Here is a 62,608-nt window from a genome sequence, read left to right on the forward strand (position 1 = left end):
GGCAAAATTAACCCAAATGTGTCTGGGGGAAGCGGACCAGAAAGCTGCGTAGGCATGAGGAGTACGTCACCAGGGAGAGGGGATTGCATATCTACTGCATTAATAAGATCCAAACCAGCACTGCCTTTAATGGCTGGTCGAGCAGCTGTGGCAGGCAAAGCTCCCTCCTTTAAACCGGGGCTGGAGGGGGGCCCGGTCGAAAGTTTCCCGAATTATCTGGGGTTGAGGAGCGACATTGATTAGCCCAATGATATCCTTTATTACATTTTGGGCACTTTTTAGAAGGACGGCCCCCGGTGGTGTTAGTTCCGCCCTTATGAGCACCACCTCCTGGGGCCCGGCACTCCTTTTTGAAGTGTCCAGGTCGCTGGCAGTTAAAGCAGTTACCTGTAGGTTTGTTACCTTGACGGATTGCTCCCGCCAACAGTGCCATAGCGTGGGTCTGAGTGCCCACTTCGGCACATGCCTGCAACATGTCAGCGAGTGTGTAATTAGGGCGGTGAATGATAGTTTGGAGAATTTTCCGACAGTCAGCATTGGACTGCTCATACGCTAAGCGTAAAAGGAGTTCCGTCTGAGCGTCCGGATTGTCAATTTGGCGTTGAACAGCCTCCTTGAGGCGATCAACGAAATGATGATAAGGTTCAGTAGCTTGTTGTTTAACATTTGTGAATGATCGAAGGGGCTTGCCAGAGGCTGGAACGCGCCAAAAGGCTCTCTGAATGCACATTGCCGTGCGGTGAAAAGATTCCATGGGCAATATAGATTGTTGCTCCATGGTGGCAAAAGCTCCTGTCCCATATATTTGCTCAGCAGTATTCTGCGCGTTACCGAGTGCTAGGGCTGCCAACCTAAACTCATTATCCCATACCACGTACTGTGCAGGGGAAAGGATCATACGAAATAGATGTTTCCAGTCCTCCGGGATCATAGTATAACTATTAGCGATCCCTTCTATCATACCCTGCACATAAGTGGAACGCAGCCCAGACTCACGTACCGCTTTGTTAAGCTTCCGAAGAATTGAATACGGGAGGGTGGAGTGCCGAGCTACCACCTCACCTGCCTCATTGGGAGGGTCATAAGACAGGGGAAACATCAAAGGGATTTCTCCCTCCCATTCTTCCAATAAGGGGTCCTGCCCGCTCGCCCGTGCCGCCGCAAGGGCGGCACAGACAGCACCCTGATGAAGGGACTTCTGCCCCAGGGTGTCCACCACTGGTGTAGAAGTTTTTGGTGCTAAAAAAGGGGCTGGTGGGAGCACTCGGGGATAGGCGGGAGGTGCCTCTACCGAGAGCAAGGGAGGTGCGGAGGGGGACGCCTCTTTTCGTAATCTCCCCACCGCAGCTGAACAGTGCTGCCACAACAGAATATGTTGGATCTCGGGTCGAGGTTCCCTAAACAATGCCTCTCCGATCTTTATCCAATCGGAGTGATCTAGGGAGCCTCGGTTCGAGTACCATGGGCACTTGTACTCAATCACTCGGAGCAATTCCTCCAAGTGCCGTAACGATACTGCAGTACACCCGTCCTGTTTGATAAGCTTCAATAACTCTTTTGCATGATCTTTTTGCTCAATGGATAAATCCCCCCCCATTACTCACGAGGGAGCGCGTTGCGCTGAGGTGCACCAAGGCTAAGCCAGCCGATGAGTCGGGGGTCCTGTGTCTGGATCACGTCGGGGTCACCAGATGTTGTATCGGGAAACAGAGACGAGACAGAGCTGCAGTGAGGCGTCTCTGGATAGTCCCAGACCGCTGCTTTTTATTCTCTTTCTTACAGACTTGTTACTCAGTATTACATGATTGACATCACACAGGTTACTTATTACTATATGATTGATACACCTGATTACTTCATTCTGATTGGTTAAGGCTGGTTCCCATCACCGGGCCATTGTCTTGAGTGACTAGCATAGCATAGCAGAAAGTGCATACTATACTGTGCTAATGTATGGTTCAGTGAAGGGACAATGTGGCTTGCCAACATTTGTACCTACACTGTACCTACAGGTCAGTGCTCCAGAGATAGGACAGAAGGCCAGGCCGAGGTTCAGCCAATGATTCACTCGCACTATGAGGCTTAGGTGGGGCTCGTTAGGTGCACACGACACGCCCTGCTACTGGCCCCACTACAAAGCAGCAGATTTCATTTCACACACAGAGAATTGTCAATGTGCTGGCGAGGGAGTCAATAATCCTCCCCCAGGGTTCAGTATCTCGCTGATGGCCACTAAGGTTTCAGCTTCTCCATTGACTTCAGTGGGAGAAAGACGGAGCCCCGCTCTGGACCCCCGGGGATATTCACAGAGCTGCTCCTCCCTGCTCCGCTGAACCGCACCCTGGGAATCTGCTCCCTGCGCTCTCCGGGGGCAGATGGGGCCAGCAGAGCCTCTCCCCCGCCCCCCCCCCGGCAGCTGGGTGGGGAGTCGACAAGGGGAGATAATTGTGTGTTTGTTCTCATGGCTGCCGAGCCCGAGCGCCACCCCAGTGAGTCCAGCTGTAACAGGAAGAGTTGAGGAAGGGTGAAGGAATGTTCCTGAGGCCTCTCCCTTCACTTCTTGGCTGACCGACAGAAAAACTGGGAGAGCAGGTGCCGGGTGGCAGAGCTCCTGGGCTGGATTCCCGGCCCGGAGGCGCTGATAGAGGGCGCGGCTTTGGGTGACAGACAGTTTAAATTCACGGGTGCCAGTAACTCGCCATAGAATTGGGATGAAGCCAGCAGCTAACCAGGCAGGGAGAACGCGGTGCTGGCAGCTGCTGCTCTGTGCCACTCAGGCAGGGAACCGGGTTCCCCGCGACGCTGGTTTTAGGGCGGGCTCGGATAGGTTTCCCTCACTGTGTGTCTGGCACAGTGGTACACGGAGGTGTCTCCGGGCTGCAGGCCGGTCAGCTGCAGGAACACGTGGCTTTTGGGGTGTCTCTGCTGATGCTGAGGCGGTTTCTGAGCGCATCGCTGTAAGCAGTATTTCCGGTGTGCCAGATAACTCCGACCCATTCCAGCCCTTTCCCCGCTGGCTGGCGGGCCCAGTGCACCCCCTCGCTAGTGAGAGAGAATCCGGACACGGTGCAGGTCAGTCTGAGGGTCTCTTCGGCCTTCTTGACTCCCCCTCCGGACTCCACCAGGCTGACCTGGGAATAGACACCTGCAGAGGGAGATAAAGGGGGAATATTGCAGCGATTCCCGGAGGCGCAGTTATTAGGGAACACGCGGTACCGGGCACCCAGCGGCAGCGCAGATCCCGCCCGCGGGGAGCAGCAGGAGGAGGCGATGGCCAGGCCGGGGGTCATGTCTGCGGCTGGCGGCTCGGTCCCCAGGCGGGATGGGAAGCTGAAGCCCGGCGCTGGCTCTGAGCGGGGTGAGCGGCCGGGACTGGGCTATGAACAGGGCCCCGGGGAGCTCATTTGCATGGGCCGGGGCCGGGGGTGGGGACAATATAACGGGGGACCCAGGAGGTGTGTGACGCAGCGTCGCGTTGTTAAGTCTCCTGGCAGGTGGATTCCAGAGTCCCGCTGTGACACGGAATGTTCCCTTCTGCTCTTTCTTCTGCCCGCCGGAGATTTGCAACCAGGAAACAATTGGAAGGAGAGAATCTATCTATCCCCATATCCCCATACACCCCCCCCATCTATCTATCTATCCCCATCCACCCCCTCTATCTGTCTATTTTATGCTGACGCCCAATACAGTAGCATCTTTGAGACTTTCCAACTGAGAATGATAAGGAAGTCTCCGAAATCTTAACAGAGTCCCTAGCTCGTGTCCCTGCCTCCTGGGATTTTATTTCTTTATGTGGAGCAATTATGTGATTTGTTTGTTTCATGGGTTTTTTAATTATGTTTATAGTGTATGTATCTTTCTGTGTCTCTCTTTCTCACTCTTTACTTATTTGGTATTTCAGGTTTTCAGTTCAAGCGAGCCTGTTCTGAATATTATCCTCCGTATGGTGGAAAAATCTTTTCAAAGGCGCTCCTAACGCCCTTAGGCATATTTGAGCTTGGAAGACTGATTAGTTTATTTCACTGTAGGCATCACACTCAAAATCTCCTCTCTCCGAGGATGTGGGAATCTTTTCCCTTTATTTCGAATACCTGTGTTAAAAGAGTGAATCCACTATCCTCTCCTTTTCCTCCTTAAACCCCACAAATACCAATCAGAGAATTATTTCTTGATGAAGGGATTTAAAAAAAAACTGAGAAGGGGCCTTGGAAGGCTCTTTCAGAATTATGCTAATGGAAAAGGTATGTCCCAATCCAGGAAGTCGTCTGGAAACTCTCATCCCAGGAGTTTGGGTAAGGAGCTGAACTCTTGCTTGGGTGAGTAAACCAACCTCTCACTGATCCGGGGTGATAAGAAACATTCCCCTTCGGGCAGCTAATTTGACAGGTGCCGACTATATTGCTGCTTCCTATAGAGGAGCTAGTCAGGTCTCTGTTGAGCTAAGAGACGGGGCTAACTGGGCTCTGGCTGATTCTTGAGGCTGGTACTTGTTAGGATCCATGTTCCTAATGGCTGCTCAGAGAGAGCGGTGATTAGTGCAGGGTGAGGGAGGGTAATTCTGTGGGGAAGGGAATTTAAACATGGAGGCTGGTATAGATGTGATCCATACAGACAATATTCTGAGTGTCTGAGATACTGAGCTCTCGTGTTTTAGCTCCCTCAGCCCTTTGCGCGCCTGGGTTAACACTCCCTTTCTGAGTGTTTGTTCTGAATAAATGTCCTGGTCAGGCAACGCCGCGGATTTTCTCGCGCAGCTGCTGCTCTCTGCGGCTCACACGGGAAGGCTGGTTCTCTGCACCGTTAGTTTTAGGCCGGGCTCGGATAGGTTTTCCCTCAGTGTGTGTCTGTTTCTGGCGTCTCGCACAGTAATAGCGGGCGGTGTCCTCGGGCTTCAGGCCGGTCATTTGCAGATACAGCTCACTCTTGGGATTATCCCGGGAGATGGTGAATCGGCCTTTGACGGAATCACGGTACTGAATATTACCTCCATCGTACCTTACAAAAGCGACCCATTCTAGCCCCTTGCCAGGAGCCTGCCGGACCCAGTCCATCCTGGAGCCGCTGAAGTCGAACCCGGAGGCTTTGCAGGAGAGGCGGAGAGAGTCTCCGGGCTTTTTCACATCCCCTCCGGACTCCACCAGCTGCACCTGGGACCGGACGCCTGGGAATAAAGACAGGCCATTAATATCGGTATAAAAACAGCGGTAACACAATATTCTTCTCACTCTGCCCGTTATTCAGAGGAGGAAAATACCTTCCAAAGCGGCTACAGCGAAAATAACAAGGAGCAAAAATCCCATTTTCCCTGGTGCTGGAGGGGAAAGTTCTCAGGGACTGGCTGGTCACTGCACAGACCCAGGGGCTGCGGATTGTGTCTCCGGGTGCAGCCTGGGCAGAGGGAGGCACAGATTTAAACAGGAAACTGTCTCCCTCATTTGCATGTCCCCGCTTTATAAGAGACACACACTCCTGCTCAGGGGCGGCTCTAGGATTTGCGCCGCCCCAAGCACAGCGACATGCCGCAGGGGGCGCTCTGGCGGTCGCCGATCCCGCGGCTCCCGTGGACCTCCCACAGGCATGCCTGGGGATGCTCCACCGGAGCCGCGGGACCAGCGAACACTCTGCAGGCACGTCTGCGGGAGGTCCCCCAGAGCCGCCCTCCGCCCTCCCGCGACCCCGCCCCAAGCGCGCGCTGGGGTCTGGAGCCGGCCTGCTGCGGCTGCCAGGGATCTGAGTGACTCGCCCCAGGGCTCCGGGTGCGGGAGTCAGACTGTCCCGGCCTGTGTGTCTGTGCAGCGCCGGTCACAGGGCGCTGGGCTCCTCCTGACTCTTTCGGACCCCTGGGAGGAATGACCAGCTCCCTGCAGTGACTGTATTTCCTCACCCGGGAAGTGAGGGCCTGGCTATTGTGAGGTGTTATTGGGGATTCAGGGGGGACTCAGCTCTGGAGCCCCGTTCCAGGCGCACAAGGGCCATGCAACGTCCGGTCGGGGGGGGGGGGGGTCAGTGTCTGGGGAGGGGTCGTGTCCCAGGGATCCACTGGGCTTGGCCACCCGCTAGAGAGGGAAGATTCCCCATGGCGCGGGGGGGATTGGGGACGGAAGCCCCTTTCCCTTCCCGGCAGTGACCGGCTCCATTGAAATGATCCATGACACTAGGAACGTGATCGGAGCAAGCCTGGCTCGTGCTTTGGGCCGGGTCTGGGGCCCGCCTGTGGGTGCAGGTGGGAGAAGCTGGGGCGGGGGGGAGTCTGAGGGCAGAGTTAAGGTTTCGCCGTGGAGCCTCCCTGACATTAGTGGGCCGAGAGCGGCGTGTCTGGGAGTTTTTCTGTAGAGGGAGTCGAGGGAGGATTCAGGCTACAGTGAAGGAAGATGATTCTGCGCAGCTGATGTTTATATTCGTGTTTCTATTCCTGTTCCCAGTCACCCGCCACTTCCCATTTACACTTGGGTTGTAAACTCGGTGGGACTGAGAGAGGTTTTATGGTCTGTGTTTGTACCGTGCCTAGGACTATGGGAGCCTAGACTGTAATTGGGAACATAAGAAGGGCCAGACTGGGTCAGACGAAAGGTCCATCCAGCCCAGTGTCCTGTCTCCGACAGTGGCCAGTGCCAGGTGCCCCAGAGGGAGTGAACAGAACAGGCACTAGGACAGGGGTGGGCAAACTACATCCCGTGGGCTGGATCCAGCCACCCAGTAGTGGATTTACCATAGAGCCACAGGTTCGGCCATCGCGGCTCCAGGCAAATGGGGGCTGCAGGACGAGGGATGTGCTGGCTGCAGCTTCACCCAGCCCCCATTGGCCTGGAGCAGCAAACCACAGCCAGTGGGAGCTGCAATCGGCCAAACCTGTGGATGCGGCAAGTAAACAAACCGGCCTGGCCTGCCGGGGGCTTACCCTGGTGGACCACGTGCTGAAGGTTACCGAACCCTGAGATAGGGGAAAGGGGGGTCCAGCATGAGGGTCTCCTTGGCAGCAGCTGGGGCTCCCCTGTTAAGCAGGCCCATCAAACCCTCACCCTGACAAGCCCCACCTCCCCTGCATCTTTACCACCCAGATGAGCCCCCCGACACCCTCCCCACTGACCCCCAACCACCTACACCTAGACCCCCACCCAAATGAACCCTGTAGATAAATCTCTGTATTAAGCATCTTCACATAAGTTTCACTTGACTTTCTATTATGCCTCTTTGTATAACCGGGTATTAAGCTATTTTCATACAACTTTATATCAAGTCCTTTGCTATAGGAACTTTGTATCAGATCCCTATGTAGAAAAACTTATAGAAAACTTAGTGCTAAGCCCTGGTGTCATGTTATAGCCCCTAAGGATAGTTAAAGTAGAAGAAAAATGACTTTTTGCTGGGAGTAGAATAAGATTCCCCCTCCCCACACTCCCTTAATCAATTGCCGTGTTGAATGAATGAGGTGTGAATGAGCAGGGCGAGGAAGGCGGCACCTCCAGACATCTGGTTGGAGAGGGGATGGAAGCCAGCCCCAGGGACAGGGGCGGCTCTAGGCACCAGCAAAACAAGCTGGTGCCTAGGGCTGCAATATCTAGGGGGCGTCCCCTGCGGCCGGGGGGGGGGGGCGGCAGGCTGGGCCGGCGGACCTGCCGCAGTCATGCCTGCGGGAGGTCCACCGGAGCCCCGGGACGACTGGACCTGCCGCAGGCATGACTGCGGAGGGAGCACTCGTCCCGCGGCTCGGCTGGACCTCCCGCAGGCATGACTGCGGCAGCTCAAGCGGAGCTGCCGGACCCGCGAACCGTCCGCAGCCGCGGGAGGTCCAGCCGAGCCACGCGGGACCAGCGGACCCTCCGCAGTCATGCCCGCGGGAGGTCCGCTGCTCCCGCGGCTCCGGGGCGCCTCCCGCGCATGACTGCTTGGGGCGGCCAAAAACGTAGAGCCGCCCCTGCCCAGGGACAGTCAAACTTGTCACGTGGGCTCACTAAAGACGAGCAGACATATTGATGGCCTCAGGCGGGCGGGGGGGGTTGAGAATCAAGCATCTTCTTTTGGAATCACCTTCTTTGAACAGTATTGGGACAACGCCCAGAAGGAAGCAGCACAAAGGACCAAGGGACACAAAAATTTTGAATCTGGTGCAGATTTGCATGACAGGGAAGCTGCTATAAATGTGTCAAGTATCAGAGGGGGAGCCATGTTAGTCTGGATCTGTAAAAGCAGCAAAGAGTCCTGTGGCACCTTATAGACTAACAGACGTTTGGGAGCATGAGCTTTCGTGGGTGAATACTGTGACAAAGTTCCTCCTCTACCTTGGTGGGTCCTGCACTTATTGGCAGATTTGCTCACCTCAGTGATCTTCCCCACAGTCTGGGTCAACACTTCCTGTGTCTGAACAGGAGTTGGGAGGTTTGGGGGGAACCTGGGCCCACCCTCTACTCCGGGTTCCAGCCCACGGCCCTGTGGATTGCAGCTGTCTATAGTGCCTCCTGGAACAGCTGCATGACAGCTACAACTCCCTGGGCTACTTCCCCATGCAGGGCCAGCTCCAGACCCCAGGGCGACAAGTGCGCGCTTGGGGCAGTGTCCTGCGGGAGGGCGGGAGGCAGCTCCGGTGGCACGCCTGCGGGAGGTCCACAGGAGCCGCGGGATGCCGCAGGACCGGCGAAAGCCAGAGCGCCCCCGCGGTGTGCTGCCGTGCTTGGGGCAGCGGAAATCCTAGAGCCGCCCCTGGGGAGATGTCATGATACGGTATTAGACCCTGAGAGAATAGAAGCATGTTCACAGTAATCTAAAGCACTGAATGGATCCATGCTGTGACATATAGCCCAGGACTGATTACACCCTTGGGTGACAAAAATACTCAGCTCTGTAACCGAGATTTGGGAAAGAATGGCGAGCTTTAATGTCCCCTTTTCCAAGGTGGATAAACTGAGGCACAGAGAAGGAAACTGATTTGCCCGAGGTCTGTTGGCTGTTAGGAGAAAATCCAGGTTCCCCGAGACCCAGCCAGTCCCGTGTTCTAGTAACCACACTATGCTGCCCAAAACCTATTAAAATACCATTCCAATACTCGTTAGAGGACAGGGACTTCAAGCTGGGTCACCCTTGATCCCAGAAGAGTGCCCTGAACAGCGGGCTCTCCAGCCATTCTCATCCACACTCAGTCTTGCTCTCTCGTCACAAAGACTCTTTGTATTCGGTGACAAGTAGAACTTCAACCGCAGCTCTATGGAGATGAGCCCCCGGAAAACCTTCTAGCCCAGTGCCTGGGCGCTCTCCTGGGAGGTAAAAAATCTGCCTTGAACTCCAGTCTGTGACAGGCGGAGTGGGGCGGAGTCAGGGTGCTTAACTCGCGGCTGTAATTTCCGTTGGGAGCCAGGTACCTCTAGGCAGGCGTTATAATAAGGAGCCTCAGACCCTCATGTGACGCGTACCCCAGGGCTCCCGAGCTTATTGACACAGCCAGTGCCCCAGTGGGGCGGGTCTGGGGTTTAAATGTTGTCTGAGTCTTTCCCCAGCTTTGCAAACCCTGAGCGCCCCAACCAGCCAGCTCCAGAGCGTGGCTCAGACAGTGCTCGGTTTTTGTCCTAGGTCGCTGGCTGTGTGTCTCACACAATAATACCGGGCAGTGTCCTCCGCTCTCAGGCCGCTGATTTGCAAATGCACCAGGCTATTGGCGTTGTCTCTGGAGATGGTGAATCGCCCTTTCACGGAATCAGCGTAGTAGGCGCTCCCCTGAGCAGCAGCTCTGGCCAGCCACTCCAGCCTCCCTCCCAGGCGCCAGACGGATCCAATCCATGAGATAACTGCTGAAGGGGAACCCGGAGGCTTTGCAGGAGAGGTGGAGAGAGTCTCCGGGCTTTTTCACATCCCCTCCGGACTCCACCAGCTGCACCTGAGGCCTGGCCTCTGCAAATACAGATTTGTTTAGACCCCTGATTCTATCAAACCCAGGAACCCGGAGGGGAGGACGCTTTGTACTTTAATAGTTACCTGGGAGAACTGACAGAGTGAGAATTAAGTTCAGCCAAAATCTCATCTTCCTGGGTTTTGTGTAAGAAATTCCGAGGGGAGGAGTGAAAGTGAGAATGTGGGAAAACCCGCGTCTTCTTCTGGGAGGAGCTGCGGGGCCTGAGACGTGTCAGGATTTAAACAGAGTGATTAGCTCTGGATTTGCATAGACACCCCTTCATATAAGAGAGAGGTTCCTCTGGCTAAGTACCGTGAGCAGGGAAGGGGGGATAGATAGATAGATAGATAGATAGATAGATAGATAGATAAATAGGGTGTAGGGGATAGATAGATGGGGTGTGGAAGTTTGAGAACCACTGAATTAATCCCTCTGAAGCCTCAGGGAATGTAGGGGAGAGGGGGGGCGGGCAGTCGGGGGGCAGGAAGTGGGTGGGGGTCGGATAGGGGGCAGGGCCAGTCTGTTTGGGAGGCACAGCCTTCCCTACCCTAAAGCTCATTCAGCAGTTTGAGGCTTGCAGAAGAGCCAAGCTGTTCGCTTCTCCATTAGGGCTCCCGTCCCTTTCACTTCTCAAATGCCAAGTTATAGTCTATATGTAATTTCAGTGCCAAAGGGAGATTCATGTCAGGGGAGGGGAGCTTCATTTAAAATTAGCCACTGGGGGGAGGGATCACATGAGAAGAGCAATATCCTGCCCAACCCTACCAAGGGAGACCCCCCTCCCCTGCATTCCCCGAGGCTCCAGAGGGGTTAATTCAATGGTTCTCAAACTTTTGTACTGGTGACCCCTTTCACATAGCAAACCTCTGAGTGCGACCACCCTCAACCCCTTATAAATTGAAAACACTTTTTTATATATTTAACACTATTATAAATGCTGGAGGCAAAGCAGGGTTTGAGGTGGAGGCTGACAGCTCGGGATCTCCAGTAATAACCTCGTAAACCCCAGTTTGAGAACCCCTGGGTTAATTTAATTTTAGCACTCTGTGTCCATTCACATGCATGTGCTATTTTGAGTATTTCAGTTTTCACAACATAGGCTCATCCCAGATTCTGGAACAAACTCAAATGCTCAGTTTGTGGAGTATGTACATAAGCTATACTAAGAACGAACCCGCAGTAACCGTCTTCAGTTTGTGAGGGACCCCATGGAGCCAGTCTCTGGGAAACAGCTAAATACATGGAGGTTAAGTCCATTAATGGCCGTTAGTCAGGATGGGTAAGGAATGGTGTCCCTAGCCTCTGTTTGTCAAAGGGTGGAGATGGATGGCAGGAGAGAGATCACTTGATCATTACCTGTTAGGTTCACTCCCTCTGGGACACTTGGCATTGGCCATTGTTGGTAGATAGGATACTGGGCAGGATGGCCTTTGGTTTGACCCAGTATGGCTGTTCTTGTGTTCTAACCTAAATGAACCCAAAGTTATGGAAGCAGATATGAGTGAAGGAAGCCAGCAGAGTATCAGAAACCTGGAAAAATCTCTGATTGGATGGGCTCAGGCGTTTGGTCACAAGCTGAGGTGGTTCAAAAGTTTTGGATTTTTTTAAGCAGAATTTTTTTATTGTTTCTTTAAACAATCAAACACAGCAAGCAGCAAATATTTGGCCACACACGTCTGAAACCCCAAATCATGTTCAGGTTTTGGCAGAGTAATTTCAGCTTTTCAATTAAAAAAACCACAACAAATTTTGAAGGAAAGCAGACATTGTCCGTGATTTTTTTCTGCTTTTTAAACCCTCCTAGTTTTCAATCCAAAAAAAGCTTTGATGGAAAATATTTGTCCAACCCTTTTAATGAGCTTTAGTGCCTTTTAGCACTAGCTGATGCTGAGAACCAGTGATACCTTGTAAAGAAGTTTTCTCAAAACTGGGTTTGTGCTGAGATGCGGAAGGTTTATTTTTCCCAGAGCCGCCTGTGGGGGGGAGCAAGTGGGGAAATTTGCCCTGTGTCCTGCAGCGGCCCCCATGAGAATATAGTATTGAAATTTTTTTATGGAAGGGGCCCCTGAAATTGCTTTGCCCCAGGCCCCCTGAATCGTCTGGGTGGCCCTGGTTGATGGTGGGAATTTGCAGCTTAGAGGCCGCCGGTGCAGTGCCTGGGTATGATGGGGATAACGGCTCCCTCCTCTCCCGGAGTCTCAGCGCATTCGCCGGAACAGCCGCAGCTGTGGCCGGCGGGGCCTGAGCCCTGCCCCGCTCAGAGCCGCGCGGTGAGGGGGCGGGGCTCAGGGGCCCCGGCGGAGACTCGGCACTTGATGCGCTGAGGCTCCAGGAGCTGGGCGAGGCAGGAGCCTCCGCTGTTCTCTTGGGGGCCCCTGCGGAGCCCGGGGCCGGGGCAAATTGCCCCCTTTGCCCCCCCCCTCTGGGCGGCCCTGGTGTGGAAGAGCTGATTGGAGGTCAAAGGAGAGAAAACTCGGTCTCCGCCTGGGGCAGGGTGCTGTTTACACCTGTTGGGACTCCAGCTGCCAGCCTAGCGTGCTCAGGAACCCAATCCGACAGTGTCCTGCAGGGATCGACAGGGATCTGTGCTGACTTCTCTCTCATGAGAGCAGGATCGGGGCCTCGGGTGGCGGAGAGAGTCCCGGACCCGGGTCACACGTACTAGGTGTAGCTGAGAAACACCTTTGGGGGCAGCTCCTCAGACGGTGGGAATGGTCGGAGCTGAAGTCAATGTCAATTCACAGCGGCTGAGGACCGGCCGCTGCTTTTCTCTGGTCTTTCTTCAGAGCGATCAGAGCTGCAAAGAGGGGGAGGGGGGTCCCAAACCCAAGCGCCTTTAAGTGCAGCCCTGCTAGCAAAGGAGCCTCCAGTAACTCGTGCGGATTATTGTCTAGCTGCGGTAAAACAACAAACAGAAAAACATCCCCAGCAGTGAGTGTAATTCACAGCTGCTTGGATGCAAACCCCGCTAGTGCTGGGGAAGAGGAGAGAGGGATTTGGGAGCTGAACTGTCCGGGTGAGGTTTTTTCGTGGCTCTGGGACAGACTGAGTGGCGCCCTCAGACCCCATTGTCCTAATTCCTCCACCCACCCACCCACCCACAATCTTCCCTTTTGATCTGTAGGATATTTCCCGACCCCAGACATGTGAGGCATTCGCTACAGGAGCAGGTCACTGGAAGGAGGGTGCTGATGGGAAAGCGGGGACTGGGGGGGGGGGGGGTCAGGGGACGTTCCTTCCAATTAAGGTGAAAGGGAAAGACACCAGGAGCCTTTTACCGAAAGGAGGGAGAAGCGGGAGGAAGAAACACTGGTGGGTTTTAGACTTTAAGGAGTGAAACTCTCTGATCTCGCTTCCAGTCTGGGTGGGAAGTGAAGTTCTGCGCTGAAAGAAGAGCAAATGCAAAAGAGATTCCCCTTTAACAAGACAAGTTGCCCCCAGTAAACCGAGTGACGAATACAAGCCCCGTCTTTCTTTTGAGTCCAAGCGATGCCCTTGGAATGAGGTTACAGAGCCATCAGAAGCCGTTACTGAGCAGAGTGGAAAACAACGCAAATTAGGTGATGTGCAAACATGTGTAAAAGCCAAAGAAAAAGGGTGTGTGTGCTCAAAAATTGTTTTGCTTGGGGCGACAAAAACGCTAGAGCCGGCCCTGCTTCTCTGCCATCCTATCCTGTGTTCGGTAGAGATTTATGTATTTATAGCACAATCACTATATGCACTGTAGGGGATTTTGCATTTCTGATCCTTGGTGCCACCTGAGTTATTGTTAATTATTGTACCCTGCTGTCATTATGAGCCACTCGGAGACCCCTCTTCCACTTCCTCAATTTCCTGTTCTTTGTTTCCTGGGTGTTAGTAGAGCATCCGATCTGAACACCACGTGTTATTATTTTGTTACTATTATTATCATCAACATCTTCATCCTCCTCAGCAGCTCGATTCAAATAAGTGCTCCTGAAAACTTTCCAGGTCAACCACATTTTCTATATTTCTCTTTCCCATCCGGTGGGGAAGGCCTGGATTTGTTTGTGTGTTTCCCCGAAAAGCCCTTGGAAGATCCAGAATCCTTCATTTTGATGGACAAGCGCTGCTAGCACTTTTGTAAATGTTGCCATCAGGGCGTTGGTGCGTGTCACTAGGCTCACGATCCTCCTGTTCGTGGCATCACCTTGGTCCAAATATACATAAGAAGTTCGCTCAGATTCCGTACCCGCCTCCTCTTTGCATTTTCTTTCCACTTACATGGAGTGTTATGGGGAAGGGGGAGAGGAGAATCTCAGCTCTTTCCGTTCAAATTGTGAAAATTAAGTGGTCAGAATCCGCTTCCCCTTTTTGTGCCAGTCCCTGCTCTGCTCTGTGTCACTGTGTGTCTCTGGCGCAGTAATAGGTGGCGGTGTCCGCAGCTGTCAGCGAGCGGAGCTGCAGGGAGAACTGGTTCTTGGAAGTGTCTTGTGTGATGGTCGTTCGGCTCTGCAGAGCGCTGGCGTAGTTAGTGTACCACTGACTCGAACTGTAGTAAATGCGTCCCACCCATTCCAGCCCTTTCCCCGCGGGCTGCCGGACCCAGTGCCAGGCCGCGCTGGTGCTAGAAACCGAGTCTCCGGAGATGGTACAAGTGAGTGTCAGGGACTCCCCGGGTTTCACCGCTCCCGGGCCCGTTTCCCGCAGCTGCACTTGGGAGAGGACACCTGGGAAGGAAATACAGAAATTAATCAGTGAGCCAGGCTCCTATTCCCTGGGAGTGGGGACCAGGTGAAAATAAAACACCCCGAGACCGCACCTAAGGGAGTGAGGCACCCAACTGCCACTAAATTCCATTGGGTTCCGTGCACCTAATTCCCTTAGGTTCATTTGAACAGCGCCTCTTCTGCAGTCACTGCAGCAGGGAACCCTCCTGACCCCCAATAGACACGTACCTAAAGGGGCCACCAGCATGAACAGGAAAATCAGCAGCAGGTTCATCTTAAGTGAAGGTGCAAACTGTCTCCAGCAGCCAGGCCCGGGCAGTTCTGTGTCTTAGGGGAGACTGAGGCTTCTCCAATCAGGGGTTTGTATTTTAACAGGAACCCTCCGGGGCAGGGATTTGCATGCGAGTTTCACAAGGCGACTATAAGGGATGACCGGGTGTGAGCTCTGTCAGCACATGAGGATCTCTCCCTGGGGTGCGTGTCCCCCTAAGACAGTGAGTTCAGCTCAGAAAATTATGAAGCCTCCTAAGGCGTATGGACGCCCCAACTCAATTTAAATAAACAGCATTTGGTCGTTTAAGACTCGTGAAGGTGTGTGAGATTCTCAGCCACGTATAAGCGCAGGACAGCGCCTTCTTAGCACCGGAGGGATGTTTGGGAACGGGAAATGTAACCTCCTCTCTTGTGGCTTTGGCGGGGATTTCAATAGAGCCCCAGGGAATTGGGAAATGGAGGGTTTAACTCCCTTACAGTATCTCTGATATCCTACCGTGCTCGGTAGAGATTAATGATAGTGCTGGGGGCAGCACTGCATTTACTGTACAGGCATAGCTACATTCCCAGTGAATAGCGGCTTTGTTGAAATCAGTTCCGTTCGGTGGAAGTCTTTGGGCTGATCAGGGCCGGCTCTACTGTTTTTGCCGCCCCTAGCAGCGCGCCGAATTGACGCCAGAGGGCGGGGGCAGTCCGTGTGCCCTTAATGCGGCTCGCGCGTTTCCCCGGCGGTGGCAATTCGGAGGCAGCGTCTGTCTTCAGCCGGAAGACAGAAGCTGCGCCCCTGCCCACAGCGGAACATAGACGCTGCCGCCCAATTGCCGCCCCCGCTGAAACTCGCCTGCCGCCCTACGGGCACGCGGCCTGCCCCCGCCCTCCCGCAGCAACTCGGGGCGCTGCTTGGGGGCCAAAACACAGGGACTGCCGCCCCTTGCAGATTGCCGCCCCAAGCACCGGCCTGGGATGCTGGTGCCTGGAGCCGGCCCTGCGCACAGTAATACCGGGCGGTGTCCTCCGCTTCCAGGCCGGTCACGTGTAGGTAGAAATTGGAGCTGTCCTTGGAGGCTGTGAATCGCCCCTGGATTGTCGGGGAGTAGCTGTTGTCAGACGATGTATAATAGTAGATCAGCCACTCCAGCCCCTTTCCCGGGGCCCGTCGGACCCAGTTCATATAACAGCTGCTGAGACCAAAGCCGCTCACGGGCACAGGTCAGTTTGGTGGATTCTCCGGGCTGGACTGGGTGAGGACCAGCTGTGCCCGGGCCCCTGGAGACAAACAAAGCGGGTTGTTACAGGAAATGTTTAAAAGGAACAGTGACATTAAATAGATACAATCGACGGAAGGAGACAGACAGCTCGGCAGATATTGGTCTAATACATCCCTAGCGTGACTCCATTGGCCTTCCCACGCAGGATGTTGGAGAGGGGATTTTTTCTAACGCACTCACATCATTTAGCAGCACGAGCACTATTGACTTTCTGAGTGTTCCTGGGGAACTTGGCAACTTCTGAAAAGCCCCCTCAGCCCGACAACTGCAGAGATACCGAGAATGGGCGGGTGAACAGACAAACAAACGCACATGAGAGTCCAGCCAGGAAAATGCGGAGTCTCAGCGGACCCAGCCTGGTGATGGGAGGAGAGCGCAGCCCGGTAAATCCTTGAGCCAGATGCGGGGCCTGTGGCTGGGACGCCCGAGTCAGTGCGTAAATAGGGGCTTGGCTGTGCCAGCTTTGCATAATCTGGGGAGAGCCGGGCGGGTTGGAAATAAACGGTGCCAAATTCAGCAAGGGGCGCAGGCCCGATGAGAGATTGAGGGCGGGGGGGGCGGTGACCTGATAGAGAAGAGCAGAGACCAGAACCCTCAGCCAAAGAACGGGACTATGTGAAAACAGAACCAGAACTATCCCCTGATACTAGTCTTTGGACATGACCTACAGGCAATCTGAAAGCGATGCTTCCTTACTGCGTGTTCTTGGCAATTTGGCCAAACCTCACCCCACAGCTGTTTCCAACATGCACCTCCTGCCCAAGACAGGAGTTTCGAAAAAGAAAGCTGGAAGGAACCATTTGGGAGCCTTTGAAAATCCCACACTAAAATGGTTTGGTCTTGTCTCTGAACAGAGTCCTAACGGCTGTATTCAGGGTGAACCACCAGGTGTATAGGAACGGCCCGAAATTACCCAGGAAATAAAACAAACTCATCTTTAACTCTTCTCCAGCTTGTGCTTATGCATTAAAGAGCAAACAGAGGCAATGCGCTCATGGAGCACCCTTCAGCCTTCTCCAGGTATCTGCAGAGAGTGACAAAATTATGGTGTGAAAAATTCTAGGGCGGGTCCACCACGACTCTAAAGAACATAAGAACAGCCAGACCCGGTCAGACCAAAGGCCCATCTAGCCCAGTGTCCTGTCTCCCTGCAATGGCCAGTGCCAGGTGCCCCAGAGGGAATGAACAGAACAGGGAGTCACCCAGTGATCCACCCTCTGTCGCCCATTCCCAGCTTCTGGCAAACAAACTCTTTAAATAATGTCTCTGGCATTTCTTCCTCTTAGTTCATGTTTAGGAGGCGGGTTGAAGGGCAGAAAGCTAATTATTCATAGTAACTGAGGCGGATTCTATTTCTCCATTGCTGTCCGCTAAATAAGCTACTCTCTGTTCTGTCAACATAGTGAGTCTTTAATTACCAATGTGCATTTTTAGAGGACGGAAGCCCTGATTAAGGGCTGGAGACTTTACAATCTATGGATCTGTGTTTACACTGCTCTGCCGTGTCAGTGCCTGCTGCTCTCTGCTGGCGCTGAGAATGTTTGGATTCGAGGAGGAGGTTTTTGTATTCACTGCAGTTGATTTCTGATCGCTGTGTCTCTCGCACAGTAATAGCGGCCGGTGTCTTCCGCTTTCAGGCTGGTCATTTGCAGATACACCAGGCTGTTGGAGTCGTCTCTGGAGATGGTGAATCGCCCTTTAACCGCATCACTGTAAAACGTGCTGTGGCTATTAGCAGGGCTGTATATCCGTGAGACCCACTCCAGGCCCTTCCCGGGCGCCTGGCGGACCCAGCTCATATGGTAGCTGGTGAAGGTGAACCCGGAGGCTTTGCAGGAGAGGCGGAGAGAGTCTCCGGGCTTCTGAATTCCACCTCCGGACTCCACCAGAAGAACCTGGGACCGGACATCTGGGGGGAAAAGAAGAAGAAAAAGCTCCGTTAGATTCACCTTAGTACAAGACCTCAGCCAAAGCTCACACAAGCCGTTGGGAAGATGCCCATTCACTTCACTGCGCTTTGGGTTGGGGCAAGAACGTCCAACCGTCCCCGGAGTCTCCCACTAAAGTTGGGGGCGGGGGGGGGGGGGGGAGAATTACCTGCAAGGGCTGCTAGAATCAAGAGAAGATCCAGCCACGATATCATGTTACTGACGCGGGAAGGGTTTCTGACGGTAACTGCAACGACACCAAGACCTTGGCCTGATCCCTTTTCATTCTCTGCCATCCAGGAGAACACAGGATTTATGCAGGACCCCGAGACACTGAATTTGCATCACCTCCTCTTGAAAAAAACACCACACCAGAAACCACAACCCTCGTTAAACTGAGGCCTTCCGGAGTCGAGTTCAGAGGAAAAACGCTACTTGGCTGGAGAGGAGGAGCTAGAGTCTCTCTTGTAGGATCACTCCTTCAATGATCTCTACAAGAATGCTCGGCAGGGGCGGCTCCAGGCCCCAGCACGCCAAGCGGGGCAGCATGCTGCGGGGGGCGCTGTGCCGGTCCCCGGGAGGGCGGCAGGCGGCTCCGGGGGACCTCCCGCAGGGTCCGCTGGTCCCGCGGGTTCGGTGGAGCATCCGCAGGCACGCCTGTGGGTGGTCCACCGGAGCCGCAGGACCGGCGAGTGGCAGAGCGCCCCCCCGCGGCGTGCCTTGGGGCGGGGAAATGGCTAGAGCCGCGGGACCTCTCATAGACAAAATGCACCACTGAGTGTTCACCTGCTGCTGAATTCTGTCTCTTCTTAGTTTGTGAGTCCTGGCCACTGTGTGTCCTAGTGCACAGAGCACTAGACTGGGCCATGGAAAACCGGGTATTCATTCCTTGGTCTGCTGGGTTGCCTTGGATAAGTCACTTCTCTCCGTAAAATTTGAATAACCTTTTAGGTTCACCTAACCTTCCTTTGTGAAGAGCTCTGACATCCCCTGCTGAAAATCGCTTTTATAAAATGCTAGGGGTTGGTGTTATCACTAATGTCTGAAAATGTCCTTTTCTTCTTCTATGAGAAGGAAGAGGCAAGCATTTGAAACCAGGGGCGCTGGAACAATTTGTATAGTGGGGGTGCTGAAACACTGAACCAGACTGTAAACTCTGTATATAAAGGAATCACCTTCAAGCCAGCACCCCAAGGTCCAGCACCTATGTTTGAAATTCTGCCTTGCAATGCTGGACTACAAGTCAGAATTATTATTAGATTGGCTCCTGAAAATGAAAGGTTGGGTGTGGATCCCCGCCTAGCCTGCTTTGAATGTTTTAGCCCAGAAGACGAATAACTGAATTCTGCCAGGTCATACAGTAAAAATGGACAGTCGGTACCCTGAAAGAATCTATCTGTGGGTTAGGGTTATAACTCTGCAGGGGTTTGTAGGCCTGTGCCACTGTAACTGAGAGTACAGTACTTGCACTGCTTTGAGCGGGGCTAATGGTATGAATCAAACAGTTCAGTTGCACAGTAGTGTTGTATCACTCTTCTTCCTCTTAGTATTACCGTTCATATTATTTTCAATACCCACTAAAAATAGGCAATAATACAGAGAAAAATGTCAAACTAAAGTTTCTATGGAAATGCTGGATAAAATAATAAAATGAACAGTGCATAGATCTTAAAAGCTCCACCTTGCCACTGTGTTTATGCAACAGGGTGGAGTTTTTAAAGGGTCTTAATGTAAATACTCAAATCCCATGGGAGCTGGAAACTTCCCAACTTTGGGTGCCTTTGAAAATCCCAGTCTCACACTCTAATTGGTGGAGGGCCTGTCCTTTCTCAGGCAAGATACAGTGCGCTCAGACGCACAGCTCCGCAATATTTAAGTGTGGGAAATCTGTTACAAAGACTGTTATGTAAAATCCCAGCGCAGTGCAGGGCTGAGATATTCCAAATCGCTTAAGGGAGATGGCAGTGGATGATTTTCAAGGATGCAAATGATTTCAGGGAGACCCTAGTACAATGTCTTAGGCCTTGATTCATGAAAGCATGTAAGAATTTGCTTAAACCCATCTCTATTCAGGACACTACTTTAAATTTAAGCACAATTCTTAGTGTCCCTGACTGAACTTTGCACTTTATTCTCAGTAGTGTCAATGGCTGTACAGGACCTGAAAGAATATTTATCTCATATCACTAAACCAGACAGAAATCGCTACGTTAACCTGCTGATATGTGCACCAACATGCCCTTAATACAGGGTTTCTCAAACAGGGGTCCCGGCTTGTACAGGGAAAGCCCCTGGAGGGCCAGGCCGGTGTGTTTACCTGCCCCGCCCGCAGATCCGGCTGATCGGGCTCCCACTAGCCGCGGATCGCTGCTACGGACCAATGGGACCCGCAAAGCGGCGGACAGTAGGTCCCTCAGCCCGCGCCGCCTCAGCAGCCCCCATTGGCCCAGCGAATGGGGCAGGTAACACACAGCCCGGCCGCCAGGGGCTTTCCCTGCACAAGCCGCGGCCCCTGTTTGAGAAACTCTGATCTACCGTGTTCCCGGCGGCAGCCCTTAGTCACGTGACTGTCCCTAATGCCCTGAGTACCAGCGCTGGGCTGAGTGATGGCATCCCGGTCCGAGGGGCGGGGTCTGTTATCTCCATGGTGACTCTGTCACATTGTGGCACTTTACTGTGGGTCGGGATGTCTCAGCTCCACCCACTGACACCCGCGGAGAGTCCGGGCGGTGATTGCCCAGTGTCCGTGGGGTGAAAACAATCCACGAGCCGCTTGGGAAAGTCCCGGCGGTGCCACATCCCCAGGCTCAGCGGAGTGGGGTTTGTTCAGGTGCTGGGTGATCTCTGCCCACAGCCCCGCCCGGACTCTGAATGGCCCATTTCCATATCCAGCCTCCAGCTCTGCGTGCCTCAGTCTCCCCGCTCTGACCCAGGGGCTGGGATCGTTCCCGGCCTCCCGGCGGCGCTGTGGGGAGAAAGGCGATAACCGCGTGTGAAGGGCCGAGACGCCCCGGTGAGGGGCCCCACACGGGTTATAATGAACTAATCACCTTCCGCTGCGTTACTGCGCTAAACGTCCCAGTTTGCTGAAAGGGCCAGAGCCTCCCTGGTGTAAATCCGGAGTAACTCGAGTCTAGCGGAAGCAGCTGCGGTGACTTTACACCAGCTGAGGATTTGGCCCCAGGAGCAATTCGCTCCATCCGTTGGGTCTGATGCGAACCCCAATTCGCTTGTCCCCGTTACACTGACAGACGCTGCCCTGTGAGTCTGACACAGAGACGGGCCCCGGGAGAGCCAACGTGCCAGGTCTGCGAGGGGAGAGCGGCTCAGAACAGGACTCACTCCGGATTGGGGTTCACAGATGAAGCGGGGGATCTCTGCGCCCAGCGGGGCTCTAGACCGGAAAGGAGACACATTGCCCGGGAACAGAAGGGTTAAAACTGCCGGGAGGTTTGTGTTCCATTCACCCGGGTGCCGGGTCTCCTGCAGGGCCGGCTCTGGCTTTTTTGCTGTCCCAAGCAAAAAACAAACAAACAAACAAAAAAACTGCGCGGGGCGGACCGGCGAAGGGGTGCGGGGGGGAACAAACCTGCCAGCCAGCCGAAACAACAAAGTGTGGGGGCAGGAAACCTGCCGGTCGGAGTGACCTGGGGGGGCGGGTGGGGGCGTGAAACAAGCCTGCCGGGGGGAGCACGAAGGGAAGAAAAAAACAAAAAGAAAACAAAAAAAAAAAAATCCCTGCGGGGCGGCGGGAGCGCGGGTGCAGGGGGACTCCCAGCCCTGCAGACCCCGGGCAGCGCAGTGCACACCCCATCTGGGGAGGAGAGAGAAGGGGGCGGGCAGGGCTTCCTTAAGCGGGGCGCTCGCCATGAGTCCCCTCCTGCCGCGCCGCCTGCTGGGAGGGCTCCGCTCCGGCGGGCGGGCAGGGAAGGACGCGGGCTGCGTGCCGGGCTTGCTGCAGCCCTGGCACCGCTCCCAGCAGAGCGCTCCCCTCCTCCGCGCCGCCGCCCCCACCCCTACAGGGCGGCAGGAGCAGCAAACCAAAAAGAAAAAACCTGCAGGGGCCGCGGAAGCGGCAAAGCGCAAAAAAAAAAAAAAAAAAAAAAAAAGGATTGGGCGGAAGCCGCCCCTCGGAATCTGCCGCCGCAAGCACCAGCTTGCTCGGCTGGTGCCTGGAGCCGGCCCTGGTCTCCTGTCCCAGCCCGGAGCGGTGTGTGTGTCACTGCTGCCCCCGCGCGGCTGCCGGGAGAAGGGCGGTTCCGCAGCCTGGGTTTTTGTAGGATCCCAAACCAGTTTCGTTTCACTGTGTGTCTCTCGCGCAGTAATAGCGGGCGGTGTCCTCGGGCTTCAGGCCGGTCATTTGCAGATACACCTCACTCTTGGGATCATCCCTGGAGATGGTGAATCGGCCTTTCACTGAATCAGGGTAGTCTGCACCCCCACCGAGGTTTATAAAAGCGACCCATTCTAGTCCCTTGCCAGGAGCCTGTCGGACCCAGCTCATGAAGTAGTCACCGAAGGTGAACCCGGAGGCTTTGCAGGAGAGGCGGAGAGAGTCTCCGGGCTTTTTCACATCCCCTCCGGACTCCACCAGCTGCACCTGGGACCGGACACCTGGGAATAAAGACAGGCCATTAATATCGGTATAAAAACAGCGGTAACACAATATTCTTCTCACTCTGCCAGTTATTCAGAGGAGGAAAATACCTTCCAAAGCTCCTAGAGCGAAAATTACAAGAATCAAAAATCCCATTTTCCCGGGTGCTGGAGGGGAACGTTCTCAGGGACTGGCTGGTCACTGCACAGACCCAGGGGCTGCGGATTGTGTCTCCGGGTGCAGCCTGGGCAGAGAGAGGCACAGATTTAAACAGGAAACTGTCTCCCTCATTTGCATGTCCCCGCTTTATAAGAGACACACACTCCTGCTGCCAGTGATCTGACTGACTCGTCCTAGGGCTCCGGGTGCGGGAGTCAGACTGTCCCGTCCTGTGTCTGTGCAGCGCCGGGCACAGGGCGCTGGGGTGCTCCTGACACTTTCGGACCCCTGGGATGAATGAACTCTCTTGGGAAGGAGGTAACACTTTCTGCTGAGGTTCAGTGTATCACTCTAATTAATATGTCTCCCCAGTCTGGTGATTCACAGAGGCTCACAATACAACCGCTTAAATATGACGTTACTCTATGGGATACATATGTTACAAGTGACATTAATGCATGCAATAACTCACAGTATTCAAAAATCCTAAACCCTAAACATGTTCTTATCATTCTAATACCTAATTTAGCAATACTAGCACACAGGTGACACAGACCGGTTCCATCAGCTTTCACACACCTTTGGTCCTGATACACAGAAATTGTCAGTTGTGTCGGCCCTGCTTTCTAGCCAAGAGTCTTCGCCCTGAAAGCCTAATCCCAAACCTATAATGGAGGCTTTGCCGTGAGTACAACAGACACTGAACCAGACACTAGAATCATCTATATGAATTTCAGGCAGTTGTTCATTCTTCCCTTAAGCAAATGTTTATTCAGGAGCCCACCGCAGGTTGTTAGTTGCAGAAACATAGAGCTAGGCCGACTCCCGTTGGAGCCCTACCGTGAGAGTAATTCACATGGTTAATGGAAGGAGTCTCTCTTTTATAAGGAGCGGGATATGCAAATGAGGGAGACTGTTTCCTGTTTAAATTTATCCCTCTCTCTGCCCAGGTTGTACCCGGAGAGACAATCCGCAGCCCCCTGGATCTCTGCAGTTGCCAGCCAACCCCCCTGAGAACTTTCCCCTCCAAAACCAGGTGAAATGAGACTTTAGCTCCATTTAATTTTCATTTTTGAAGCTTTGGGAGGTATTTATGTCCCGGGTAATTTGCACAGTCAGGTGACTGTTATTCTATTCCTCTTTCTATGTGATTTGTATCGTGGCTTCCTTCCCAAGTGCAGCTGGTGGAGTCCGGAGAGGATGTGAAAAAGCCCGGAGACTCTCAGGGCGATTCACCAGCTCCAGAGACAATTCCATTAACACGGCACAATTACAAATGACCCGCCTGAAGCCCGAGGACACCGCCCGGAATCACTGTGCGAGAGAGACAGTGAGGGGAAGCTGGTCTGAGCTCAGACAAAAGGGGAAGGGGTTTCCTAGGGGTGGCGCTCTGGTTCCACACCAGAATGGACACAAAGTATCTCCCCGTATGGACACCGCACACAGCTGTAATGGGAGAGAGGCTGACTCCATCTGCCCCTGGGGCGCGCAGGGAGCAGATGCCCAGGGTGGATTTCAGAGGGGCAGGAGAAAAGAACAGAGCCCTTGCTCTGTGGATGCCTCCAGTGACTCTCTGATCAGACACTCTCCACTGTAAGTATCAGAGGGGGAGCCCTGTTAGTCTGGATCTGTAAAAAGCAACAAAGAGTCCTGTGGCACCTTATAGACTAATAACAGAAGTATTGGAGCCTAAGTTTTCGTGGGTGAATACCCATGCATCTGACGGAGTGAATATTCACCCACGAAAGCTCATGTTCCAATACGTCTGTTAGTCTATAAGGTGCCCTCGAGACTCTTTGTTGCTTTCTCCAGGTTAAGGCTCCTCCCCTTCTCCCAGTGCGGTCAGTGGAGAAGCCGAGCCCTTAGTGCAGGTCAGGGGGCGTGGGGAGACCAGAGTGAGGGTTGTTTGACAGCCAGGGTGGGGTCAGTGATCGCTGAGTGATCTCCCCCCTCAGCCCATTGATCATCCTCTGGATAAAAACCCACCTTTTTGTAGAGGGGGCAGCACAAGCGTCTATGCACCTCCTGAGTGGCGTCAAAGCCTTTGAGGATCTGATGCCCAGATCCACATTCCCACCACAATCCAAAGGAAACACGTCCGTGAGTTTCATGCTCCGTGGTGGGAAGAGGAAGGCCAAAGTGGGTGTGAATCCAACATAAATATGAATGGGAAGGGGAATCGAAACGGAAGTATCCAGGGGGTATTAATCAGAACCTGAATCTGAATGGGGATATGAAGTGGAGTATAAATAGGACTGCAAAGGGAAATAGGAACTGGTATATGACTATGAACTCCTATGGATGGGATTGACAATATGAATGGGAGGGTGTAAATAACTCTCTTGTTTCTATTCTTATTTAATAAATCTTTATATAGCATAGGATTGGCAAAAGGGGCACGAATCCATAGGTCTCATGCTCTCGAACAGCTCTGGAACAGTCACTGGGAGGACCCCTTCAGTGTGTCAGCCCAGTAGGGTCACACTCTCACTAGGGTAAGCCACAGGGATTCACCACCTCTTGGGACCAAAACGTAGAGCGTTCAGCCCCCCTGCTTCACGCCATGGGCTCCCTTCAGTGAGTCAACCTGAGTTGCGCACCTGAGGAAGACACGAACCCCGAAAGGGAGCAATTCACTGTGAACTTCCTTAAGCTGACACTAGGTGAGTTCTTGGAGTCACTAGTTTATGTTCCCTTTGGAGGTGAAATTTGCACTTGGGGTATGTTTTGTTTGTTCTCTTCTGTTGGTTGATTTGTTTGTTCCAGATTTGTGTTTGTTTGTTTGTTTATTTGGTTGCTTGGAGTGGGTGTTTAAGTAGAAGAGGTCCTGCAGTGAGAGTCCTTCTTGGTATGGTTGAAAGGAGCTGCAAAGTAGAACCTCACTCCCCTAAAAAACAGTGAGGAGTCTGGTGGCACCTTAAAGACTAAAAGATTTATTTTGGCATAAGCTTTTGTGGGTTAAAACCCACTTCTTCAGATGCATGGAGTGAAAATTACAGATGCAGGCATTGTTATACATGAAGAGAAGAGAGTTACCTCACAAGTGGAGAACTTAGGCATCTTTGAATTTCAGGCCTAATTAATTCATTTCACTGCAGAGAGACATAACCAGACAGGTCTCAATATGAAGCAGTAGGAGGCTCCGTAAGATATTTAGGACATCAGTTTTTTAACTGGAAATCCAACATCTTCTCCTCCCTAAGCTCCCTAAATATCAAGGGATAGATTCACAAACAGATTTAGGAACTTAATGACCACATTAGAAACTTCAATCCCACAATCAGGCCTAAAATGAGATTGAAACCCAACACGAGCTGTCCCTGAATTCTGTAGACACCTGAGCTCACTTTACAGTAAAAGTTCCCTGGGCACCTATATTTCTGCCTGTGAGTATGGACTTTGCAGGCCCAGCTCGTGTCTCCATGGTGTGGCAGTGTCCAGCACAGGGATGTAACCTGTAGAGCGCAGCAGCCCATGGTGGTTAAAATGCCCCATGTAGACCCTGCTAGTGCACAGAGATATTGTTCTGGTTCAAACAGGGAGGTGTTAGAGCTTCAAGCTGGAGCACTGAGCAATTTTGGGAAGGAGATAAACTGCCCTCCTGTCAGAGTGAGAAGAATCTAAGAAGAAGGGTGGATTATGAGAAATCTTCCCCTTTTGAGCAGGTGAGTTAATAATTGCCAAATATTGGGCTGCTTCCTATAAAATAGTGGGTGCTGACCCCTCTGGGAGACAGAAGGTTGAGCTAGGTGGGCCCTTGGGAGAGCGTTAGTGCTGGCAATTCTTAGGGTCCCAGGATACGTCCATCAATGGCTATTAGCCAGGATGGGCTGGGATGGTGTCTCTAGCCTCTGTTTGCCAGAAGCTTGGAATGGGCAACAGAGGATGGATCACTTGATGATCACTGGTTCTGTTCATTCCTTCAGAAATACCTGGTATTGGCCACTGTCGGAAGCAGGGTCGCCCAGAGGGGGGGGGCAAGTGGGGCAATTTGCCCCAGGCCCCGGGCCCAGCAGGGGCCCCCATGAGAGTTTTTCAGGGCCCCTGGAGCGGGGTCCTTCACTCGCTCAGGGGGCCTGGAAAACTCTCACAGGGCCTGGGCCCCCGGAGCTTCTTCACTCCCGGTCTTCGCTGGCGGGGGGCCCTTCCTCTCCGGGACAGAAGGACCCCCTGCCGCCGAATTACTGCTGAAGCGGGATTCCCCGTTGGAGAGCAGCCGGATCTTCCACGGTAATTGGGCGGCAGGGGGGGGTCCTTCCGTTCCGGGACCCGCCGCCGAAGTGCCCCGAAGACCCGCGGTGGGGGCCGCACTTCGGCGACGGGTCCCGCTTCGGCGGTAATTCGGCGGCGGGGGGTTCCCGCCGTGAGTCTTTGGGGCTCTTTGGCGGCGGGTCCCGGAACGGAAGGACACCCCCCCCCCCGCCACCGACTTACCGCTGAAGCGGGCCCCCCCGCCTCCCAAGACCCCGGGCCCCCGGAATCCTCTGGGCAGCCCTGGTCAGAAGACAGGATACTGGGCTAGAAAGACCTTTGGTCTGACCCAGTCTGGCTGTTCTCATGTTCTTATTCCTGGGGTCTTTCCCTTCATTGCTTAGGGGCACCATAGACAAAATGCAGGAGCCAGGACTCCTGGGTTCCACTCCCAGCCTTGGGAGCTCTGATGCAATGGCTGCCTTTCAGTGCTAAGGGATTAGATTCTGAAGTGCTTGTAATGCAAGGCAGAAGCAGTGTTGGCAGCTGCTCCTCCCTTGGGCTCATAAACCCAGAACATAAGAAAGGCCGTACCGGGTCAGACCAAAGGTCCATCTAGCCCAGTATCTGTCTACCGACAGTGGCCAATGCCAGGAGCCCCAGAGGGAGTGAACCTAACAGGCAATGATCAAGTGATCTCTCTACTGCCATCCATCTCCATCCTCTGACGAACAGAGGCTAGGGACACCATTCTTACCCATTCTGGCTAATAGCCATTTATGGACTTAGCCACCATGAATTTATCCAGTCCCCTTTTAAACATTGTTATAGTCCTAGCCTTCACAACCTCCTCAGGTAAGGAGTTCCACAAGTTGACTGTGCGCTGCGTGAAGAAGAACTTCCTTTTATTTGTTTTAAACCTGCTGCCTATTAATTTCATTTCATGACCCCTAGTTCTTGTATTATGGGAATAAGTAAATAACTTTTCCTTATCCACTTTCTCAACATCACTCATGATTTTATATACCTCTATCATGTCCCCCCTTAGTCTTCTCTTTTCCAAGCTGAAGAGTCCTAGCCTCTTTAATCTTCCCTCGTATGGGACCCTCACTAAACCCCTAATCATTTTAGTTGCCCTTTTCTGAACCTTTTCTAGTGCTAGAATATCTTTTTTGAGGTGAGGAGACCACATCTGTACACAGTATTCGAGATGTGGGCGTACCATGGATTTATATAAGGGCAATAATATATTCTCAGTCTTATTCTCTATCCCCTTTTTAATGATTCCTAACATCCTGTTTGCTTTTTTGACCGCCTCTGCACACTGCAGTGGACATCTTCAGAGAACTATCCACGATGACGCCAAGATCTTTTTCCTGACTCGTTGTAGCTAAATTAGCCCCCATCATGTTGTATGTATAGCTGGGGTTATTTTTTCCAATGTGCATTACTTTACATTTATCTTCATTAAATTTCATTTGCCATTTTGTTGCCCAATCACTTAGTTTTGTGAGATCTTTTTGAAGTTCTTCACAATCTGCTTTGGTCTTAACTATCTTGAGAAGTTTAGTATCATCTGCAACCCAGACTGGTTCTCCGCAAGGTTAGTTTTAGTGCAGGTTTTAATAGGATTTTCCTCATAGTGTGTGTCTCTGGCACAGTCGTACATGGAGGTGTCTCCGGGCTGCAGGCCGGTCAGTTGGAGGGACACTTGGCCTTTGGAGGTGTCTCTGGTGATGGGGAGTCTACTTTTGAGAGCATTGCTATAAGCAGTGCCCCCATCACCCCAGATAACTCCCATCCAATCTAACCCTTTTCCCGCCGGCTGGCGGGCCCAGTGCACGTCGTAGCTGGTGAGAGAGAATCCGGACACGGTGCAGGTCAGTCTGAGGGTCTCCCCGGGCTTCCTGACTCCCCCTCCGGACTCCACCAGGCTGACCTGGGAATAGACACCTGCAGAGAGGGAAATAAAGGGGAAATACTGCAGTGATTCCCGGAGGCGCGGTTATTAGGGAACACGCGGTACCGGGCGCCCAGCGGCAGCGCAGAGCCCGCCCGTACCCGCGGGGAGCAGCGGGAGGAAGGCGATGGCCAGGCTGGGGGTCATGTCTGCGGCTGGCGGCTCGGTCCCCAGGCGGGATGGGAAGCTGAAGCCCGGCGCTGGCTCTGAGCGGGGTGAGCGGCCGGGACTGGGCTATGAACAGGGCCCCGGGGAGCTCATTTGCATGGGCTGGGGGGTGGGGACAATATAACGGGGGGACCCAGGAGGTGTGTGATGCAGCGTCGCGTTGTTAAGTCTCCTGGCAGGTGGATTCCAGAGTCCAGCTGTGACATGGAATGTTCCCTTCTGCTCTTTCTTGTGCCCGCCGGAGATTTGCAACCAGGAAAGAACTGGATGGAGACAGTCTGTCCGCCTATCTTCCGCTCTGTTGATCGCCATAGACATCTATCTGTCTATCTATCTATCCCCATACACCCCATCTATCTATCTATCTATCCTCTCCCCTTTTTATGTTGGTGTCAATATTATAAATTAGGAGCCAGTTTCATTACTGAACCATTCCTTGTTCATGAGAATCTGGAAAATTAAGATGGAGACAAACTGTACAGAAATGCTTCTGGAAAATGTTGGGGGCTGTATTGTTGGAAAGGGGGTTGGAGTCAAACTTCTCAGTCTGAGGAGAAGGGTCAGTGCTGCGGGGGCAGGAGAAAAGTCGCCCCTGGTGCTCAGTAGCTGACAGGCCCCTGTGATGCCCCTTTACAAAGAGGTGAATTTACACACACAGGATCACCAATGGGCTGCCGGGGAAGGTCACTTCTAGTTTATTGGCCAGAACCGTCCGGCCCATAATCCGCACTCCGGACTCCGCGTTCCCACTGCTCTTCGCTGAGGGCTCAACTTCTCCAGTGACTTCGCTGGGAGAAGGAGGGGGCCTTAAAGTGGAGCGTGTCTGATCAGAGAGTCACTGGGGGCGTCCACAGGGCGAGGGCCGAGCTGACCCTCTCTGCTCCGCTGAAACACACTCTGAGCATCTGCTCCCTGCAATAACTGATAATTGGTTATTGATAACTGAAAGGACTCTCCCGTATTCCACTCCTTAGTGCTGCCGGATGGTTGTTGGGTACTGAACAAATCCGTAGAGATGTAGCTAGAACACCCATTTAAATCAGGCTTGCAGGTTCAATTGAGTGAGTGCCTGGCCCGCATCTCATTGCATCGCTAGGTCCCTTCTGGTACCAATGTTTTAATTCGTTTGAATGAATGGGCCAGAACCAGGGGCGGCTCTAGGAATTTGGCCGCCCCAAGCACGCCGGTCCCGTGGCTCCGGGGGACCTCTTGCAGACATGCCTGCGGAGGGTCCGCTGGTCCCGCGGCTCCGGTAGAGCAGAGGTCCACCGGAGCCACGGCAGCAGCGGACCCTCCGCAGGCATGTCTGCGGAAGATTCACCTGTTCCGTGCCGCAAAATGCCGCCCCAAGCGTGCGCTTGGTGCGCTGGGGTCTGGAGCCGGCCCTGCCCAGAACACCAGCTATAGTCAGTCGGGGTAGCAGCCTTGGGATCCAAGGAGCTTCCAGAATTAACACCTGTGAGGCTCTGACCCCAGAACGATTGTCCTTCTTTCGGCCTTGTCCAAAGCCCAGTAAAGTCGAGAAACTCTTCACAATCGATTGCAATGGGAATTGGATCAGCCCCGAAATGCATTTATCTTCCTGAAGCTGGCAGATGCCCTACTGTGAAACCGGGTAAGTCAGGGTTTCTCAAACTGGGGTCTCTGCTTGAGTAGGGAAAGCCCCTGGCAGGCGGGCCGGTGTGTTTACCTGTCCAGTCCACAGGTCTGGCCGATGGCGGCTCCCACTGGCTGCAGATCGCTGCTCACGGGCCAATGGGAGCTGCTGGAAGCGGCGCGGGCCAAGGCACTTACTGACCCCCGCTTCCTGCAGCTCCCATTGGCCCGGAGCAGCGATCCACGGCTAGTGGGAGCCGCGATCGGCGGGACCTGCGGGAGGGGCAGGTAAACACACAGGCCTGGCCTGCCAGGGGCTTTCCCTACACAAGCGCAACCCCTGTTTGAGAAACCCTGGGGTAAGCGTTGGTCACGGGGAGAATGTGGGTGTGAATGGAGAGAGGGATCCATTCAGGTCTTTATAATCACATTAGCTATGAAAACATTTGCTTGCAAAGACCATTCAGGTCACACATTTCTGACTGATAAATCCTGAATTTAGCCCTTTCCTTGGGCAAGTCTGATCTATGGGATTTCCCCAGCAACATCATCTGGTAAAATGTGAACAGCCAGTACCGAGGAGCTGCCCATTTGTGGCCTGGATAGAGTGCGCCCATCGACCTAGGGCACCTGCTGACAGCCCCGTTCAACTCCCAACCTCCCTGGGTGAAATTTGCATGGAAATCCCTCGCCTGGGGTGCGGGGGCGAAGGGTTCCTGTTTAAATACAGGTAGGTTAATGGGATTACACTGAGAGAGGAGTTGGGAGGATGAGAGATCCACTATGTGACATGGCCCTAGGTTCTCACACCGGGTGGATGGGCGTTGTTGATGAGGCCCATAGACGTGAGACAGTGCGCAGGGCAGGGAGTCGATTAATAATATCAGTTATTTAACACCTTTGCGCACATAGAACAAATATCCAATGGTCGATAGCATCACTGGGGGTAGCCCCGTGCCTGGTTCTGGCTGTCAGTGTTACTGGCTTTGTTTACTGGCTCCCCCCACCCCCCGCGCTTTTAAGAGTGTGTAGAATGGGAGTCTTGATTTGCACATAGAATTGATTAAAAATCAGAGGGAAAGGTCCAGGTCCAGCCCTTTTCACTCAGGAGGGGACCGGGCCCTGGACCTGTGCCTTGGCTGAAGCTGTATTTGGTCAGAGCAGGGCACCTTGACATGAACACGCTGTTTCCTCTTTTCAGTTTCCAGTCCCGGGAGTGTCAGGCTCTCACCAGCTGGGACTTTCCCTGCTGACCGCAACGGGAGGTTTTTGTCTGAGCTCAGCCCGGCTTCGCCTCACTGTGTGTCTCGCACAGTAATAGCGGGCGGTGTCCTCGGGCTTCAGGCCGGTCAGTTGCAGATACAGCAGGTTGTTGGGGTTGTCTCTGGAGATGGTGAATCGGCCTTTGACCGCGTCGGCGTAACGCACAGTGCTGCCGGCCCAATAGCTTATAGTTGCGACCCAGTCCAGGCCCTTGCCAGGAGCCTGCCGGACCCAGCTCATCCAGTAGTCACCGAAGGTGAAGCCGGACGCTTTGCAGGAGAGGCGGAGAGAGTCTCCGGGCTTTTTCACATCCCCTCCGGACTCCACCAGCTGCACCTGGGACCGGACCCCTGGGAATAAAGACAGGTTACATACACATTGGTATTACAGTCAATAACTCAATAGTCTGCAGGGCATTCAGGGGCTAACCTACCTCCCAGAGCTGCTACAATGAAAACGAAATGGAGCCAAATCCTCATTTTCCCTGGTGCTGGAGGGGAAAGTTCTCAGGGACTGGCTGGTAACTGCACAGACCCAGGGGCTGCGGATTGTCTCTCCGGGTGCAGCCTGGGCAGAGGGAGGGACAGATTTAAACAGGAAACTCTCATCCCGATTTGCATATCCCCCTCCTTATAAGGCACACAAACCCTCTCCCTGCATGCTCGGAGTTATTTGGCCGGTGGCTCTGAGGGAGGGAGTCGGAGTGGTGCTAACTCTGTGTCTGGGCAGCGCCCAGTGCGTGCGGGGCCATCCTGATCACACTGCTGCACAAAGAGCTCCCTTGAATCCGCTCCCATCGCTCCAGGTGTAAGGGCTGAAGGGAATGGAAAGCTCCACCACGGGCTTTAGGGGACTGTGGACCAGACCCGTAGAAGGAAGAATATCAGGCGGGTGAGCAGGGCAGCATCGTTTGAAAATCTGGTTTTCTGTTGAGGCCAGAGGTGTTTGTGCCTGATGTGCTCGGTCTATAGTGGCATGTTGTTGTTTTTCAGAGAAATCTGAGAGTATTTCTATCCATCCCCCAACAACCCACAGCAGCATCTTGGCAGTCATCACTTTTAGGCACCTCCGGAAACCCAAGTGCTAGTTATCACACCTTGAACAAATGAGTCCCCAAATATTCTTCTTGTGCAGCCTGCATTTTTACTTCGGTGTCCGATCAGTGCCACATTTAACCATGTGAGTGCTCAAGTTGTTGCAGTTTTTTATGGACACATGATCAACTATGGGTGCAGAGATCCGAAACCAGCTAACAGATTTGTTTGCACTCTGCCTGTTGATCCTGTTCCAAGAAGGACAATTCTGCAGTTTGGATTTTTGGATTAGCCCTACCAGGATTCCCCTCACGGTGTGTCCCGCACAGTAATAGCGGGCGGGGTCCTCGCCTTTCACGCCGGACATTTGCAGATACAGCTCACTCTTGGGATTACCCCTGAAGATGGTGAATCGGCCTTTCACTGAATCAACGAACTACGTACTATCCCCGATAGGGATAATATAAGCAGCCAATTCCCAGGAGCCTGCCGGACCCAGCTCATGCCGTAGCTGCTGAAAGTGAAGCCGGAGGCTTTGCGGGAGAGGCGGAGGGAGTCTCCGGGCTTTTTCACATCCCCTCCGGACTCCACCAGCGCCTGGGACCGGACACCTGCAAGTAAAGACAGGTTGTAAATATCGGTATAAAAACAGCGATAATTTAATATTAATCTAACTCCACCAGTTATTCAGAGGTAGAAAATACCTTCTAAAGGCTCTACAGAGAAAATTAAAAGGAGCACAAATCTCATTTTTCCTGGTGTTGAAAGGGAAAGTTCTCAGGGACTGGCTGGTCACTGCACAGACCCAGGGGCTGCGGATTGTGTCTCCGGGTGCAGCCTGGGCAGAGAGAGGCACAGATTTAAACAGGAAACCATCTTCCTCGTTTGCATGTCCCCTATAAAATACACACACTCTTGTTACCAGTGATTTGATTGATTCGCGCTAGGGCTCCAGGTGCATGAGTGAGACTGTCCCGTTCTGTGTATCTGTGCAGCGCCGGGCACAGGGTGCTGGGGTCCTCCTGACACTTTCGGGCCCCTGGGAGGAATGAACAGCTCCCTGCAGTGACTGTATTTCCTCACCCAGGACCTGAGGGCCTGCGTATTGTGCGGCGATATGCGGGGAGGGGACTCGTCTCTGGAGCCCTGTCCCATGAGGAGAGGAGCCATGCAACGTCCGGCCAGTGGGGTCAGCTCTGCGGAGGAGTCGTGTCCCAGGGATCCACTGGACACGGAAGATTTAACCTCCCACTGGGTGGGATTTGGGACGGAAGCCCCTCCTCTTTCCCTTCCTTCCTAGCATTGACCAGCTGCATTGAAATGATCCATGACACTTGGAACAGGATCTTGTATTAACTCCGCTGGCTGTTAATTGCACGGCGTGACCCCTGGTTTTTGTATGTGGGGGAAAGAGTAAATAATTAGTTCCCTCTTCACTTTTCCCACCACCATTCATTAGTGTATAGACCTCTGTCACATCTCCCCTGGAGCCTTCTTCTTTCTAGATAGATAAGATAGATAGAGGGGGCTTATGGAGATAGATAGAGAGAGAGAGAGGGGGGGGGGGTTTATGGGGATAGATAGATGGATGGGGTTTATGGGGATAGAGAGATAGATTAAATTAGATTAGATTCAGCAATGACAATATTCCTCAAGGGCATTTGTAACTCAACTTTACGTGCTTCATCACTGTTTATATTTCCTGCCATGGTAGCGTCAGTCCAATGATTCCTGCAAGAAGTTAGGGAATATAGAACATGTAAGGATTTTATGCAGTGCTCCGGACGTTCAGTCAAATTCTAACTATTTCATCTGCTCAGTTCTGAGCATAAACCGGTGCCTTTGACATAACGTTGACTATTGGGGTTAATTCCTATATTTTCTTAAATTTAGCCATTTTAAGAGCCAAACACAGTATTTTGGTGATGGGCTTTGTGACTGGTCCAGTCTCTCACACAGTGATACCGGGCTGTGTCCTCGGGTCTCCAGCTGCTCGTTTGTAAATCCAGCCGGCCCCTGGGATTTTCTCGGGAGACAATGAATCTCCCCTTCGCTGAATCAGTGTAGTGTGAACTCTTTCCTGTGTACTTCGCCCTGGAGACCCCGCTCCAGACGCTTCCCAGGAGCCTGAGTTTAACCCCGAGACATTACTAGCGAGGTGGAGTCAAAGGGCACCTGCAGGTTTTCTATGTGCAAATGAGTAGTTTGTGTAGGTACAGAGTTAAAAAATGATGTTTTCCAACCCTCAATGCCCTTTTTCAGGCGTGTCTCCAAGGCTGTGCTGTGCTGTTTTTTCATTGCCGCCTCCCTTGCTGGACGGGAGAAGGGGACTGAAGGGTTAAAATCCATATGCACTTTATATAACAACCTGGTACATGAATTGTACCAGCTCTTTTCCAGACTCAAAGTCCAGAGTTTGGTCAGGAGACCAGAGGCCTAGCAAATAGTGATTAGCTAAGAGAAAGCTGGGGGTAAACAGATAACCGCCTTTGCTAGGATATGCTTGGTCAGTAGAAATGACAGATGTTGAAGCAATAACTAAATAATTATGTTTCATCTAATGTTTCAGATTGAACAAAGGATCCCTGTTCTTATTGTGTCAGTCTCTTCTGTAGGGAACGTTCTTTCCACAGATCCAACCTTGAGTTTATGAAAAGTTGGCACATGTCAGTATAAGATATGGCATCCTTCCAGCTCCCTTCCCAGGGACCAATGCCTGCCTTAAGACATAAAGGGGACAATCTTTATTGCCATATACTTTCACTGTTCCTTTGCTTTAACCCCTAGGAATGTACCTTTTGGACAATCAAAGGAGTTGCTCCATTCCTATGGACTCCAAATAAGAATTCAATATATATATTTATACTAATAATATTTTATCAAAGTATTAATTAAATGTTAACTTGCTAACTTGAGACCATGGGCGGAGACATTATGTAACCTTTTAACCATTGGCTAATGTGCTATCTTGTCTTGCTGCAAAACCTATCCCGGAGTGTGGAACTGCCTACCCCATCACTTTCCCCCGCCCACGGAAAATCTATATATTCTATTGTAATCAATTGATTGACAGTGTCTCTGAGCCTAATAAGCCAGGTGACACTCCGCCAGCGCTGTGTGTAATAAACTCCTATGCTTGACCTCTACATGGTGTGGATTTATCTCCTTCAGGGACCCTGCACCCCACCCCCTCTCTCTGTCTCTCATGGATCCCCCCATTTTGTATTATTATTAAAAACAGAAAATAAATATTTTGGGGGTTATTTCTTTATTCATTTAACCAAGGATTTTTGTCTCCTAGGAAAATGCTCCTTGTGCCAGAGAAGCCTGCATTGGTGGAAACATTATTCAAATAAACAGACAAAGAAACAAAAAACAAAACAAGAAAAGAAAAGAAACAAATCGTGCGTTCTAGTGCCAAAAGCAGAGAGAGCGGTGTGTTTCCGCTGGAGTGTGTCACTGATACTGACAGTGGTGACACTGAGCGGAATCCCAGCATGGTGAATTGAAGAGGGTCCTAGACGGAACTGGAATGAACCGGGTTGAGGCTCTGTGACCTGTGTTATGCAGGAGGTCAGACTAGTTTATCATCCTGCTCCTTTCCAGCCTTTAGGTCTATGAATCTGTGACTGTCCAGGACACTGTGAGTGGGCTCAGAATTTGTCCCCGGAAGAGGAAAGAAAGAGGAAGGGACCCAAATATTTTTTTCTCTCTCCTTTGTGGGAACTTGTGTAAACTCTTTGGTCTTCAGTAAGATCAAAACAGGAGGAATAAGATGAGTAAAAAGGGGTTGTTGTTGCTAGACCTCTTCCCATAACTGATCTCATTTTCACTTACAGATCTTGGGCGCCTCCAACCTTCTTCACTAATTATTGCAGGGAGAGGTTTTTGTCTGAGCTCAGCCCGGCTTCCCCTCACCGTGCTTCCCCCGCACAGTAATACCGGGCGGTGTCCTCGGGCTTCAGGCCGGTCAGTTGCAGATACAGCAGGTTGTTGGAGTTGTCCCTGGAGATGGTGAATCGGCCTTTCACTGTGTCAGAATAGTAGATATTTCGCCCTCTGCTGCCGATGAATGACACCCACTCCAGTCCCTGCCCGGGAGCCTGCCGGACCCAATGCATATTGTAGCTGCTGAAGGGGAACCCCGAGGCTTTGCAGGAGAGGCGGAGAGAGTCTCCGGGCTTTTTCACATCCCCTCCGGACTCCACCAACCCCTGGGATCGGGCACCTGGGAAGAAAGGCACAATAGAAATCACACAGAAAGAGCAACAGTATCACATTCACCTGACTGTGCAAATTACTCTGGAGTCAAAAATACCTTCCAAAGCTGCAAAAATGAAAACTAAGTGGAGCCAAAGCCTCATTGTCCCTGGTGCTGGAGGGTAAAGTTCTCAGGGACTGGCTGGTCACTGCACAGACTCAGGGGGCTGCGGATTGTGTCTCCAGGTGCAGCCTGGGCAGAGGGAGGCACAGATTTAAACAGATAACTCTCACCCTTATTTGCATATCCCGCTGCTTATAGGAGAGACACAAACCCTTTGCCTGAATGATCAGAGTTATTTGGCCGGTCGCTCTAGGAGAGGGAGTCGGACTGGTGCTAACGCTCTGCCTGGGCAGTGCCCAGCGAGTGCGGGGCCATCTGACCACACTGGTTCACCAAGAGCTCCCTTGAAATCCCCTCCCATCCCTCCAGGTGTAAGGGCTGAGCTACAGTTTACGGAAGGGAATGGAAAGATTCACCACTGGCTTATGCCGAGTCTGGATCAGACCCTTACAGTGAAGACCAGAGCAGTTCAGTATCATGTGAAAATCTGTGTTTGTATCGAAGCCAGAGGAGTTTGGAACCTGCTGTCTCCTTTCAGGAGTGTGTTGGATCTGCAGTGGCATCGGGTGATTTTTCAAAGGACATTGAGAGCATTAGTGCCCAAAAAAGGCAATGGGATTTTGACGGCAGCGTATTTAGGCACCTTTGAAATCCAAGTCCTAGTTATCACACCTCGAGAATTGATTCCCCACATATTCCTCTTCTGCGCTGTGCACTTTTACTTTGGTGTCTGATAAGGGCCACATTCAGACCTGTGAATATTCAAGAAGCCCCAGTTTTATGGACACATGGTCATAGATGGATATTGAGCTCAGAAACCTGGTGAGTGATTTTTATTCCCTCTGGTTGTAGATCCCGTTCCTGTGCCAAGGGTTGGATTAGCAAAGAATCCTGTGGCACCTTATAGACTAACAGATGTTTTGCAGCATGAGCTTTCGTGGGTGAATACCCACTTCTTCAGATGCAAGTGGTGGAAATTTCCTGGGGCAGGTATATATAAGCAAGCAAGAAGCAAGCTAGAGATAACGAGTTTAGATCAATCAGGGTGGATGAGGCCCTGTTCTAGCAGTTGAGGTGTGAAAACCAAGGGAGGAGAAACTGGTTCTGTAATTGGCAAGCCATTCACAGTCTTTGTTTAGTCCTGAGCTGATGGTGTCAAATTTGCAGATGAACTGGAGCTCAGCAGTTTCTCTTTGAAGTCTGGTCCTGAAGTTTTTTTGCTGTAGGATGGCCACCTTAAGATCTGCTATTGTGTGGCCAGGGAGGTTGAAGTGTTCTCCTACAGGTTTTTGTATATTGCCATTCCTAATGTCTGATTTGTGTCCATTTATCCTTTTCCTTAGAGACTGTCCAGTTTGGCCGATGTACATAGCAGAGGGGCATTGCTGGCATATGATGGCATATATTACATTGGTGGAAGTGACTAACCAGACAGTGACTAACAGAACCAGACTAACACGGCTACCCCTCTGATACTGAAGGGTTGGATTGTTTGTGGAAGTGCTGCCCCCGCGGCGCATAGCGGAAGGGCGGTTCTGCGTCTCTGGTTTTTGTACGAGCCCTGCCGGTGTCTCACACAGTGATACCGGGCGGTGTCCTCGGGTTTCAGGCCGGTCATTTGCAGGTACAACAGGCTGTTGGGGTCATCTCTGGAGACGGTGAATCGCCCTTTTACCGAGTCACTGTAGTATATGCCAGTGGTATAAATACTGGCGGTCCACTCCAGCCCGTTCCCGGGAGCCTGGCGGACCCAGTCCATCCTGTAGCTGCTGAAGGTGAACCCGGAGGCTGTGCAGGAGAGGCGGAGAGAGTCTCCGGGCTTTTTCACATCCCCTCCGGACTCCACCAGCTGCACCTGGGACCGGACACCTGGGAATGAAGCACGTTGTAAATCATATAAATACCCCTAACAATAATAGAATCTTCCTCTGCCTATCCAGTGCATTTAGGGGGAGAAATTACCTTCCAAAGTCGCTACAATGAACATTAAATGGAACCAAAGCCTCATTTTCCCTGATGTTGGAGAAGAAAGTTCTCAGGGGATTGGCTGGTGACTCACAGACACAAAGGGCTGCGGATTGTCTCTCAGGAGAGAAAGAGAGATTTAAACGGGAAACATACATCGGTATTTGCATATCGCCATCGATATAAGAAACGAACGATCACACTGTCTGGGGCTGGGGATCCAAGACAAGGAGGAAGACCCATCAGTAGAGAACTAAGGATTGAAGAGACATAGATAGATAGATTAGATGGGGTGGTGTGGATGGGGATGAATAGATAGATCCATATTTGGTAAGGGAATGCTAAATAGACAGATTTAATTACTCAGACGATGAGGGTGGGTGAGTGGTTGGCTCCATATTGTGACATGGTATTAGGCTCTCAGACTGGCTGGAGACCAGTTCACTGATGAGGCTAATAGAAGTGAGGCAGTGTACAGGGCAGGGAGTCTAATACATGTAAACATTAGACAGCTCCACATCATCAATGTTAATTTTGCAGTCTGGAAAGAAAGTCCCAGATTGCAGCTTTTTGAACAGATCCGAATTCCTAAAGATGCACGTGTCATGAACTTTTCCTGACCAGCCTACATTGATGTAGGTGAAACTCCCCCTGTGATCCACCAGCGCTTGCAACACCATTGAAAAGTACCCCTTTCAGTTTATGTGATCTTTGCAAGGTGACCTGGTGTCACGATGGGGATATAAGTGCCATCTATTGTGCCACCGCAATTAGGGAACTCCATCGTGGCAAAATCATCCACTATGTCCTGCACATTTCCCAGACTCACTACCCTTTGTAGCAGAAGTTGATTAATGGACCTGCCCACTTGGAGCAACACAGCTTCCATGGTTGATTAACCTCCTCCAAATTGATTCCTCACTGGCCAGTAACTGTTTGGCATTGCAAGCTTCAAATAGTGATCGCCATTGGCTTCTCTACTGTCAGAGCAGCTCCCATTTTTGTGTTGCTGAACTGCAGGGCAGGGGAAAGCTCTGCACAAAGATCCTGGAAGGTGGCCTTCCAATTCGAAAGTTCTGCAACCATTGCTCATCATCATCCCATCCCTACAAAACAATGTGGTCCCACTACTCAGTGCTTGTTTCATAGGACCAGAAACGGCGCTCCACAGAGTGCAGCTGCTCTGTGAGTGCCAGAATCAACTGTGATTTATTTTTAAAATGGCTTCCATCAGGGCTGCTTGCAGGAAATCGGTATGTTCCACATAGTGGGCCCTACTTTGGCTCTGGGAATACTGCAGGGGATGGTGTGAGGTATTTGAGATGCTCACAGCAAGAGTGCACAACTGAGCCGGCTCTATGCTTCCAGGATTATGGCCTACGCTCAGCAGTTTTAAGGCACAAAAACAAGGACAGTGCATCATGGGATGCCTACACATTTTTCCCATTCTCCCTGCAACAATGTTTTGGTCCCATGAGGCATTGCACAAACTTCCCATAACACACTGTGACAAGTTGCACTTTGGGATAGCTACCCACGATGCACTGCTTTTTGCATTGATGCAGACACTACTACTGAGGACACACTCCATTGAGACAATGAGCATGGTGTGGCCATGCTCCATCGACTTCATTAATTCGGGGGCTTGAGGTCAAATTAGATAAAGTCAAATCCGTTTTGTAGTGTAGACAAGCCAGAGCAGAATTTGGCTAAGTCTTTTCAAATTCAGTGTCTTCACCACTTAGAAATTGTCTGAGAGATTTTTCTGTGTGTACTTTCATGTGTATATAGTTGAGCGAGTGCTTGAAGTGCTTGGGTGTACGGGGAGGGTGTGTGATTCTGTCTTTATGTGTAGGTGTCGGTATGGGTGCTTGAAGACCTAAGTATATGTGATTGCATGTGAGTGTTTATGTGTTCATATCTGTTTGTATATATTTTGTGTTTGTAAGCATATGTTTGTGTGTACTTGTGGTCGGGGCGGCTCCAGGCCCCAGCATGCCAAGCGCGTGCTTGGGGCGGCATGCCACGGGGGGCGCTCTGCCGGTCGCCGGGAGGGCGGCAGGCGGCTCCGGTGGACCTCCTGAAGGCGTGCCTGTGGAGGGTCCGCTGGTCCCACGGCTTCGGTGGAGCATCCACAGGCATGCCTATGGGAGGTCCACCAGAGCCGCGGGACCAGTGACTGGTAGAGCGCCCCCCACGGCGTGCCGCCATGCTTGGGGTGGCGAAATGGCTAGAGCCGCCCCTGCTTGTGTTGTGTCCTTGTTTACATGTTGAGATGTGTCCCTGTGTTTGTGTGTGTGTTTCTGTTTTTCTGTCTCTGGTATAGAAAATGGGTTGAGAAGAGCTCATGTTCAGAGGAATTCCAGAATGAATAATTAAAATCCATTTAGAAATGCTGCTGCCCTGCCAATATTTATAATCCAGGGACCTGCATTTCTTCCCCTGACCAGTCTCTCCAATGCTCCCATCACCGTGTCCCTTCCTGTCTGTGTCTGGTCAGCACCCACAGCCGGTGAACTGCCTCTGCTGCAGCTGCCAGGAAGGTTTTTGTCTGAGCCCAGACTGGTTTCCCCTCGCTGTGTCAGTGTCCCTTCATGGCAGTGTCCTCAATTTTCAGGCTGTTCATGTGCAAGCGGAAAGTGGTGCTGTCCTTGAACGCTATAGATCTCCCCTGGATGGAAGAGGTGTAATTGTGGATGGAGGGATCATAGTACCTGGCCAGCCACTCCAGCCCCATCCTGGGCTCCCATCTGAATCAACACATCCAGGCACTGCTCAGAGCGAACCCGCTGGTGGCACATTGCAGCGTATGGGACTCTCCGGGCTTCTTCAGTGCTGGCACCGACTGGGTCAGAACCACCTGCGAGTGGGCCCCTGGGGGGACAAGGGAGAAAACAAGGCAACGGTACATTGAAGGAGAGAATTTAAATCAAAAAGGAGAAAATGAGCCACATTGTCCAATAAAGGTGCGAGGTAACAGAACAAAGCTCTGTTATCAATCACAGCCATTGCCGTGTCACTCACAGAACAATCCCTCACCCTTCAGTAGATTGACTTGGGAGAAAATACCTTCCGAAGCCACAGAAATGAAAACTAGGAGTGTATCGGGGTGGTTACCCGCTCCAGCCCTGTCAGGATTAAAACCAGCCCTGGGAGAGGGCAGGAGGGCTGGGAGAACAGCCCAGGCTGAGTGGGAAGCAGGCTCAGCTTGGGGCATGCCTCAGTTAGGGCCCAGCTGACCCTATAAAGGCTTGAGCCAGGAGATCAAGCGAACAGTCTCTCTCTGGCTGTAGGACAGAGTTTCTCAAACAGGGGTCACCGTTTGTGCAGGGAAAGCCCCTGGCGGGCCGGGCCGGTTTGTTTACCTGCCCCGCCCGCAGTTCCGGCTGATCGTAGCTCCCACTGGCTGCGGATCGCTGCTCCGGGCCAATGGGAGCTGCTGGAAGTGATGTGGGCTGAGGGATGTGCTGGCCGCCACTTCCAGCAGCTCCCATTGGCCTGGAGCAGTGATCCACGGCCAGTGGGAGCTGCGATTGGCCAGACCTGTGGACGCAGCAGGTAAACTAACCAGCCCGGCCCACCAGAGGCTTTCCCTACACAAGCAGTGACTCCTGTTTGAGAAACCCTGTTATAGACAGAGATGGGCCTGGCTGCAGGGAGCTGGAGATGGGGGTACCTGAGTGGAGCAGGGCTGGGGAAAGGCAGAGGAGCTGGGGAGCTCCAGCCTGGAAAGCCCCAGGCTGTGGCCTAGCATTGGGCTAATAGATACTGAGGGTTGCAGAGGGCAGCCCAGGGGTAGGCAAAGGCAGCAGGTCCAAACCCAACCTTGCAATGATGAGTGGCTGATACTGCAGTCTGTGGTCTGCCCCAGGGCGCGGGGGCTAGACAATGACTGGCAGTAGCTGTATACTGAGGCGAGGTGGGGATAGTGGGTGGGGGTTCCCCGGGGAGAGGAGACCCTAAGACTGAGGAGTTACTGCCAGGGGGCAGCACCCCAGATAACAGGGCATCAGATCTGGGAGAGACGCTGGAGCCAAGTGGTAGTGGGACACAGGCCTGCAGAGGATGAGAGCTAATTCCCTGAGACCACCAGCAGGAGGCGCCACAGGGGTGAGTTCCACATGCTTACAAGGAGACAAAATCTCATTTTTCCTGCTGCTCAAGGGGAAAGTTCTCAGGGGACTGGCTGGTAACTTCACAGATCCAGGGGGCTGCGGATTGTCTTCCTGGGTGCAGCCTGGGCAGAGAGAGGGACAGATTTAAAGAGGAAACTCTCACTTTTATTTGCATATCACCCTGTTTATAAGAGCCACAAGTTCTGTCATGGAGCAAGCTCAGTTTTTGTTATGGTATGTCTACTCTATGAAATTAGGTCAATTTTATAGAAGTAGATTTTGAGAAATTGATTTTATACAGTCGATTGCGTATGCCTGCACTAAGTGCATTAATTCAGCGGAGTGCGACCTCACTGCTATGGCTAGCATCAACTTACGGAGCGGTGCACTGTGGGTAGCTAGCCCACAGTTCCCACAGTCTCCGCCACCCATTGGAATTCTGGGTTGAGCTCCCAATGCCTGATGGGGCAAAAACATCGTCACAAGTTGTTTTGGGTACATATCGTCAGTTGTCCCTCCCTCCATGAAAGCAACATCAGACAATCGTCTTGAGCCAGACACCAGGGTGATTAGAAGAGCACAGCAAGGTGCGCTGCACATCAGAGAGGCTTTGAAAACCACTTTTATAACTGGCCAGGCTTTGGTGTGACAGTTGTGTGTGTTTCTCCTTGATGCAAACCTGCCCCCTTTGTTGATTTTAATTCTCTGTAAGCCAACCACCCTCCTCCCTTCAAAATAAAGTAACTATTGTTTTGAAACCATGCATTCTTCCTTAATTAATTAAAAAAAAAAGAGCTAACAGACAAGGTAATGGAGTGGGGGAGGAGGGAAGGACAAGGCCACATTGCTTATTGTAGCCACACTAAAAATCAAGCTGTTTGCATGACGGCCTTCTATTGCTTGGGCCATCCTCCGGAGTGGAGCCTCCCATCCCTGCCACATTCTCGGGCGTCTGGGTGAGGAGGCTATGGAACATGGGGAGGAGTGTTGGGGGTTATACAGTGGATGTAGTGGGGGCCTGTGCTCTTATTGGCTTTCCTGCAGCTCCGAGAGACACTTCATTATGTCTGTTTCCTCCCCCAACAGACACTTTATCATGTCCATTTGCTCCTCCATTAGCCTGAGCATCGCGTCCTCCCTCTGCTCTTCATGCTCACTTAATTCTTTCCTGGCCTCTGCCACCGAATGCCTCCACGCATTAAGCTGTGCCCTATCAGTGCGGAAGGACTGCATGAGCTCGGAAACCATGTCATCCTGAGTGGGTTTTTTTGTTTGTTTGTTTTGCCTTCTAATCTGCGATAACCTCAGGGATGGAGATGATAGGGGGAGCGTATAAACATTCTATGCTCTACAATTCGGGGGGGACTGCATGGTCACCTGTGCTGCTGAGTTTGCCACGCTGATCAAACAGGAAATGAAATTCAAAAGTTCCTGGGGCTTTTCCTGTGTACCTGCCTAGTGCATCGGAGTTCAAAGTGCTGTCCAGAGCAGTCACAATGGAGCACTCTGGGATAGCTCCCAGAGGCCAATACCATTGATTTGTGTCTGCACTACCCCAAATTCGACCCAGCAAAGTCAATTTTAGTGCTACTTCTGTCACCGGGGAGGAGCACAGAAGTTGATTTTAAGAGCCCTTTAGGTGGAAGGAACAGGGCTGGTTGTGTGGATGCATTTTTAAATTGACCTAACGTGGCTAAATTCCACCTAACCCCATAGTGTAGGCCAGGCCTGGGACTCAGAGAGACGGGGCTGGATTTTCCCTCTGTGGTACAACTCCCTGCACTGTCGGGATCGGAGCATGACTGGCTTTGCACTTCCTACGTCATTCTGAGGAGGTCAAATTCTCATCTTCTTTATCCCAGTCCTAACCCGAAATGTATCATTTACCTTAATCCTAAAAGGAAATGTAAACCTGACCTTACCCTAAATCCTTACAGTAGCCCTAAGAGTACCTCTAATCCCAAGAGTGAACTCTAACCCCATCTTTTGACTTTTACCCTACCTTTCATTTTAATTTATATTTTAAACTTAATGGTACATCCTGAAACTAACCCTAACCACCATAAAGGTAATGTCTAACCCTAAATTTTAAAACTCACCCAAACTGAATTGTTCACCCTAATCCCAAAACCTTACTCCAGCTGTAATTCTGAGAATAAACTATAACTCTAAAATTCAAAGCTAAAACAGAATGTATAAACTTAACTGTATCCCTAACCTCAAACACTGATCTTTAACTCCTACCCCAACCCAAATTTATATCCTATCTCTACATCATGTCAGACTAACCCCAATTATTACCCTAAATCAGGGTTTACCTGCCCCATCCACAGGTCTGGCCAATCGCGACTCCCACTGGCCGCTGATCACTGCTCCGGGCCAATGGGGGCTATGGGAAGTGGTGCAGGCCAAGGGATGTACTGGCTGCCGCTTCCAGCCCCAGACAGTGTGATCGTTGGGGAAGGAGTTGTCCAGGCACCAGCTGAGCAAGATCCTGCTTGGGGCGGCAGATTCTAACGGGGGGGGGGGCTTCCGCCCAATCCGAGGGTGGCACGGCCGGTTTTTTTTTTGTTCGCTGCTCCAGCCGTCCTGTAGGGGGCGGCAGTGCGGAGGAAGGGAGCGCCCCCCAGCAAACTCGGCAGGGCAGCCCCCGTCCTTCCCTCCCCGCGGACTGATCCGCACTGAGCCCTCCCGGCTGGCGCGCGGCGGTCAGGCCCCGGGGTGAGCGCCCCGCTGAAGCGTGGCCGCCCCCTTCTCTCTCTCCCCCTCCCCGCTCGACCAGGCGGCACCTGCAGCAAAGGGAGCCCTCCTGCACCCTGGCTCCAGCCGCCCTGTGGGGCTTTTTGTTCTGGTTTTTTTCCTGCTTTGCCGGCTGCACCATTTTTGTTTTGTTCCCCCCGGCGCTTTGCCCCTCCGGCCGCCGACCCTCCCCCCCCCCTTTTTTTTTTGCTTGGGGCGGCAAAAAAGCCAGAGCTGGCCCTGGCTGCTTGCTTCGCACACCGCTTCCGTAGCGGTGAACAGGGCGATTGTTTGCAGGACCAAGTGACCCGCTCTTAAAACCCCCAGAGACCACATCCAACCACACAATCTGCCTTCCCTGGACTCTGCCCTGCTGGATGGTCAAAGCTCTGCATTAGCGGGGCCCTTTTCCTCTCTCTCCCCTGATCTAGCACCGCAATGAAGACGCGGCTGCGCAGTGCAACAGCCCAGTGGGCGCTGATGCGCTGAGCGGAACCACAGGCCCATTCCTGAGCTTGGATCCCCTCCATGAGCAGGAAGGTGCCAGCTCTGCGGGAACATTGTCAGCAAGGACCCTGCCCTGGCACTGAACTGATCCGGATCCGGATCCCCGCCAATCCGCTGTCGATTCCTACCCCCGGAGTTTATAAGCATGTCTGGACAGGATCTATACATCCATTGTGTCCCCGCACTGTCAGCTACACCCCGACACGGGGGAGCTCTCACCGGGCTTCTGTTGTGCGGGGTCTCACCGCCCGTTGTGAGCTGTGGAAGGAGCAAGGCTGGAAGTGGGATGGTGGAGTCCTCCCTCTCCAACCTTTCTTGGGGCGAAACTCCGATTGACTGCTCGGTGGGGAGGCTCCAGCCCTGCGCCTTTCCATGCAGCCCTGCAAAGCACGTGCCCCTGGTGTCGCCTTTGTTAGGAGTGTGTTTGAGTCTGACAGTTACGTTCATATGAGTCGTTGCTTCTCCCAAAGCCGCCTGGGTGGAAGCAGCGGGGTGCTGCAGAAATACGGAGAGAGGAGATCGCCTCTCCCAGAAAAGTGTCCTTACGCCCTGTCCCTCTGACCAGTCCATGTTTCTTTAGAGTCAGATCTTCTTTTGCCACTGCTCTGTCAGACCAGGCGCCTTTGGCTGGGGCAGCCTGCTGCAGCCGTACAGAGCGACTGGGGGAACTGGGCTCCAGCGGTGATGGTGGGGCGGAAATGGGGCTGGCTGCATCAGCCTGACCCCCTGTGTCTGCTGCCTATTTGTACAGACAGTCCCCCTAGGTTTCCCTAGGAGCGCCCGGTCTGGAATTTCTCTCTCCATCCAGACACACGAGTGTAAAATAGCCTGAACTCTGTGTCAGCCTCGCCAAGGGCCAGTCCACGTCGATGCACGTGGGATCCAGCTGTCAGGCTGAACTTCACTCTGGAGATCCACAAACCAGCTGTTTGATCTCTCCCCTCAGGTGCCTCACTGCGTTCTGACATTACAAAGCATCGCGGTTCCAAGGTATCCCAGTGAAGGGACCCTGCATTGGCTGACACGTCTGTGCTAGCCCCTCTGTGCTCTCCTCTTCCCAGATGTGCTGACCCCTCGCACACCCCTGAAATTCAGGACTGAGGGCTCCTGAGTTTATTGCAAACTGGTTAGCTTGGAAACGGTCCCGATTTCCGTTTAAACCCTACATAGATTGGCGCCCAGAGAAGCAAATCTGATTGGAAACAGTGAGGTCTGCGCTCGGAGAGGTTCTTGATTTCAGCTCCATTGGGATTTTGAGAGTGGCCCTGCAAACCCTTCCTAGCCTGAGTAACCCTTACCCCACATATTGTTCCCCCGGAGCCAGTGGGGTCAGTCCCATTAGTAAGGATGGCAAGACCTTAAAAAGAGCTAGACTCTGCAGATGTTTGTGTGGTCCATTCCCGGGCTCTGTTCCCAGCACTCCCTCTCTTCCTCTTCAGCGGCACTTTGGAGTGTTCTTTGTTTGTTTTTCTTTTTCGGCAGTTGTTTTGTTTTGTTTTTTACATGGAGCGGCAAAGACCTACAGCCAGCCCTGGCCGAGATTTATCAATGGGCTGCGAAGGGAGAGATTTAGCCCGCTCACAACCTTGCAGGCATAGAGCCAGACTCCAGAGTGGGGTGCTGGTGGCTTTTTTCTTTCTGTCCACAGGGCCTTGAGCCAACGACTCAGACTTTGTCCTCCAGGAAACAGAAGGCCTGGGCTCTGTTCCTGGCTCCCATATGATAGCCGGGCTCTAGTGCCTGCAGCGGGCACCAGTGTAAAGACTCCGTGTGTATTTCCCCAGCCATGGTGGGAGGGAAGAATAATCTAGTTGCTATAGCGTGAGTCTAGGTATGAATATCCCTGGGGTCTTTCCTTCCCCTCGTTAGCGCAATGATAGACACATTGACAGAGCAGGGCCCTGGGAGCCAGGACTCCTGGGTTCCAGTCCCAGGCTCGATGTCGCTAATTCACTGTGAGATTTCGGGTGATACGGAGTTTAACTCACAAGCGCTTGTAACTTGCTGAGGAATCTGCATGAAGCAAAAAACTAACCAAGCAGAGAGACCGCGGTGCTGGCAGCTGCTACTCTCGGCGCGTCACACGGGAAGGCTGGTTCTCTGCACGGTTAGTTTTAGGCCGGGCTCGGATAGGTTTCCTCTCACTGTGTGTCTGGCACAGTAATACACGGAGGTGTCTGCGGGCTGCAGGCCGGTCAGTTGCAGGAACACTTGGCTCTTGGAAGTGTCTCTGGTGATGGTGAGGCGATTTTTTAAAGCGTCATTATAATGAGTGCTTCCACCTGCCCAGATGTCTCCGACCCATTCCAGCCCCTTCCCCGCTGGCTGGCGGACCCAGTTCGCATCGTAGCTGGTGAGAGAGAATCCGGATACGGTGCAGGTCAGTCTGAGGGTCTCCCCGGGCTTCTTGACTCCCCCACCGGACTCCACCAGGCTGACCTGGGAATAGACACCTGCAGAGGGGGAAATAAAGGGGGAATATTGCAGTGATTCCGGAGGCGCAGTTATTAGGGAACACGCGGTACCGGGCGCGGAGCGGCAGCGCAGGTCCCGCCCGTACCCGCGGGGAGCAGCAGGAGGAAGGCGATGGCCAGGCTGGGGGTCATGTCTGCGGCTGGCGGCTCGGTCCCCAGGCGGGATGGGAAGCTGAAGCCCGGCGGTGGCTCTGAGCGGGGTGAACGGCCAGGTCTGGGCTATGAACAGGGCCCCGGGGAGCTCATTTGCATGGGCCGGGGGGTGGGGGCAGGGGGCGTGGAGACAATATAAAATGGGATCCAGGACGTGTGACGCTGAATCGTGTTGTTAAATGTAATGGCAGGTGGGTCACAGAGTCCACTAACTGCATTTCTTTTGCACCTTTTAATTTGAAAATATATAACCACTAAATGAAAGCAGTTGAGTGATCTATCTATCTATCCCCATCCACCCCCTCCATCTATCTATCTATCCCCATCCACGCCCTCTATCTATCTATCTAATCTCTGTCTTTATTCCCTTCAGTGTTGTGGCCAATGTTACATACGAGCAATTATTTATATCACCGAGCCATTCCTTTGCAGGACGATTTGCAGAATGAGTATGGAAAGAGTTTACAAAGATGCTTCATGAAACTTATGCTCCAGGTTATAATGATCAAAAGGATATTGGAGTCAAGTTGCTTAGTGCCACAGACAAAGAATAAAAGTCACGCAGCCACAGGCGGCTTAGGTGGGGTTCAGTAGGAGCAAAGGCCTTTGTGTTGGCCCCTTTACAAAGAAAGTCCTTTATCACAGACCCCTCCCTTCCTGCGATAAATGGGGGGGGGGTAGTATCCTTGTGTAACTCCCGGACCATTCACTTAGCTACAGAATCCTCCTTAGCAGCTGTACCCTAATTGCTTTACCTGTAAAGGGCTAAGATGTAAACTTAATGTGAGTTGGCACCTGGCCAGGGGAACCAATAGGGAAGCTGAACCCTTTCAAATTGTGAAAAACTGCTGGGTATAGGGGTCTTTTGTTCTCTCGCTGCAGAGGGACAGGGCAGCAGCTTTGCTGTAAGAAGCTTGGGCCCAGGTATAAGAAATCATCAGTATCATACCTAGAAACTACTCATTTGGAACCCCAGATATGGAAGTAGAAATGTTAGAATGACACAACCAGAGATCTTCTTATTTTGGTTTGTGGATTCCTCTGTGCTAACCCCAGGTGCTTTAGTTTCCTTGTAGTAACCTTTAAGCTGGACCCCAAGAAAGTTATTCTTGGTTCTTAATCCTGGCAGTTGTTCTTTTAAAATCTAGCAATAGCCTGAGTGCCCGGAGGTATTTTTCTTTTCTTTTCCCTCCCCCCCACTTTTTTTTCTAAATTACCTTTTTAAAGAACATGGTTGGATTTCTGTGTCTTCAGAGGTTTGTGAACTTTTTTTTTTAGTTAGCTGGTGGCAACAGCTGATTTTTTATTTTTATCTTTTCCTTTCTCAGCTCTTCAGGGTGTGTGTGAAAAGGCCCGGGTGTACCTCCCAGGGAGGAATTCGCAAGTGCGCCTTCCTGGGCTCTGAAAGGGGTTCTGCTCTTGGGTGGTGTCAGCTCTACTAACCCAAGGCCAGGTAAAGCTGTGACCTTGGGAGTTTAATACAAGCAGGGAGTGGCCAGTGTTAATTTTTAGGGTCCTTGCGGGCTCTCACCTTCTGCACTCGGAGTCCCAGAGTGGGGAATCAGCCTTGACACTTCCAGTCAATGATCCTCTCTTCAGGAAGAGGTTTTTGTTTCAGCTCAGACTAGCTCCCCCTCGCTGTGTCTCTGGCACAGTAATACAGGGCGATGTCCTCGGGTTTCAGGCCAGTCATTTGCAAATATACCGTGTTGACAGAATTGTTTCTGGAGATGGTGACTTGCCCTTGGACAGCCTGAAAATGCCATTGGCTCTATCCACTTGGGGAGTTAACCCTAGCCAGCCACTCAAGACTTTTCCCAGGAGCCTGATGGACCCAGTCCATATCCATAGTCTTCTAATCTGAACCCGGAGGCTTTGCAGGAGAGGCAGAGAGAGTTTCCAGGCTTTTACACGTCCCCTCCGGAGTCCACCAGCGGCACCTGAGACCGGGCACCCGGGAATAAAGACACTTTATAGATGTTAGTATAAAAAGAGTGAACATTCAATTGTCACCTTTAAGCTGGACCCCAATAAAACTATTCTTGGTGTTTAATCCTTGCAGTTGTTCTTCTGATGACTCTGCAAATTACTGAGGGTACAAAACTACCTTTAAAAGATGTTATAGCAAAAAGTGAGTGAATCCAAGGTCCCATTTCCCCCGGTGATTGAAGGGGAAGTTCTCGGGGCGGGGGATTGGTTGGTAATTGCACAATTGCAGAGCTCTGGATTATCTCTGTGGGTGCAGCCTCGGCAGAGTGAGACAAATTTAAACAGGAAAGTGTCGACTCCATTTGCATATCCCGCTTCTTATAAGAGACACAAACCCCTTCCATTGATGTTCTGAATTACCTGCACAGGAGTTCAGATAGAAGGAGTCAGACTTCTCCATTGCTTTATGTTTCCAACCAGTGATGTGATGTTCTACCTCCATTGCAGCGGAGAAATAATGACAGGAGGTCAATGACCTCCCATTCCGAGGCATTAATGGCTAGAGGTTGAACCAAAATCTTTTGTGGTCAAAGGAAATGTCCTCTCTGGCCTGAGTGGCTTTGGATCACCCCTGAGAGACAAGAATATTTGGCTACCTACCTGGCAGGACAGATGAAAATGAAAGTACCTGTGGTTATTGGAGTCAGATATGTGTGACAATGTATCCTCTCTTTTTAGACGGGATTGGAAGTAGAGCTGTAGACTTGCAATTCCAGTGGAGGATAATGGAGTTAGGTTCCCAACTCCCCCTGACCATCACAAGGATTTTGGCATCTAACTCTATTAGGCTCCTTTATAAATCAGAGCCAGAGTTTATAGCTCGTCTGCAGTTTTCACCCCCAAACAGTCTCTGGCTGCATTGTGCATTTTCAATGTAGTGTATAAGAGCCTTTCTGACCCTTCACTGCTGCTGTGATTGTCAAAGGAACCTCAGGGAGTCAGGCACTCAGTAAGCCCTGCATTCCAGCATCAATGGGAATTAAAGGCCTAATTCCTCCAATTCTCTTTAAAAAACACTCCTGTAAATACAACTATTTTCTTTTAACTGATTCCCGAGTGATAATGTACCGGAACAGAGGAAAGATGGTGGAAAGGTTAATTTTCACCTGTAGCAGAAATCCATTTCTGTATATTTATAATAGGCTGGATCACCCAGGTGTCCCTAACTGGCACAGTAACACAAAGCAGTGCGGTCAGATCTCAGGCTTCTCATTTGGAATCCAACGGGTAGTTGTATTATTGTATCATGCTGTTCTTTGGGGGGAGGGGTGTTTTTGTGTTTTTTAGCCTGCTATAGATTCTTGCCTCTCCTACCCACATTCCCTGTAAGCTTCCTCATTGTTTTGGTTGTGTTTTTCGTAAAGGGTGTGGTTTGGGGCTGTAATGAATCGATAAAAAGGCTACTTAAATATATCAGAAATAATTCCACCACTCCTTGAGGGGCAGAGAGATTGTGACTGGTGGAAAGGAGGGGGCGGGGCACTTCAGAGAAGTTTTATATTTATATAAACTGCTCACCGTTATCTGGTGTTTCTGTTAAAAGATCCCAAAGAAATAAAGAAAAGAAGCAATAACTTGGGAGGCTATGGTAACATAAGTGACTTCCTACAGCCTTTAGAGAGGCTAAAGTTTTCCTTGGGAAATTGATAACGTGACCAAAATCTCATCTTCCTGGAGGTGGAGAAATGAATGTGTCCAAGGATGGGGAGTAAATGAGAAACTGTAGAGAAGCCAGAGCCCCTGTATACGGGGAGATTCAAGGACATAGGTATCAAGACTGATTCCCCACTCTGGCACTGCAAGTACAGAAGGTGGGGGCCCACCAGGACTATAAAAATTAATACTGGCCACCAGCGGCGGCTCCAGGCACCAGTGCTCCAAGCACGTGCCTGGGACAGCAAGCGGCGGCGGGCACCCTGCCGGTCCCTGGAGGGCGTCAGTCAGGCAGCCTTTGGTGGCACGCCTGCAGGAGGTCTGCCAGTCCCACGGATTCAGCGTCAATTCGGCGGTGGGTACGCCGAAGCCGCGGGACTGGCAGACCTCCCACAGGCAAGCTGCCGAATACGCGGGTCCGAGGACCTCCCGCAGGCAAGCACCAAAGGCAGCCTGCCTGCCGTGCTTGGTGCAGCAAAAAAGCTAGAGCCGCCCCTGCTGGCCACTCCAGGCTTGTGTTAAACTCCCAAGGTTGCAGCTTTTCTCTGACCTTGGGTTGGTAGATGCTGCCACCACCCAAGTGCAGAACCCCTTTGAGAGCCCAGGAAGGTGCACTTAGGAATTCCTCCCTGTGGGGTACCCTCAAGTCCTTTCACACCCCACACGCCCTGGCAGAGCTGAGAAAGGAAAAGAAAAAAGAATCAGATGTTGCCACTAGCTAATTAAAAAACATGCGCACAAACCTCTTAAGACACAGAAATCCAATCATGTTCTTAAAAAGATAAATTTTATTTAAAAAAAGAAAGAAAGAAAGAAAATACATGTGGAAACTCAGGCTATTGCTAGGTTTTAAAAGAGCAACAACGAGTATTAAGCACCAAGAATAGCTTTCCTGGAGTCCAGCTTAAATGTTACCAAGCAAAACACCTGGGGTTAGCACAGAGGAATCCACAAGCCATAAAGAAATAAAAAGAAACAAACCTAATCATGTCTTCCTAGACATTTCCTGATCTACTTACATATCTGGGGTTTTGAATTAATAGTTTCTTGGTATGATACTGATGATTTTTCATATCTGGCCCCAAGCTTCTTACAGCATAGCTGCTGCCCTTTCTGCCTGTGGAGTCAAAAGAATAAAAGACAGACCGACAAAGGGGGAGGGGTTTTTTATCAATTAAAAAATGTTCTAGCCTTCCCATTGGCTCTTTTGGCCAGGTGCCCACTCACTTCCTTTTACCTATGCACAGCAGTGAGACTTTTCAACCCTTTACAGGTAAAGCAAGGAGAGAACAGCTGCCAAGAAGGATTTTATAGCTAACTGACTGGCTCAGTGTCCATAAAAGGGAGCTACCCCAGCCCCCCATTTATCACAGGAAGCATGGCAGGTTTTTAAATTGGGCATTTGGTTATTAGTTTGCATAGACACTTATAAATATAAGAGACACTGTCTCCAGCGTGAGTTCTGACCTCTGTGACCAAAAGTGTGGGGCGGGAGGGGGTTAGTATCCATTAGTGATGGATCAATCAATAAACAGATCATAGAATCACAGAAAAGTAGGACTGGAAAGGGATCTCCGGAAGTCATTAAGTCCAGTGTGCTATGGCTCATGAGCAGCCTGAGGCCATGAGAAATGAGACAATGGGTGGGAAGGGAGTCAGATAATTACATAACCTATTTAATAGCCTTTTAAGCAGAAATTACACAGCTCTACGGCACTGATCAACAGTGTTTTGGGGAGCAATCCTCTGCTCTTTGCTGGTTGTCCTGGTCCATGTTTTTCTTTATCCTGGTTTTTCCCAGCAGACAGAAAATGGGGGTTCACATGGGGAAATTTTTGGCCCTTTCTTTGGCTCAATAGAATCTATTATGAAGCATATAAAGGCTGAAGAGCTGAGTAAATGTTAACCATTTCTAAGGGAACACACTGTTGTCTCCTATGAGAGCCCAACGCCCGGACTGTCAGTGTCAAACCAGCTGGGACTTCCCTTGCTGACCGCAACAGGTGGTTTTTGTCTGAGCTCAGCCCGGCTTCGCCTCACAGTGTCTTTCTCTAACACAGTGATACAAGGCGGTGTCCTCGGGTTTCAGGCTGGTCACGTGCAGGTATATAATTGTCTGTGGAAGTGGCGGATCACTTTAAGAAATCCAACTTCCATATGTTTTTCCACATTCTTCCTGTTGAATATTCTCCCGAACCTCTGGCATCTCGACAATATACACAAACCACTCCATTGTCCTCATCACATGTGAATATTTCACAGAGTTTAACAAACATTACACTATGTGACTTCGGTGTAACCCTCTCTATAGTCTCCTCCAGCCATACAGATTTAAATGAAGTCGCTGTTCTTTTATGCTTTAGACCACTAGAAAGTGACATTTTGGGCTTGATTTTTTACCAGATTGGTTTATTTAAAATTAATACTTTTATTATATGGCTACTATTTCAATGCGCTGAACAGTGTGACTTGACAAAAGGGGCAAACAGGAGATCATTCAGATCAGGATACCGGAAGTTTGTGGGTAGCAAAAAAATGGGGCAAAAAACCGTGGGAAAATGGTAAAACATCCTGAGTAAATGTATGAAGTCCAATGCCCTTGAAAGGTTTCAATCACGAAAACAACACTGTTCATTTCAGGGAAATCTTTGCAGTTCCTTACCAACTATGGCCAAGCAATTTGACTGATTTGCATGTACTTGAGTTTGTACACAGGCAAATGAACAGACTACAGGGAGATGTGTGGGTCCCAACCGTCCTGATGTGATCAACATTCCATGTTCAAAATGCTGGTGGGGAGGGGTACGATTCATTGCCCTCCTTATCCTTTCCAGCTCTTGCCAGCTAGTAGAATCCGGCTGTGTTGACAGATGGCGGGCGAACAATGTCGAAAGTCACCCATAAATGATATTTCAGACTCACTCTGATGTAGTATTTCATTTTTTGTGTGCACTGTGTTTCGCCATGTGCGTGGGGTTTTGGATCTGTGCGCGCACGCACACATGCACAGTTTAGAGGGAACAGTGCTCTTCAGAGGTTAATATGCAGCTCCTTGCATAGGCACTGACTCCAGGGCTGGAGCTACAGACACCAACTTTCCAATGGGGGGTGCTCACTGCTTAACCCCCTGCTCTGCCCTGGGCCCTGCCCCCACTCCATCCCATCCTCCAATGCCCCCCGCCTCTTCCTGCGAACGTCCTGTGCCCTCCCCGCTCTTCATCCCCTCTCAGAGCCTCCTGCATGTAAAACAGCTGATCACGGCAAGCAGGAGACATGCAGGGGGCGGTGGAGGGGGAGGCGCTGGCAACTGGGGGGAGCTCATGTGGGGGGCTGATAATGTGTTACTGGGGCTCTTTGGCAATGTACATTGGTAAATTCTGGCTCCTTCTCAGGCTCAGGTTGGTCACCCCTGGACTTAGGTGCTTGGACCACAGCCACCCCCAACTCCAACACTAATAATAAAAATGTCAATAATAGTAATAATAATTTCATTTGGTGGCCCCTAGTTCTTATAATGTGGAAACAGTTAAATAACTTTTCCTTATTCACTTTCTCCACATCACTCATGATTTTATAGACCTCTATCATGTCCCCCCTTAGTCTCCTCTTTTCCAAACTGAAGAGTCCTAGCCTCTTTAATCTCTCCTCATATGGGACCCATTCCAACCCCCCTAATAATTTTAGTTGTCCTTCTCTGAACCTTTTCTAATGCCAGACCAGTATATCTTTTTTGAGATGAGGGGACCACATAAGAACGGCCGTACCGGGTCAGAGCAAAGGTCCATCTAGCCCAGTATCTGTCTACTGACAGTGGCCAATGCCAGGTGCCCCAGAGGGAGTGAACCTAACAGGCAATGATCAAATGATCTCTCTCCCACCATCCATCTCCATCCTCTGATGAACAGAGGCTAGGGATACCATTCTTAACAAGTGTGCACAGTATTGGAGATGTGGGCATTACACATCTATATTTGTATATGCAGCTGTGAAATGAAGCATGGGGAAGAAAGTGAAATTAAACCACTGGGTTTGTTTACTCTCCTTTGCATCCGAAGAAGTGGGTATTCACCCACGAAAGCTCATGCTGCAAAACGTCTGTTAGTCTATAAGGTGCCACAGGATTCTTTGCTGCTTTTACAGAACCAGACTAACACGGCTCCCCTCTGATACTTTGTACCGAATGGGCTCGTTGTTCCTTGCAGCCCTTGAGCGCCACCAGGAGATACATTCTCATGCAGTTGGGGAGGAAGCTTTTGGCAGAGGTCAGGTTGGTTTCCTTTCCCTCTGCTGTCTGCACGGTAAATACAGGGCCGGGTTCTCTTCTGGACTCAGGCTGCCAAGTTTTTGCAGAACTGGGATTAGAGCCCACGTGTCCCAAGAGCAGCCCAGTGGGCCAGCAACTACCCTGCCGTGCTCCCAAATAAACTCTCCTAATGGAGCCGTCTCAGCGGGACAGCGCTGCTTCCCTGCATCAGGCTGGCTTGCGGCAAAGGAGGGAAGGGCCTGGGCCCAGCCACCCCTGATTACACAGGAGCCAAACCTGGGCGAGATGAGGCGATTGCCCTACAAAGAGCAGCAGGGGCTGCAGTGAAAGGGGAATGCTCGGTGCTCGTCCGGCAGAGTCCTGGGGGTTAGGACTGAGACTCCGGCCAGGCAGGGTAATTGATGGGGCTGAGTGTAAATCCCCCCAGTCCCGGTGAGAAAGGGCCGGTCCCTGGATCCTGCTTTCTGTGGCCCTAGGGTTGCCTAAAGCAGCGGGTGAATCCGAACCGTTCCAAACCGAACAGACTGACTCGCTAGTGAGAACTCCCAGCAGCCGGACTGGTGGCATCAAAGCAGCCGGGAGTTTCTGTGCTAATCGCAATGGGAGGTTTTTGTCTGAGCTCAGCCCGGCTTCGCCTCACTGTGAATCCTGCACAGTGATACCGGGCGGTGTCCTCGGTCTTCAGGCCGGTCATTTCCAGGTACAACAGACTGTTGGGGTCATCTCTGGTGACGGTGAATCGCCCTTTTACCGAGTCACTGTAGTATATGCTGGTGCTGTAAATGTAGGCGACCCACTCCAGCCCCTTCCCGGGAGCCTGGCGGACCCAGCTCATCCGGCGGCTGCTGAAGGCGAACCCGGAACCTTTGCAGGAGAGGCGGAGAGAGTCTCCGGGCTTTTTCACACCCCCTCCGGACTCCACCAGCTGCACCTGGGACCGGACACCTGAGAATAAAGATAGGTTACAAATTACTCCAATTTCAGTGGCAACAGTGTAATGTTCCCTGTTCCTCCAGCACAGTTACAGGGCTAAAATACCTTCTAAAGCGGCTACAATGAAAAACAAACGGAGCCAAAGGACCATTTTCCCTGGTGTAGGAGGGGAAAGTTCTCAGGGGAATTGGCTGATAAATGCACAGACACAAGTGGTTCTGGATTATCTCTAAGGGAGCAACCTGGGCGGGGGAAGAGGGGGGGGGTTGAAGGGGAATTTGAATATTCTCTATTCCGTATTTGCATATTCTCCTCCTTTTAAGAGAAACAAAATCTGATATGATGTGTTACATGCAGTAGGACTCAGAGGGAGGGGGTCAGATTATTTCAGCCCGTATGTGTGTGCAGCGCCAGGCACAGTGCGGTGGGATGCTAAACACATTTTTGACAAAGGGAAAATAAAGAGATGTTTGGAAGGTGCTCGATTCCCCCGAAGGAAATGTTGGGGCCGGATTACAGCCACGTTATTTGGCCACGGGAGACTCAGAGATGCCTGTGGAGATTTGCCACATAATGAGAAAAATTATGTTTTAAATCTATTAGAAACAAATGACTGAGGTTGACTGTTCAGGAAGTAAAAATATGACTAAAGGGTGTGTGTGTGTGCGGGGGTGAAACTCAGCTCAGTGAGGCTGTCTAACGGCCAGTCTCTAGCGTTAGTGATGGGGAGGGGTTGGGTCACCCACGCGCTGGAGAGTGAAGATAACTTGGAGCTCTGGGAGAGAACTAGGAACCAGGGCTGCCTGGGGGAGAGGGGGCAAATGGGGCATTTTTCCCCAGACCCTGGGCCCTGCAGGGGCCCCCATGAGAATATAGGATTCTATAATATTGCAACTTTTTTTTAATGGAAGGGGCCCCAAAATTGTTTTGCCCCAGGCCCCTGAATCCTCCGGGTGGCCCTGCTGGGATCAAACCCCTGTCCACACCCCTTCCCAGCAGGGACCAGCTCCCCTGACACGTGCTAGAGGGAACTATTTCCTGGCAGGTCAGACACATGACTCAGGCCACATTCCAATGTTCTCACTCCCGGGACGTCTCTCATTTATGTCAGCGAGACCAGTGGTGTGTATGGGAAGGGGCTGAGGTTGAGCAGGGGAGTAAGTTGTGCTCGACCTTGATGCGATGTGGGAGATTCCCATGGACCCATGGAGTTAAAAGCTTGTGTCATGTGCATCCACCCTGAAGCCCCTTCTCATACCCATCCCACAGCTGTGCTCTGGGGGTGTCACTCCTGCCCCCCGGCTCAGGGCCGGCTCAAGGCACTAGCACTCCAAGCATGTGCTTGGGGCGGCACTTTCCAAGGGGCGGCACTCCGGCTCCTTTTATTTATTTATTTTTTGCTTAGGGTGGGAAAAAGCTGGGAGCTGGCCCTGGCCAGAGCCCTGCCGCTGGAGAGCCAGAGCATCGTGCCCTGGAGCCGAGCCCGGGCTGCGACAGCAAGAGGGGCTCCCGGAGTGTGTGAGGAGCCGGGGAGGGAGGGAAGCAGGGCCCGGGATGCAGGGTCCTGCTGCCACCACTGCTGCTGCTCTGAGTCTCCCAGGGTGGCACAGCGTTTCCCTGCCTGAGTGGGTTGTGCAGGGCACCACCAGGCTGGGTAGGCAGGGCCGGCGCTTCCATTAGGTGACCCTAGGTGGTCGCTGAGGGTACCAGGATTCGGGGGGCAGCATTTTGTGCGCTCCCCACAGGAGCTTCCGGCGCCGCCGAAGAAGGAGCTTCTGCTGACGTGCCGGAGAAAACAGCGCCAGGCAATTTAGCAGCTCAGTGACTGCCGCTGTCACCTGCAGCATTTCAGGGGCAGGTCCTTCTTTGGCAGCGCGATGGGTGTGGAACCGGAAGCTCCAGTGTGCCTCATGGGGCAGGCACAAAATACCACCCCCCGCATTCTACCTAGGCTGCCAGAAACCCCCTGTGGGCAGGGGGCGTGGATCCCGGCTTGTGCGCTGATGGGGCCAGTGGCTGGCCAGCCCAAGCTGCCAGGGAGGTGCCCCCTCTTGCCCTCGGATGCAGCCCGCCATGCACCTCCCCCACCTCAGCCCTGCTTTGCTTGCCCCGGATGCCACAGTGCCAGGGACGGGAGAGGCAGAGCCCAGCTCCAAGCGGGGCAGCGGGGGGTACTGTCCTGCCAGGGGACCCCCGCGGCTCAGGCACCTCGGGCTCAGTGTCTGTCCTCTTGGCTCTGCCTGCACGGGGCTGGGGAAGCAGCTGGCAGCACCTGCCCCTCTCAGCCCTTGCATCCCCCATCCCACTCGCAGCCTCTCCCCTTGTACCTCCCTCATCGCTCCTTCACCTGCACCCCTTCCCCTTGTACCCTCCCTTCCCCCGCACCTCTCCCCTTGTAACCTCCCCCGCACCTCTTCTCCCACAACCCTCCTGATACCCCCTCTCCTCCTCCACGAGCACATCACACCCCGCTTCTCTGCCAGTGTGGAGCCCCCAAGCACCCCCACACCCGCTCCCCTGCCTGAACCCTCTTTCCTAGATTCCCCTCCCTTTCCAGGTTTGAGGGTTAGTCCCTGTGCCTTCCATGTGCATTTGGAGCACTAAAGACGGGGTGCAGGGGATGAGGGGGGCGAGATTTATACTAAAGTGAAATGAAAATAGGAGAAACGGTTTGATCCTACTGTGGTGAACGAGGTGGTCACGTTTTGGGGGGGGGGAGAGCCCAGGGCTGGGGTGGCAGTAGGTGCAGGTCGGGGAGGGCACTGGTGTGGGCGGGGGAGTCCAGGACTGGGTGGGGGCAGCCAAAATTTTTTTTTTGCTTGAGGCAGCAAAAAACCTAGAGCGGGCCCTGCCCCCGCTGCTGTGTGAACAGGGATGATACAGCCCTGCGGTGAGCACGGGGCAGGGCAGCCCCCGGCGCGCTGGACGAGGGGGCGGGTTGGTGCGAAAGGAGAAGATTACTGGGGTTAAAGGGACATTCTCCACCTCCCTGCACCTCAAACTACTGACATTGTTGTAAAAACTGGGACAGGGACAATGAGGCAGAATCAGACACGGGGGAAGAAAGTGAACTCTGGTCTTTTTGAAAGCCTGGGTGGCACCGGTTTACTCTGTCAAACATTCCCCGATTTCATCTGACCTGGGCTGGTCCGGACATGCACTCACAAGACAAATGAGACGCCTGGAGCAGCAGACACCAGGAACCGCCTCGAGCCTTGGGCTCTCTGATCCTGGTGCCCCCTCACCTCTCACCTATGGGTCTCTGCTTCCACCTGCGTCACAGCCTCTCCCGGAGCGATTCCAGCCAACCTCGCGGCACAGCATCCCAGCTGGGCCTCAGCGCAATCCCCGCGTTATTGGTGCACAAAGTCTGAGGGTTGGGGGGCTTCTCTCCCTGGTCGCTGTATTACATCTGGGAAATCTATTGTGGGTTGGCTCCTTCGCTCCCCCCATTGAGGTCAGGAATGCCGGAATGCCATCTTCAGAACCCCAGCCCTGTCCCGTTCCAGGGGGAGCGGAGCGGGCTGGGTCCAGGAACTGAGTGATCCCTGCACCACAGGCTGAGCTGGGCCTGGTGCCACCAGGGGTGACACTGCAAGGGAAGGAAAGGGTTAACACCTGCTAGCAGGTTCTCATTACTCTATGCCAGGCCTCACTGCTGTGCCTCGCCTGGAGCTGTTTGTGCATCTGCTGCCCTCGTGTGGCGAGCGGGGAAAGGGGGACTCCGCAGCCTGGGTTTTTGCATTACCAGAACTAGGTTTGTGTCACTGTGTAAAAATAATATCACTTGCACAGTAATACCGGGCGGTGTCCTCGGCTCTCAGACCGGTCATTTGCAGGTACACCAGGCTGTTGGAATTATCCCTGGAGATGGTGAATCGCCCTTTAACCGAGTCTGCATAGCGTGTGGTGCTACTATCCGTGCTAATCTCAGAGACATATTCCAGCCCCTTCCCGGGAGCCTGGCGGATCCAGCTCAGCCAGTGACTGCTGAAGGCGAACCCGGAGGCTTTGCAGGAGAGGCGGAGAGAGTCTCCAGGCTTTTTCACATCCCCTCCGGACTCCACCAGCTGGATCTGGGACCGGACACCTGCGAATAAACAGAAACTTAGAAAACAGATGTAAAACAATAAATCTTTTGATTCTGCAATGTGTTCACGGGTAGGAAAATACCTTCCCAGGCTGCTAAAGTGAAAACTAAATGGACCCAAAGATTCATTTTCCCTGGTCTGACAGGGGAAAGTTCTATGGGAGGGTCTCTGCGAACAGCCCAGACCCAGGGAACTGCGGATTGCCTCTCCGGGTGCGCCTGGGCAGGGAGAGAGACAGATTTATACAGGAACCTGCCACCCCTATTTGCATATCCTCCTCTTTATAGGAGGCTGAGATTTCTTTCTTTAGTGGTTTTCATTATACGTACTAGGGCAGAGAGAAGGATTCAGATGGTCTCCTTTCATCCGTGCGTGCAGCGCCCAGCACTGTGC

At 52.2% G+C, this 62,608-nt stretch overlaps 10 gene segments (V, D, J or C); all 10 read right to left on the reverse strand.

Annotated features, from left to right (window-relative positions):
• Positions 1 to 4,724: 4,724 nt before the first annotated feature.
• Positions 4,725 to 5,300, reverse strand: LOC123347529. The segment is given in 2 exon segments: positions 4,725 to 5,161; positions 5,255 to 5,300. Coding segments are annotated over 2 exon segments (483 nt in total).
• Positions 5,301 to 14,242: 8,942 nt separating this feature from the next.
• Positions 14,243 to 14,891, reverse strand: LOC123348064. The segment is given in 2 exon segments: positions 14,243 to 14,571; positions 14,800 to 14,891. Coding segments are annotated over 2 exon segments (375 nt in total).
• Positions 14,892 to 17,680: 2,789 nt separating this feature from the next.
• On the reverse strand, positions 17,681 to 18,336 carry LOC123347530. The segment is given in 2 exon segments: positions 17,681 to 18,021; positions 18,210 to 18,336. Coding segments are annotated over 2 exon segments (468 nt in total).
• A 4,004-nt stretch (positions 18,337 to 22,340) lies between these two features.
• Positions 22,341 to 22,889, reverse strand: LOC123347531. The segment is given in 2 exon segments: positions 22,341 to 22,654; positions 22,748 to 22,889. Coding segments are annotated over 2 exon segments (360 nt in total).
• A 2,449-nt stretch (positions 22,890 to 25,338) lies between these two features.
• On the reverse strand, positions 25,339 to 29,134 carry LOC123347532. The segment is given in 3 exon segments: positions 25,339 to 25,396; positions 28,577 to 28,940; positions 29,049 to 29,134. Coding segments are annotated over 3 exon segments (468 nt in total).
• A 627-nt stretch (positions 29,135 to 29,761) lies between these two features.
• On the reverse strand, positions 29,762 to 32,453 carry LOC123347533. The segment is given in 3 exon segments: positions 29,762 to 29,921; positions 31,943 to 32,324; positions 32,408 to 32,453. Coding segments are annotated over 3 exon segments (588 nt in total).
• A 4,469-nt stretch (positions 32,454 to 36,922) lies between these two features.
• LOC123347534 lies at positions 36,923 to 37,445 on the reverse strand. The segment is given in 2 exon segments: positions 36,923 to 37,236; positions 37,327 to 37,445. Coding segments are annotated over 2 exon segments (360 nt in total).
• Positions 37,446 to 38,078: 633 nt separating this feature from the next.
• LOC123347535 lies at positions 38,079 to 39,340 on the reverse strand. The segment is given in 3 exon segments: positions 38,079 to 38,084; positions 38,909 to 39,201; positions 39,295 to 39,340. Coding segments are annotated over 3 exon segments (345 nt in total).
• Positions 39,341 to 48,737: 9,397 nt separating this feature from the next.
• Positions 48,738 to 49,310, reverse strand: LOC123347917. The segment is given in 2 exon segments: positions 48,738 to 49,111; positions 49,219 to 49,310. Coding segments are annotated over 2 exon segments (420 nt in total).
• Positions 49,311 to 57,723: 8,413 nt separating this feature from the next.
• On the reverse strand, positions 57,724 to 58,275 carry LOC123347536. The segment is given in 2 exon segments: positions 57,724 to 58,136; positions 58,230 to 58,275. Coding segments are annotated over 2 exon segments (459 nt in total).
• Positions 58,276 to 62,608: the final 4,333 nt, after the last annotated feature.

The sequence above is a fragment of the Mauremys mutica genome, chromosome 13 (assembly GCF_020497125.1).
Source record: "Mauremys mutica isolate MM-2020 ecotype Southern chromosome 13, ASM2049712v1, whole genome shotgun sequence".
Classification (NCBI taxonomy): domain Eukaryota; kingdom Metazoa; phylum Chordata; order Testudines; family Geoemydidae; genus Mauremys; species Mauremys mutica.